Here is a 72,089-nt window from a genome sequence, read left to right on the forward strand (position 1 = left end):
GTCTGGCCAACACCTTATATTCCATCTGGGTAGCCTCCAATCTGATGGCATGAACATTGACTTCTCGAACTTCCGGTACTGCCCCCCCCCCCTTCACCACTCTCCATTTCTGTTCCCCTCTCTCACCTTCTCTTCTTAACTGCCCATTCCCTTTCTTCCACGGTGTTCCGTCCTCCCCTATCACATTCCCCCTTCTCCTCTTCCCAGCTCTTTCAACCCCCTCCCCCGGCTTCACCTATCACCTGGTACTTATTCCTCTCCTCCCCCCCCACCGTCTTATTGTAACCCCTTCCCCTTCCTTTCAGTCCCAATGGCGGGTCTCGGTCAGATACATCTTCAATTTATTCCCCTCCATAGATGCTGCCTGACTTACTGTTCCTCCAGCACATTGTGCGTATTACTCATTCAGATTAAAACCAGAGCGAGCTCCCGCCCCTGATGTGGTTCCGCGCTCGGATTGGTGGATGGCTGGGGAAAGACCCCGCCTCTTTCCACCTTCCGGGTTAAAATCCACGCCTCCGGTCGTGTTTCTCTCAGCCAGAGGCCCCGCTTCCTGTTTGGTTCAGTGCTCCGATTGGTCCCTTGCGCGATATCCCGCCCCTCTGTTTGGCTCAATACTCCGATTGGTCAATGGCTGGAAAATGGCCCCGCCTTCTTCCACATTCCAGATTGGAAGGGCTTTCTTGTACCATATCAACAGTGTAATTATGAGTTGAGTTATTGAGCGAGTTTAGAATAAGAGAACCATCAGTGAACGAGTATATAATCCGTAGCAGGTATGATGGAGGTATGTGAAAATCAGGGATGTAGATAGTCCAAATGGCAGGGAATTTCCTCAAACACAGGAAATCCAGTATAACGCACACAAAATTATGGGGGATCTCAGCAGGTCAGGCAGTATTTATGGAGAGGAATAAACAGTCGACGTTCCAGGCTGCGACTGTTTATCACGAGTATTTTCCATTAGCGCATATGAACAAAGCTAGTGAACCTGTGCATCAATATATATATATATAAGACATAGGTGCCGAATTAGGCTATTCAGCCCATCGAGCCTGCTGCACCATTCCATCATGGCTGATTTATTACCCCTCTGAACCCCATTCTCCTGCCTTCTCATCGTAGCCTTTGACGGCCTGACTAATCAAGAACCTTTCAACCTGCGCTTTAATAACTTGACGTCCACATCAGCCTGTGGCAATGAATTCCACATATTCACCATCCTTTGGTAGAGAAATTCCTTCTCATGTATGTTCAAAAGGGACGTCCCTCTATTCTTTTACTACTGAAAACATCCTCTCCACTTCCATTCTATCTAGGCCTTTCAGCATTCATTAGATTTCAATGAGCTGCTCCTTCATTGGTCTAAATTCCAGCAAGTACAGTCCCAGAGGCATCAAATATTCCTCCCATGTTCATCATTTCATTCCTGGGATCAGTCTCATGAACGCTCTCCAATGCCAGATCATCCTTTCTTAGACAAGGGGAGAGGCCCAACACTGCTAACAGTAGTCTGGTCTGTCCAATGAAGCCTCAGCACTGCATCCTTGCTTTTACACTCCAGTCCTCTCAAAATGAATGAGAATGCTTCACAATGGATAGTTGTTTCCAGTCTGCTCAAATTCTTCCACAAGTTCCTCGGCATTCAGTTAGTGCTGAAAGCAAGTATTGCTTTAAGGTTAGACTACAGTGCAGGGAGGGCATGGTTCAGAGAGATTAGCAATACAGCAGGCAACACCAAAATTACTGTATATGGTAGAGGTACCGTATACTACCTTGAGATGTGTTCTATGTATATGTTATATCTATATAAAGGAACACATACCAAGCCTCATAGAGGGATCAGAAGTTGAGAGAGTGAGCAGCTTCAAGTTCCTGGGTGTCAAGATCTCTGAGGATCTAACCTGGTCTCAACATATCGATGAAGTTATAAAGGCGGCAAGACAGCGACTATACTTCATTGGGAGTTTGAAAAGATTCGGCATGTCAACAAATACACTCTAAAATTTCTATAGATGTTCCGTGGAGAGCATTCTGACGGGCTGCATCAATGTCTGGTATGGAGGGGGGCTACTGCACAGGACTGAAAGAAGCTGCAGAAGGTTGTAAATCTAGTCAGCTCCATCTAGCCTACAAAGTACCCAAGACATCTTTAGGGAACGGTGTCTCAGAAAGGCAGCGTCCATTATTAAAGACCTCCAGCACCCAGGGCATGCCCTTTTCTCACTGTTACCATCAGGTAGGAGGTACAGAAGCCTGAAGACACACACTTAGTGATTCAAGAACAGCTTCTTCCCCTCTGCCATCTGATTCCTGAATGGACATTGAATCTTTGGACACCACTTAACTTTTTTTTAAATATAGAGTATTTCTGTTTTTGCACATTTTTAATCTATTCAATGCACATTGATTTACTTGTTTACTTATTATTATGTTTTATTTTATTTATTATTTTTTCTGTCTCTGCTAGATTATGTATTGCATTGAACTGCTGCTGCTAAGTTAACAAATTTTGTGTCACATGCCTTTGATAATAAATCTGATTCTGATTCATAAATGGCCTTGAGAATGTTATACATGTGTGTGTTTGTGTGCTACCATATAATACATTTAGGTATGTGTGGTGAACTACATATACCTGTCTGGACATGCCCCCTGCTGACTGCTCCTGTGGCTCCTCCCACAGACCCCTGTATAAAGGCGATCAAGGCCTGAGCCCGGCCTCTCAGTCTACAGGATGTAGTATGGTGGTCACTCACTGCTGGTTCCTTCTTCCAGTCAATAAAAGCCGATATCTCGCCTTTACGTCTCAGAGTGAGTTATTGATGGTGCATCAGTATGTTATATCTATAAGACCATATACCTCCTTGAGATTTATTCCTTGCAGGCATTTCCAGGAAAATAAAGAAATACAATAAGACCACAAGACGTGAGGGCAGATTAAGCCATTCAGGCGATTGGTTCTGCTCCAGCATTCCATCATGGCTGATATATTATCTCTCTCAACCTAATTCTCCTGCCTTCTCCCTGTAACTTTTGACGTCCTGACTAATCCAGAACCTATCAATCTTAACTTTAAATACCCCAATGACTGCCTTCACAGCTGTCTATGGCAATGAATTCCACAGATTCACCACCCTCTGTTTAAAGAAATTCCTCCTCATCTCTGATCTGAATGGATGTCCTAGTATTGAGGCTGTGTCTTATGGTCCTAAACAGTCACAGTAGGAAACATCCTCTCACATCCACTCTATTTAAGCCTTTTAATATTCAATACATTTCAGTGCTATTTGATAATGACTGCGTGAAAGAAAAATTACAAGAAGGCGGAGCACAGTGACAATGGTGCTAAACGGCGACTGCTTTGCTTGCATCTTTGGAAACAACTCTATTCCCATCTTCAGTGTCTCTACTTTTCCCTTTCAGGGTTCTTTTGAAGACCCTGAGCTGGAGCCACATGCTGACCCGCTCTTGGGGTTTCACAACTGGGCTAAGAGTTCGGCTCGCCTTTGAAAGCCCAGGATCTCGGGGCTCTGGAGACGGATGGATTGAGGGTCAATGTCACAGCAGGAGATGGGTGTGTCGTCGGGGGAGTCGGAATATCTATGGCCCTGTGCCCAGGGACTCGAGATCTCTGGGCACAGAAATCGAAAAAGCGACGTAATGGACTTTTAACATTGTCGAATGCCGGGTGAACAATGAAGTCTTTGGGGTAACTGCAAGTCTGTGTCTTTGTTCATGCTTGAGTGCTCGGTGCTGGGCGCTGAGGGAGGGCTTTGGGGTTCTGACATTTAACTGTCCTTCATCTTTGGGACATTCCTGTTTTTATGGATGGTTGTGAAGAAAAAGCATTTCAGGATGTATATTGTATACATTTTTCTGACATTAAATCTACCTTCGAAACCTTTGAAAGTTGAAAGTAAATGTTTATTTAACTACGTATGTGCTGCCATATGTCATTTCCTTTCAGGCATTCACAGTAGAACAAAGCAAAACAACAGTCAATGAAAAACTGACGAAGCCTGACAAACAACCAATGTGCCAAAGACAAACTGTGCAGATACTGAGTTGTAGAGCCCTGGAAAGTGAGTCTGTAGGTTGTGAGATTCGTTCAGTTTGTGGTGAGTGAAGTTATCCCCGCCAGTTCAGGGGTCTGATGGTTGAGGGGTAGTAACTGCTCCTGAACCTGGTGGTGTGGGACCTGAGGCTTCTCAGCCAATGCGTTGTCCTCCACAATGAACGGGAATAAGTTCCACAGATTTACTGCTCTCTGGTTGAAGAACTTCCTCCTTGTCTCTGTTCTAAGTGGACATTCATGTTTTCTGAGGCTGTGTCCTCTGGTCCTAGACTGCCCCCCCCATAAGAAGCATAGTCTGTGACGTTAGTTGCTTTTCAACGGTGCATGACAAAAATACCAAGCTAGAACATAAATAAATCCATCAGAAGGGAAGCAATGAGGTAGTTGCATTCACAGACTGATTAGAAATCTCATGACAGAGGGGAAGAAGCTGTTCATAAAACACTAAGCGTAGGTCTTCAGGCTCCAGTGCCTCTTCCCTCATGGTAGTCATGGTAGCCTTGATGAGGTTAAGGAATTCAGAGATCATCTCTGGGGTCTAAATTTACACGGGAGTGCTGAGTACCAGAAACGTTTAGCCATGGAGGATGGTGCAATCGGAGTGGTTAACAGCAGTGGCTCTCCAGAGGAGCACGGGCTAGCGCTTTGTTGCAGTAAGTGTCGTAACTTGCCCATTCATCGAAAGCCGGTCCCCCGTGGGAGGAGAACTGCAGCCCCTGCCGTTTAGCTGATGGTGCAGGTAGAGTTTAAATCCAGCACAGCTTCATCTCAGTCTTGGGTCACCACGGACCATGAGGCTGAGTTAACTTAGCGGCAGTCTGCCCATGCCCACACCGTAGATAACGAGACGTCACAGTGTGTGTGCTGAATGTCTCTCTTGTCCTGCCACTCGGGGCACCCAGTTTGGATAAGTACCTCGGCCTTTTCTCCTTGGAGCGGCGGAGGATGAGAGCAGACATGACAGACGTGTATAAGATGATGAGAGGCATTGATCGTGTGGATAACCAGAGGCTTGTTCCCAGGGCTCAAATGACTAACACGAGGGGGCACAGTTTGAAGGTGCTTGGAAGCAGGTACAAGGGAGTTGTCAGAGGTAAGTTTTTCACACAGAGAGTGGTGCGTGGAATGCACTGCCGGCAGCAGTGCTGGAAATGGGTACAATCGAGTCTTTTAAGAGACCCTTAGATAGATAAATGGAGCTTAGAAAAATAGACGGCTATGTGGTAATTCTGTTCAGATTCTAGGTTAGATTACATGCTTGACACAACGTTGTGGGCCGAAAGGCCTGTAATGTGCTGCAGATTTCTATGTTTCTATCAGTTTAGCTTCATGTGTTTACTGACTATTTAGTGTCTGTTTTATCTTGTAAACAAAATAGTTAACTTACTTACTGGTAGTGAGAGTCTTGTGTCCCCACTCACTGACCACACGATCCTGATTTCCCACAACTTCCTTGAAGATATCTTTTATACAGATCAGTGTTCAAAGTTCACGCGTGCTTGGCTGGTGGTCTCATTCCTATGGGATGGTCAGTGTGGTTACGGTGGGACTGGTGGTCTCGTTCCTATGGGAGGGTCAGTGTGGTTATGGTGGGGCTGGTGGTCTCGTTCCTATGGGACAGTCAGTGTGGTTACGATGGGACTGGTGGTCTCGTTCCTATGGGACGGTCAGTGTGGTTACGGTGGGACTGGTGGTCTCGTTCCTATGGGATGGTCAGTGTGGTTATGGTGGGGCTGGTGGTCTCGTTCCTATGGGACAGTCAGTGTGGTTACGGTGGGACTGGTGGTCTCGTTCCTATGGGACGGTCAGTGTGGTTACGGTGGGACTGGTGGTCTCGTTCCTATGGGATGGTCAGTGTGGTTATGGTGGGGCTGGTGGTCTCGTTCCTATGGGACAGTCAGTGTGGTTACGGTGGGACTGGTGGTCTCGTTCCTATGGGACAGTCAGTGTGGTTACGATGGGACTGGTGGTCTCATTCCTATGGGATGGTCAGTGTGATTACGGTGGGGCTGGTGATCTCGTTCCTATGGGATGGTCAGTGTGGTTACGGTGGGGCTGGTGGTCTCGTTCCTATGGGATGGTCAGTGTGGTTCCGATGGACTGGTGGTCTCGTTCCTATGGGATGGTCAGTGTGGTTACGGTGGGGCTGGTGGTCTCGTTCCTATGGGACGGTCAGTGTGGTTACGGTGGGGCTGGTGGTCTCGTTCCTATGGGATGGTCAGTGTGGTTATGGTGGGGCTGGTGGTCTCGTTCCTATGGGATGGTCAGTGTGGTTATGGTGGTCTGGTGGTCTCGTTCCTATGGGATGGTCAGTGTGGTTATGGTGGGACTGGTGGTCTCGTTCCTATGGGATGGTCAGTGTGGTTACGGTGGACTGGTGGTCTCGTTCCTATGGGACAGTCAGTGTGGTTACGGTGGGACTGGTGGTCTCGTTCCTATGGGATGGTCAGTGTGGTTACGGTGGACTGGTGGTCTCGTTCCTATGGGACAGTCAGTGTGGTTACGGTGGGACTGGTGGTCTCGTTCCTATGGGACGGTCAGTGTGGTTACGGTGGGGCTGGTGGTCTCGTTCCTATGGGACAGTCAGTGTGGTTACGGTGGGACTGGTGGTCTCATTCCCATGGGATGGTCATTGTGGTTACGATGGGACTGGTGGTCTCGATCCTATGGGACAGTCAGTGTGGTTACGGTGGGACTGGTGGTCTCGTTCCTATGGGACAGTCAGTGTGGTTACGGTGGGACTGGTGGTCTCGTTCCTATGGGATGGTCAGTGTGATTACGGTGGGACTGGTGGTCTCGTTCCTATGGGATGGTCAGTGTGGTTACGGTGGGGCTGGTGGTCTCGTTCCTATGGGACAGTCAGTGTGGTTACAGTGGGACTGGTGGTCTCGTTCCTATGGGATGGTCAGTGTGGTTACGGTGGGACTGGTGGTCTCGTTCCTATGGGACAGTCAGTGTGGTTACGATGGACTGTTGGTCTCGTTCCTATGGGACAGTCAGTGTGGTTACGGTGGGGCTGGTGGTCTCGTTCCTATGGGACAGTCAGTGTGGTTACGGTGGGGCTGGTGGTCTCGTTCCTATGGGACAGTCAGTGTGGTTACGGTGGGACTGGTGGTCTCGTTCCTATGGGATGGTCAGTGTGGTTACGGTGGGACTGGTGGTCTCGTTCCTATGGGACAGTCAGTGTGGTTACGATGGACTGTTGGTCTCGTTCCTATGGGACAGTCAGTGTGGTTACGGTGGGGCTGGTGGTCTCGTTCCTATGGGACAGTCAGTGTGGTTACGGTGGGGCTGGTGGTCTCGTTCCTATGGGACGGTCAGTGTGGTTACGGTGGGGCTGGTGGTCTCATTCCTATGGGACGGTCAGTGTGGTTATGGTGGGGCTGGTGGTCTCATTCCTATGGGATGGTCAGTGTGGTTATGGTGGACTGGTGGTCTCGTTCCTATGGGATGGTCAGTGTGGTTATGGTGGGGCTGGTGGTCTCATTCCTATGGGATGGTCAGTGTGGTTATGGTGGACTGGTGGTCTCGTTCCCATGGGATGGTCAGTGTGGTTATGGTGGGGCTGTTGGTCTCGTTCCCATGGGAGGTGGGGCCCTTGACGATGGATACTGCCAGCAGTCCTTGTAGATGTGCTCAGTGTTGGGGAGGGCTTTTCCTGTGACGTACTGGGGCTGCATCCAGCACTTTTATAGGTTTTTCCATTCTTGGTCTATATGGTATAGAACGGACTTACAACTTGTTAATGCAAATATCTAATCATCCAATCATGTGGTGGCAACACAATGCTTAAAGCATGCAGACATGGTCAAGAGGTTCAGTTGTTGTTCAGACCAAACATCAGAATGGGGAAGAAATGTGATCTCAGTGACTTTGACTGTGGAATGATTGTTGGTGCCAGATGGGGTGGTTTGAGTATCTCAGAAACTGCTGATCTCCTGGGATCTTCACACACAACAGTCTCTGGAGTTCACAGAGAATGGTGCCAAAAGCTAAAAAAAAATTCAGTGAGTGGCAGCTCTGTGGGTGAAAACCCCTTGTTAATGAGAGAGGTCAGAGGAGAATGGCCAGACTGGTTCAAGCTGACAGGAAGGAGACAGTAACTTAAATGACCATTCTACACGATAATGCGTAGAAGACTAATTCTGAATACGCATCAAAATGAATGGGCTACAGCAGCAGAAGTAACCGACGAAGTGGCCACTGGCTGTAGAGGGGTTTGTCAAAGCTGTCGTGGGAGGAGAGCAGAGCCTGGATGGTGGGGATCTTGCTGATGCATCTGACAAGAGAAACCATTCTCACTGCTTGTTGATCACAGAACACATTCAGTTATTTCCTTCATCTACAGTTATGACAATTTAATTTGTGAAACTTAAAACTGCATTAACAGATTCACCAAATTAAATCAAAGACAGGAACTACAATACTGCAGAAAACACAAATTACCGTGCAATAGGCATGGTTTGCGTCAGCATTGGGAAGACAAAGCACCCTGTCCTTGCAGAGAAACAACAGTATCCAATCCAATAACTGTCGAAAGCTTCCCTCCCCTGCATTTCCACTTCAAAGCATCAAATGGCCTATTTTCACCAGGAAAAGCCACAATACAAAGCATTCCCTGTCTTCTTCAGTGGAACTGACATCTGACAAGAGAAACCATTCTCACTGCCTGTTGATCACAGAACACATTCAGTTATTTCCTTCAGCTACCAGTTATGCAAACATCCCCTCAAAGGTCACAGCTTTGAACTTGTGTATCCATGGTACAAATGGATAGATACCAGGCGTAAACAGAACAGATACTAACATAAAAGCAAGTGATTCTGAAGGCACTGAAAATCCAGAGCAACACACACAAATTACTGGAGGGACTCAGCCAGCCAGACAACATCAATCAAGGCTTTCTTCTTCAACCCTTTCCTCTTCCACCAATTACCTCCAGCTTCTTACTTCATCCTCTCTCCACCCACCTTGCACCTTGATCTTCTCCTCCTCTTCCCCCTTCCCTTTCAATCCTGATGAAAGTTCTGGGCCCAAAATGCCGACTGTTTATTCAGCTCCATTGATACTCCTGAATTCCATTTTTTTTCTTTTTAATTGCCTGGGAGCTAAAAAACATTGCAATCTATCTGATGACTCAGCACAGGATTGAGCAGTGACCCACATTATTTCCACCCTACAGACAGAGGCACCAGTGTGCATCTACGTTCTGGCCAGAGGCAAGAATAGAATCAGGTTTATTATCACAGACCTAAGTCGTGAAATATATCGTTTCACAGCAGCAGTGCAGTGCAATACACGAGAAAGACTTACAAACAAGAGAAAATCTGCAGCTGCTGGAACACTCGCAAAATGCTGGAGGAACTCAGCAGGGCAGGCAGCATCAACGGAAGAGTACAGTCAATGTTTCGTGCCGAAACCCTTCATCAGACCTGTAAGTTACAGTAAAAATATATATATAATATAGGAAAACTGCACTGTGGCAGACAGCAGGAACTCAAAACAACACAATGCATCACCAGAACCAGCCTATTCGCTGCTGTGTAGTATATTTTCTCTCTAGGGCTGTGGGGAGTTGGAGGGGGGAGCCAGTTAGCTAAGCTCAGCTTTCTCACACAGCAGCCGGCACTTCCATACATCAAAAAGCTGTTGATAGAGTCAGTCATAAAACACCACAAAGCAGAAACAGGCTGAACTGTTACTCTGCCTGGTTCGATTGACCTGCACCCGGACTATATCCCTCCATACCCCCTCCCATCCATGTACCTAGCTAAATTTCACTTAAGTGCTAAAATTGAAGCCGTATGCAACACGTGCGCTGTCAGCTCATTCCGCACTATCACCATGCTCTGAGTGAAGAAATTCCCCTTTATGTTCCCCTTAAACTTTTCATCTCTAGTTGTAGTCCCACCCAACATCAGTGGAAAAAAGCTGCTTGCATTTACCTTATCTAAACCCCTCATAATTTTGTATAGCTCTATCAAATATTTTCTCAATCTACTATAGCCTAGGCAATGAAGTCCTAACCTACTCAACCTTTCCCTATAACTCAGGTCCTCATGTCCTGCCAGCATCCTTGTAAACTTTCTCTGCGTTCTTTCAATTTTATGTATATCTTTTCTGTAGGTAGGTGACCAAAACTGAACACAATACTCCAAATTTGGCCTCACCAATGTTTTATAGAATTTCAACATCACCTGTACACAGTACATTGGCTTATGAAGGCTAATGTGCTAAAAGTTTTCTTTACAATCCTATCTATCTAGGATTCCAGTTTCAATGAATTATGGATCCATATTCCCAGATCCCTTTGTTCTACTGCTCTACAGCTCACCATGTAAGATCTACCCTGGTTGGTCCTACTAAAGTGCAAAACCTCACACTTGTCTGCAATAAATTCCATCTGCCATTTTTCAGCCATTTTTCCACCAGGTCCAGATCCTGCTACAAGCTTTGATCGTCTTCCTCACTGTCCATTACACCCCCCAATCTTAGTGTCATTCACAAATTTGCTCAAATTAACCACATTATCCTCCAGATCATTGATATAGATGACAAACAACCACGGACCCAGCACCGATCCATTGTCAGCAAGGTAACCATCTACCACCACTCTCCGCCACAAAACCAGTGTCTCATCCAATGTACTACCTCATCTTCAAAGCAAGTGGCTGAACCTTCTCCCATGTGGGGCTTGTCAAAGGCCTTGCAGTCATCCCTGCCTTCAACCTTCCTGGTAATACCCTTGAAAAATTCTATAAGATTAGACATGATCTACCTCACACAAAGCCAGGCTGACTATCACTATTCAGTCCTTGTCTATCCAAATACTTACAAATCCAGTCCTTTTGAATACCTTTCAATGACTGTCCCACAACGGAACAACACCAGCCACCCTCCAATCCTCCAGCGCCTCTAGGGATACCTCTGCTAGGGCCCTGCAATGTCTGCATTTGCCTCCCACAGGGTCCACGGGAACACCTTGTCAGGCCCTGGGGATTTATCCACCCTAGTTTGCCTCAAGGCAGTGAGCACCTCCTCCTCTGTAATTTGTACAGGGACCACAACCCCGCTGCTGTGTTTCCTCACATCTATACATTCTATGTGCTTCTCCTGAGTAAATACAGATGCCAAAAAAACCCATTTAAGATCTCCCTTATCTCTTTTGGATCCACACTTACATTATCATTCTGATCTTCCAGCAACTTTGTCCCTTGCTACCCTTTTGCTCTTAACATATCTGTGGAACATCTTAGGAGTTGCCTTCACCTTATCTGCTAGAGCAACCTCACGTATTCTTTTATCCCTCCTGATTTCCTTCTTAAGTGTTCTCTGGCATTTCTTAAACTCTTCAAGTACCTCATTTGTTCCTGCCTGCCCATACCTGCTATGCACCTCCTTTTTCCTAATCAGGGCCTCAATATCTCTCGAAAACCAAGGCTCTCTGAACTTGTTATCCTTGCCCTTTATTCTGACAGGAGTACACAAACTCTGTGCCCTCAAGATTTCTCTTTTGTAGGCTTCTCATTCGCAAGTACACCTTTACCAGAAAACAGCCTGTCCCAATCCACATTTGCCAGCACCTTTCTGGTACTACCAAAATTGTCCTGTTGTAGTGGCGCGCAAAGCGCTACGAAAGACACACGGAGGCAGAGAGAGCTGAACTCGGAATGGCTTTACTGATTCAAACTCACGCGCTTAAATCCCCCCCTCCCCATGGGTCCCTGTGACCAGCAGGGCGGATGTGACATCAGACCGACCCCGGAAGGTCCGCGTCTGCCTGCGGTTCCCGATGGCGGTTCGAGTCCTGTGTGTGCGGAGCTCCACACCACTCCCCCCAGAAACGTCCACTGGGGGAGTGGAGCCCCCAGTCTGTGTGTCTTGCCTGGGTGGCGCAGGTACCCTCACCGGTTGCTCAATGTCCACGTGCGCCGGTTTGAGGCGGTCCACCCACCTCCACGACACACGTGGATCTGTTGTCCCAGCTCACTTTGAAGGGTCCCTCGTACGGCCGATGTAGGGGTGACCTGTGCATGCCCCTGCAAATAAAAACCTACTCACAGTCTCGGAGGTCTTTAGGGGTGAAGGATGGCGTGGAACCATGCCTGGAGGTCGGGACCGGTGCTAGGGTCCCTACCTTGTCCTGCAGCCACGTTAGCACCTCAGTTGGAGTTTTGTCCAAACCTCAGGCCTCTGGTACGAACTCGCCCAGGACCGTCGGGGGGGGGGGGGGGGGGGGCGTCGTAGACCAATTCTGCCGAGGAGGTGTCCAGGTCCTCCTTGGGGGCTGTGAGGATGCCCAGTAGGACCCAGGGAAGCTCATCTGTCCAGTTGGGGCCCCTGAGCTGCGCCATCAGGGCTGACTTGAGATGCCAGTGGAATCGCTCTACCAAACCGTGGAACTGGGGATGGTACGCTGTGGAGTGATGTAGCTGGGTGTCCAGGAGCTGTGCCAGTGCTGTCCACAAACCAGACGTGAACTGCGCCCCTCTGTCGGAGGTGATGTCCATTGGGAGGCCGAACCTGGTGATCCAGTTTGCAATGAACATCCTGGCGCAGGACTCAGTGGACGTGTCTGTGAGCGGTACGGCTTCTGGCCATCTGGTGGACCTGTATACCATGGTAAATATATACCTGGCGCCCCCGGGATACTGGCAGGGGGCCAACGATGTCCATGTGGATGTGTTGGAACCTCCTGTGCGTCAGCTGGAACTGCTGGAGGGGAGCCTTCACGTGTCGCTAGACTTTGCCGGTCTGGCAGTGTACGCAGGTCCTGGCCCAGTGTCCGACCTGTTTGCGCAAACCATGCCAGATGAATCTGTCCGCTACCAGCTTGATGGACGCCCGGATGGATGGGTGGGCCAGGTCATGCAGCGTGTCGAACACCCGGCACCTCCATGCTGCTGGTACCACGGGTCGGGGTTTGCCGGTAGACATGTCGCACAGGAGTCGATCTGCTGCCGGGCCCATGGAGACGTCCTCCAACTGGAGCCCTGAAACGGCGGTGCAGTAAGCCGGGATCTTGGTGTCCGACCGTTGTGCTTCCGCCAGTGCTGCATAGTCTATTCCTGAGGACGATATGCCTACTGAGTGGAGGTGGGTTGAGACAGTGCGTTGGTGACGATGTTGTTCTTCCCTGCGATGTGGCCGATGTCCCTGGTGAATTCAGAAATACAGGACAGGTGCCTCTGCTGCTGAGCCGACCATGGGTCCCCTTGGCCAGTGTGAAGGTAAGGGGCTTGTGGTCCGTATAGACGATGAACTCCCTTCCCTCGAGGAAGTACCGGAAATGCCGGACAGCCAGGTAGAGCGCTAGCAACTCTCTGTCGAAGGCGCTGTACTTCACCTCTGGTGGCCATAGGTGCCGGCTGAAGAAAGCGAGTGGTCGCCACTGGTCCTCGACGAGCTGCTCCAGGACTCTGCCAACTGCCGAGTCGGAAGCGTCGACTGCGAGTGCCGTGGGTACATCGACTCTCGGGTGCACTAGGAGGGCCACCTTCGCCAGCGCCTCCTTGGCCTGCTCGAACGCCTCCGTGGACTCCGCGTCCAATGCCACTTCTTTGGCCTTGCCGGCCATCAGGCTGAACAAGGGGCTCATGATGCGGGCCGCCGCCGGCACAAACCGATGATATAAGTTGTCCATCCCTACGAACTCCTGCAGGCCCTTGACCGTGCTGGGCTTGGGGAACTGGCGGATGGCCTGGACCTTGACCGGTAGGGGAACTGCGCCATGTCGGTTGACTCTGTGGCCCAAGAAGTCGATCTCCGTCAGCCCGAACTGGCGCTTTGCCGGATTGATTGCCAGTCCGTGGTCGCTCAGGCATTGGCAGAGCTGGCACAAATGTGCTCACGTGCTCATAGTGTGAACTGCTGGCCACCAGGATATTGTCCAAGTAAATGAAGATGAAATCCAGGCCGCGTCCCACCGAGTCCATAAACCTTTGGGAAGTTTGGGCTGCATTCTTGAGACCAAAAGGCATCCTCAGGAATTCGAACGAGCCGAATGGGGTGATGAGGGCTGTCTTGGGCACGTCATCGGGGTGCACTGGGATCTGATGGTATCCCCTAACCAGGTTGATTTTCCAGAAGATGGTCACTCTGTGCAGGTTCGCTGAGAAGTCCTGGGGTACCAGGTACCGGGTATCTGTCAGCGGTTGTGGCATTGTTGAGCCTTCTGTAGTCTCCGCAGGACCTCCATCCTCCTGTGGACTTGGGCACCATGTGCAGCAGGGATGCCCGTGGGCTGTCAGAGCGGTGTATGATTCCAACGCTCTTCCATCATGCAGCGGTGGTCCTTGCGTGGGGATGTGGTGATGCACACTGTGCTTGGGGTCGACCGTGGAGAACTGCAGGGTGACTATGGAGGGGAATTCTGCCAACACCCTGGTAAACTCGTTACCCGAGAGGGTCGCGGAATCCAGATGGAGGGCAGGTAGCTTGGCTTCTCCGAGCTGGAAAGTCTGGAACGTCTCGGTGTGGACCAAACGCCAGCCTTTCAAGTCGACCAGGAGGCAGTTGGCTTGTAGGAAATCTGCCCCTAGTAGTGGTTGTGACACTTCTGTCAACGCAAAAGTCCAAGTGAAACGGCTGGACCTGAAATGCAGTGAGATAGTTCGCAGGCCGTACGTCCGAATACTGGTGCCATTTGCAGCAGTGAGTTTGGGGTCTGGGACCTCGTTACGAGAGTCCATGTTGGAGGGGGGCAGTACGCTGACTTTGGCCCTGGTGTCTACCAGGAAGCGCCTGTCGGAGTGTCGGTCCCAGAGGTATAGGAGGCTGTCTCGGTGGCCAGCCGTCGTAGCCATTAGCGACGGCTGGCCCCGGCGTTTCCTGGAAAAGCACATGGTGGACGGCAGCGGCGCGCCTGAGCCCCATCTCTGGTGATAGAGACACCATTGTTCCGAACTTTCATCTTTTCCCCCGTGGGTCTCGACGGCTTCGGTTGCGGGGCCTGGGCTTTGGGGCGTGTGATCGTGGCTAGGCCAGTGGAGGCTGCTCCACGTTGCTTGCTCTGCCAAAGGACGTCTGCTTTAGCTGCAACCCTGTGGGGGTCGCTGAAATCCTCACCCACGAGGAGGAGGCGAATGTCCTCTGGCATTTGCTCGAGGAACAACTGCTCAAATAAAAGCCACTGCTTATGGCCGTCCATGAGCACCAGCATATCGTTCACGAGCTCGGATGGCGTGCGGTCGCCCAGGCTGTCCATGTATAGGAGCCGCGTGGCCCGTTCATGGTGGGAGAGTCCGAAGATACGGATCAGGAGCACCTTAAAGCTTCGTGTACCTGTCCTTCATTGGTGGCTGGCGTAGGAAGTCGATGATCCGGCCTGCCGTCTCCTGGTCGAGCGTGCTGACCACGTGGTAGTATCGCGTGGCGTCAGCTGTAATGTCTCTGATATTGAACTGGGCCTCAGCCTGCTCGAACCAGACGTGGGGCTGAGTGGCCCAGAAAGTCAGGAGCTTCAGAGAGACCACGCTGTGCGAATTGCTCAGATTCATGGTTGGTCGCAGTCGCCGGCTCCAGATGCCGTCTGGAACGTCGGGGTCACCGAAGCAGTGGTGTGCGAGGCGCTACGAAAGGGACACACGGAGCAGAGGGAGCTGAACTCGGAATGGTTTTACTGATTCAAACTTGTGCGCTTAATTCCCCCCTCCCATGGGTCCCTGCCACCAGCAGGGCGGACGTGACATCAGACCGTCCCCAGAAGGTCCACCCTGAGCGCATCTGCCTGCAGCTCCCGATGGTGGTTCGAGCCCCATGTCCCCATGCGGACCGCCACACTGTCTCCAATTTAGAATCTCTACCCGAGGACCAGACCTATCCTTTTCCTTAATTACCTTGGCATTGGGATCACTAGGTACAAAGTGTTCCCCTACACAAACCTCTGTCACCTCCCCTATCTCACTTCCTAAAAGGTGATCTAGTATCACACTCTCTGTAGTTGGAACCTCTCTCTACTGATTGAGGAAACTTTTTTGAACACATTTGACAAACACATTCCCATCTAGACATTTTACAGAATGGGGAATCTCAGCCAATATGTGGAAAGTTAAAATCACCTACTATACAACCTTATGTTTCTTGCAACAGTCTATGATCTCTCTACAAATTTGCTCCTCTAAATCCTGTGGACTGTCGGGTGGCCTTTAATATAATCCCATTAACACGGTCATACCTTTCTTATTCCTCAGCGGAAGTTAGATATGGCCCTTGTGGCTAAAGGGATCGGGGGTATGGAGAGAAAGCAGGTACAGGGTTCTGAGTTGGATGATCAGCCAAGATCATACTGAATGGCGATGCAGGCTCAAAGGGCCGAATGGCCTACTCCTGCATCTATTTTCTATGTTTCTATGTCTCTACCCTTAAAGCCTCACAAGAGGAGTTCTCCAGTCTGTCCTGTTAGAGCACTGCTGTGACATTTTCCCTGACTAGTTTTGCCTGATCTCATTCTTTAACCCCTCCTGCTCTGAAATATTGAGCTGCCAGTCCTGCCCCACCTTCAACCATGTCTCACTAATGGCTAGAAAGAATTCCACAGATTCCTCTGGTTAAAGAACTACCTCCCCATCTCTGTTCTAAATGAACGTACCTGTATTCTGAGGCTGACGCTCTGGTTCTAGATAACTGGACTATCGTTCCTTTGGCTCCCCACCCCCCATAACAGATTTGCTATGTTTTATATATTAGAAAGTATAGCAAAGGCTTTTAAGGACATAGAAGAGTACAGGCCATTCAGCCCACAATAACGTGCCAACCTTACAACCTACTCTAAGGTCAATCGAAGCATTCTCTCCAATGGAGCCCTCCATTTTTCTATCAGCCATGTGCCTATCTCAGAGTCTCTCAACTGTCTCTAATCACCACCTCTGTCTGGGCAATCTATGCACCCACCACTCTCTGTGTAAAAAGACACCTACCTCTGACATCCCTCCTGTACTTCCCTCCAATCACCCTACATTTTTGCTCCCTCATAGGAGTCACTTCTGCCCTGTCTCTGGCTGCCCACTCCATCTGTCCGTCTTATCATCTGGTACACCTCTAACAAGTCACCGCTCTTCCTCCTTCTCTCCAGTATCATTCTGAACTATTCCTCGCCGAATGGTTCTCATTGTGACAGTTCCCTCGATCAAATTCGACCTTGCGTCCGGACTGTCTAGAATTCTCCACGTCTTCAGCCTCCTACCCTTGACAACATCATACACACTTTTAATCATCACTTAAACATGAAAAATATTTCTTTGAGTTTTTCTTCAGTGTCATTATTTGTTGAAAGTTATTCATTGGGCTCTATGTTATTAGATTAGGGTCAAAACGGGATTGTTGACAGTAGCCGGACAGTGCAGTTCAAAGGGCCAGAAGAGCCTATTCCACACTGTATCTCCAAATTAAAGAATACAAAATTATTAAATGCATTCATAAATGTTTCTCGTTTTGCACCCACTGACAGATCACAAACTTAACTTACCAAATGTCTGCATGCAATTTGCATTTTATAGTTCTGTAACCAGTTCATTTAAATTTATCTCTCAATTGAATGCATGAATTGCATTGTCTTGAATTGGAATAGATTGATTATTGTCACACGTACCGAGATACTGTTTGTGTTCTGTCTGACACACACTGAGATTGTAAAATGGGAAATGGAATGCAGATTACAAAGTTCAAAATCAATTTATTAACAAAGTACGTGCATGCCACCATATACAAGCCAGAGATTCATTTTCTTACGGGCAATCACAGGAGAGCAAAGCAGCAGAATAGAATGAATGAAAGACTACAAACAACGACAGACAAACAATGTGAAAAAGAAGCAAACTGTGCAAGCACAAAATCCCAAATAATAATAATAACAATAAATAAATAATACTGAGAACACGAGGCTGTAGAATCCTTGAACGTGAGTCTGTAGGTTGAGAAATCGGTTCAGAGTGGAGGTGATTGAAGTTACCCACACTGGTTCAGGAGCCTGATGGTTGAAGGATAATAACCGTTCCTGAACCTAGTAGTGTGGGATCCAAGTCTCCCGTAGCTCTTGCCCGATGGCAGCAATGAGAAGACAGCATGGCCTGGAAGGTGGGGCCCTTGACGATGGATACTGCCAGCAGACCTTGTAGATGTGCTCAGTGGTGGGGAGGGCTTTTCCTGTGACGTACTGGGGCTGCATCCAGCACTTTTATAGGTTTTTCCATTCTTGGTCATTGGTATATAGTATAGAACGGATTTACAACTTGTTAATGCAAATATCTAATCATCCGATCATGTGGTGGCAACACAATGCTTAAAACATGCAGACAATGGTCAAGAGGCTCAGTTGTTGTTCAGACCAAACATCAGAATGGGGAAGAAATGGGATCTCAGTGACTTTGACTGTGGAATGATTGTTGGTGCCAGATGGGGTGGTTTGAGTATCTCTGAAACTGCTGATCTCCTGGGATCTTCACACACAACAGTCTCTGGAGTTCACAGAGAATGGCGTAGGTAAAAATAATATCCTGTGATGGGCAAAAACACCTTGTTAATGAGAGAACCAGACTGGTTCAAGCTGACAGGAAGGTGACAGTAATTCAAATACCCATGCATCACAGCAGTGGTGTGCAGAAGAGAGTCTCTGAATACACATCATGATGAAGCTTCAAGTGGATAGGCTATTGTGGCAGAAGTAACTAACAAAGTGGCTACTGGCTGTAGAGGGGTTTTGCAAAGCTGTTGTGGGAAGAGAGCAGAGCCTGGACGGTGGGGATCTTTGATGATGGATGCTCTTTCTTCCTGGCTGCGCTCCAGGTAGATGTGCTCAGTATAGTGGAGTTTTTCTTGTGTCCACCGGTCAACACTAACAATCTGATTTGAGAAACTTAAAACCGCATTAACAGATTCACCAAATTAAATCAAAGACAGGAACTACAATACTGCAGAAAGCACAAATTACCATGCAATAGGCATGGTTTGCGTCAGCATTGGGAAGACAAAGCACTCTGTCCTTGCAGAGAAACAACAGTATCCAATCCAATAACTGTCGAAAGCTTCCCTCCCCTGCATTTCCACTTCAAAGCATTAAATGGCCTATTTTCACCAGGAAAAGCCACAATACAAAGCATTCCCTGTCTTCTTCAGTGGAACTGACATCTGACAAGAGAAACCATTCTAACTGCCTGTTGATCACAGAACACATTCAGTTATTTCCTTCAGCCACCAGTAATGCAAACATCCCCTCAAAGGTCACAGCTTTGAACTTGTGCAACAGTGGTTTAAATCAGAATCACATTTAATATCACCAGTGTCTGTCATGAAATTTGTAAACTTAATGGCAGCAGTACAATGAAATACATAATAGGTAAACAGAGGGAAAAATGAACTATGGTATGTAAAGTGCTTATAAAAAGTATTCATCCCATGTTTTTTTTTTGTTTAACATTAAATCACAGTGGATTTAATTTGGCTTTTTTGACACTGATAACAGAAAAAGACTTTCATGTTAAAGTGAAAAATCGATCTCTACAAAGTGATCCACATTAATTACTAATCTAGAACACAGAGTAATCGATTGCATAATTACTCATCCCTTTCAAGTCAGTATTTGGTAGATGGTAGTAATTATAGCTTTGAGTCTGCATGGATAGGTGTCTATAAGATTTGCACGTCTGGACACTGCAATTCCCCCCCATTCTTTTTTATGAAACTACTCAAACCCTGTCAGATTGCATGGGGATCAGGAATGAACAGGCCTTTTCTAGTCCAGACACAAATTCTCAATTGGATTGAGGTCTGGACTCTGACTTGACCAGTCTAGGACATTAACTTTTGTTGTTTTTAAGCCATTCCTGTGTAACTTTGGCTTTATACTTGGGGTCATTGTCTTGCTGGGAAACAAATCTCCAAGTCACACTTCTCTTGCAGATTGCATCAGATTTCCCTCCAGGATTTCCCTGTATTTTGCTGCAATCCTCTTACTCTCTCCCTTCACAAGCCTTCCAGGGCCTGCTGCAGTGAAGCATCCCCACAGCACGATGCAGTCACCACCATGCTTCATGGTAGGGATGGTGTGTTTTTGATTATGTGTGGTGTTGGGCTTACGCCAAACATAGCATTTAGTTTGATGCCAAAAGGCTCAATTTTGGTTTCATTGGACCATAGAACCTTCTTTCAGCTGACTTCAGAGTTTCCCACATCTTCTGGCAAACTAGCCGAGATTTCATGGGAGTTTGTTTCCAGGAGTGGCTTTCTCTTTGCCTTTCTTCCATAAAGTTGCAACTGGTGAATCACCTGGGCAACAGTTGTTGTATGCTCAGACTCTCCCATCTCAGCCACTGAAGCTCATAACTCCTCTAGAGTCGTCATAGGTGTCTTAGTGGCCTCCCTCACTAGTCCCCTCTTGCACGATCACTCAGTTTTTGAGGATGGCCTTCCCTCGGCAGATTTACAGCTGTGCCGTATTCTTTCCATTTCTTGATGATTGACTTGACTGTACTCCAAAAAATATTCAGTGACGTGGAAACTTTCTTGTATCCATCTCCTGACTTGTGTATCCCAATAATCTTTTGCAGAGTTGCTTGGTGATGCACCATCAATAACTCACACTGAGACGTAGGCGAGATATCGGCTTTTATTGACTGGAAGAAGGAACCAGGAGTGAGTGTCTATCATACAAGGTCCTGGAGACTGAGGCCGATCTTCAGGCCGCAGGTCTCCTTTATACAGGGGCCTGTGGGAGGAGCCACAGGAGCAGTCAGCAGGGGCGTGTCCCGACAGGCACATAGTTCACCACATTCACCCCCCCTTCATTTGAAAAAGTCCTCATGTAGCGAAGGTTCTTACAAGTCAAGCCGATCAGGCGGTCGAATCTGTCGCTGTGATCTACGTAGCACCGGCTGTGACCGCATAGGTGCCGGCAACATTGGCGATTGCACAGGGGACGGGGGTTGCGCGTGTTCTTGCCCACTAGGCGCCGGTGATCCCTCATGCATGTGCGAGGCGCCTGGTATAAATGCGTACGAAACGCCCGGTATACAAGTGTCGTGAGGAGTCTGTGTAGGGCCTGGTGAGTACGGTGTCACCTCTGGTGCAGGGTTCACAGTTACCGGAGAGCCTTCAGGGTAGTGGTCTGCTGCACCTGCGGGTGCCAGGTCGCGGATGGAGACCGTGTCCTCCCGCCCATCAGGTAAGACCACGTAAGCATACTGGGGGTTCGCATGGAGAAGGTGAACCCTCTCCACCAGCGGGGAGTATTTATTGCTCCCCACATGTTTCCGGAGCAGCACTGGCCCCGGGGACGTCAGCCAAACTGGTAGGGTGGTCCCAGTGACAGACTTCCTGGGAAAAGAGAATAGGCGTTCGTGAGGGGTGGCATTGGTGGACGTACATAACAGAGAGCGGATAGAGTGCAGTGCCTCAGGGAGGACCTCCTGCCATCGAGAGACCGGCAACCCTTTGGACTTAAGGGCTAAAAGTGTGGCCTTCCACACTGTGGCATTCCCCCGCTCCACCTGGCCATTACCCCGGGGATTATAACTTGTGGTCCGACTGGTAGCAATGCCCCTAGCTAGCAAGTACTGGCGCAGCTCCTCACTCATAAAGGAGGACCCTCTATCACTGTGGATATAGCAGGGATACCCGAACAGAGTGAAGAGCTGGCGCAGGGCTTTTATGACGGACGTGGCAGTGGTGTCGGGGCAGGGGATGGCAAAGGGGAACCGTGAGAACTCGTCAATAACACTGAGAAAATAGACATTGCGGTCAGTGGAGGGAAGGGGGCCCTTAAAGTCAACACTCAGGCGTTCAAAAGGGCGGGTGGCCTTGACAAGTTGTGCCGTGTCAGGACAGTAGAAGTGCGGTTTGCACTCGGCACAAATTTGGCAGTCCCTGGTCATCGTCCTGATGTCCTCCAGGGAGTACGGCAGGTTCCGAGCTTTCACAAAATGGTAAAATCGGGTGATCCCCGGATGGCAAAGTTGTGCATGAAGGGCGTACAGCTGGTCGAGCTGTGTGCTAGCACATGTTCCCCGGGATAGGGCATCAGGGGGCTCATTGAGTCTGCCAGGCCGGTACAGGATATCATAGGTGTAGGTGGAGAGTTCTATCCTCCACCGCAAAATTTTATCATTTTTGATCTTGCCCCGCTGTTGGTTGCTGAACAGGAACGCAACCGAGCGCTGGTCGGTCAGCACAGTGAATCTTTTGCCAGCAAGATAGTGCCTCCAGTGCCTAACAGCCTCCACTATGGCCTGGGCTTCTTTCTCCACCGCGGAGTGCCGAATTTCAGAGCCTTGGAGGGTGCGAGAAAAGAATGCTACTGGTCTGCCTTCCTGATTAAGGGTAGCAGCCAGAGCGAAATCGGAGGCATCACACTCCACTTGGAAGGGAGCGGTCTCGTCCACTGCATGCATCGTAGCTTTGGCATTGTCCGCTTTAATGCAGTTGAAGGCCGCGCAGGCCTCAGCAGAGAGGGGAAACGAGGTAGACTTGACCAGGGGGCGAGCCTTGTCTGCGTAATGGGGGACCCATTGGGCGTAATAGGAAAAAAACCCCAGGCACCGTCTGAGGGCCTTGAGAGTGGTGGGAAGAGGGAGCTCTAACAGGGGGCGCATACGTTCGGGATCAGGGCCAATAACCCCGTTTTCCACGACATACCCAAGTATAGCAAGGCGGGTGGTTCCAAACACACACTTGTCCCTGTTATAAGTAAGGTTCAGAGCTGCGGCCACTTGGAGAAACCGTTGGAGGTTGGCGTCGTGATCTGGCCTGTCATGACCACAGATGGTGATGTTATCCAGATAGGGAAATGTGGCCTGCAGTTGGTACTGGTCCACCATCCGGTCCATTTCCCTCTGGAAGACAGAGACACCATTCGTGACACCGAAAGGGACGCGCAGGAAGTGATAGAGCCGGCCGCCCGCCTCGAAGGCGGTGTAGGGGCGGTCCTCTGGGCAGATGGGGAGCTGGTGATAAGCGGATTTCAGATCTATTGTCGAGTACACCTTATACTGAGCAATCTGGTTGACCATATCCGCGATGCGGGGTAGGAGGTATGCGTCAAGCTGCGTAAACCTATTGATGGTTTGACTATAGTCCACCACCATCCTATTTTTCTGCCCAGTCCGAACAACAACCACCTGGGCCCTCCAAGGGCTTGTGCTCGGCTCAATGATCCCCTCCCTGAGCAGCCGCTGCACCTCCGACTGAATGAAGGCCCGGTCCCCCGCGCTGTACCTCCTGCCTTTGGTTGCCACAGGTTTACAGTCGGGGGTCAGGTTGGCGAACAGCGGTGGGGGAGGGATCTTGAGAGTGGAGAGGCTGCAAGTGTCGGTAGCGCAGCTGTTGGCCTGGTTCTGGATGGGATGTGTGTGTCCGTGTGTGTGTGTAGTCAGTAGCGGGGTATGTGAAGAAGTCCCACAAAACTGAGGATTCTTGACAGTGAGTGGTGGGAGGGGCCCGTCGTATACCATAGTCACACTTTCGAGATGGCTCTGGAAGTCCAGCCCCAATAGCACAGGTGCACACAGATTAGGCATGACCAGCAGTTCAAAGTCCCGATACTCTGTGCCTTGCACCACCAAAGTCGCTACACAACCCGCCCGGATGTCTGCGGACTGCGACCCAGAGGCCAAATGGAACCTCCGACTGACCGGCCGCGTTGCAAGTCCGCAGCGTTGCACTGTGTCCGGGTGAATAAAACTCCCAGTGCTGCCCGTGTCAAACAGGCATCCAGTCCAGTGCCCCTCCACCTGGATGTCCATCATGGACCTTGCAAGCTGGTGTGGGGCGCTTTGGTCGAGAGTCACAGTGGCCAGAGTTGGATCGTCGGGGTACCCGGTCAGCATCGGAGGGTCGGGGGCGGGGCATGCTGACGCCGACAAAGATGGCCGCTCACATCCGGGGTACCCGGTCAGCATCCGAGGATCGGGGGCGGGGCGTTCTGACGTCGACAAAGATGGCCGCCCACATCCCGGCATGCAAGATGGCGGCCCCCACGTTTCACCCGCAGCGCTGCACTCCGCTCGAGGTTGAGACTTACAGACCTTGGCGAAGTGGCCCCGCTTTCCGCAGCTGGAGCAGGTCGCTTCTCGCGCTGGACAGCGTTGTCGAGGATGTTTCTTTTGGCCACAGAAATAACAAAGCACGAGTTTCTTACGGGCCACAGCCGTGGTCTGGGTCGGGGAGCTCGTGGAATCGCGACTGGCGGCGGCGTTGGCGAATTCGCTCCCGGGAGCCGGCGGTGGCGGGGTCTGAGGCGTCCACGAAACCGGCGGGGAATCGCGCGACTGGACAGCGTCGGCGTTATGCCGCGCAGCTTCTAGAGCGTTGGCCTTCTCTATCGCCGAGCTTAAGGTAAGATCCGAGTTCTCCAGCAGCCGCTGGCGCATGTACACTGACCTCAGTCCCGTCACAAAGGCGTCTCGCACCAGCAGCTCCGCATGCTGTTCTGCCGTGAGCGTCTTGCAGTCACAAGCTCGGACGAGTGTCTGTAGTGCTCGGAGAAACTCAGCGCACGATTCGCCAGGCCGCTGTTGCCGGGTAGCTAAGCGATGTCTTGCGTAGACGGTGTTCACCGGCCGCAGGTACTGTCGTTTGAGGGCGTCCAGTGCCCCTTCGTAGGTCGGCAGGTCCCGGATAAAGGAGTAAACTTTGGAGGAGACCCTCGAGAGTAGGATTCTGTGCATAACGGCGGGTTCAGTCGCACGAAGCTCCGCCAAGTACGATTGGAAGCATGCAAGCCAGTGTTCAAAAGCGAGAGCTGCGTCAGGGTCTTGAGGGTCCAAATCCAACCGGTCCGGACGCAAAACGGGTTCCATGTTTTAAAACTTCCAGTCAATAAAATTGATGCACCATCAATAACTCACACTGAGACGTAGGCGAGATATCGGCTTTTATTGACTGGAAGAAGGAACCAGGAGTGAGTGTCTATCATACAAGGTCCTGGAGACTGAGGCCGATCTTCAGGCCGCAGGTCTCCTTTATACAGGGGCCTGTGGGAGGTGCCACAGGAGCAGTCAGCAGGGGCGTGTCCCGACAGGCACATAGTTCACCACACTTGGAGTGTTCTTTTGTCTTCGTGGTGTAGCTTTTGCCAGGATACTGACTCACCAGCAGTGTTAGACCTTCCAGATACCGGTGTATTTTTACTACAGTCAATTGAAACACCTCGACTGCACACAGGTGACCTTAATGTATCTAACTATGTGACTTCTAAAACTAATTGGCTGCACCAGTGTCAATTTGGTGTGTCATATTAAAGGGGATGAATACTCATGCAATCAATTATTTGTGTTTTATCTTTATAATCAATTTAGGTTTCTTTGTAGAGATCTGTTTTCACTCTGACATGAAAACGTCTTTTACTATTGATCAGTGTCAGAAAAAGCTAAATTAAACCCACTGTGATTCAGTGTTGTAAAACAATAAAATGTGAAAACTTCCAAGTGGGGTGAATACTTTTTATAGACACTATATATATGTCTATTAAATAGTTAAGTTAAAGCAAGTAGTGCAAACAAAAACAAATAAAAATGTAGTGAGTTATTGTTCAGAGGTTCAATGCCCCTTCAGAAATCTGATGGCAGATGGGAAGAAGCTGTTCCTGAATCGCTGAGTGTGTGCCTTCAGGCTTCTGTATCTCCTACCTGATGGTACCAGTGAGAAAAGGGCATGCCCTGGGTGCTGGGGATCCTTAATAATCAACAGCAACTTTCTAATGCACTGCTCCATAAAGATGTCTTGGAAACTTACAGAGCTAGTACCCATGATGGAGCTAATTTTACAAGTTTCTGCATCTTAACTTTGATCTTGTGCAGTAGCCCCAACCCACCCTCTTGCCCCATGCCAGTCAGAATGCTCTCCCCAGTACATTTGTAGAATTTTTTGAGTGTTTTATTTGACAAGCCAAATCCCCTCACACTCCTAATGAAATATAGCCGCTGTCTTGCCTTCTTTGTAGCTGCATCAATATGTTGTGTCCAAGCTAGGTCCTCAGAGATACTGACACCCAAGAACTCACTCTGATCCCTCCATGAGGATTGGTTCTTGCTCCCTCGTCTTATGTTTTCTCAAGCCCACAGTCAGCTGTTCTGTGTTGCTGACGTTGAGTGCAAAGTTGTTGCTGTGACACCACTCAGTTAGCTGGCATGTTCCTGTACGCCCTCACATAAACGAATAGATACCCAGCAGGAACTCAGATCAAATATTAATGTGGCCTCATCTTTCACCTGCCAGCTTGTAATTCTTCCTTTCCCCCGACTTCTTTTATTCCATTTTTTACCTCCTTTCCTTCCAATCCTGATGAAAGTTCCAGGCCCGAAATGCCGACTGTTTATTCAGCTCCATTGATGCTGCCTGAGCTCCTGAATTCCTCCGGCATTTTGTGTCTTACTCAGATTTTAACCATTTTTTCTATTTAATTGCCTGGGAGCTAAAAAGCATTGCAATCTTTTTGATGACTCAGCGCAGGATTGAGCAGTGACCCACATTGTTTCCACCCTACAGACAGAGGCACCAGTGTGCATCTACGTTCTGGCCAGAGGCAAGAGCTGTTATAATTTGTTTTAACAGTCGCGCAGGATGGAGAATCAGGTTTATTTTCACTGACAGAAGTTGTGAAATTTGTTGTTTTACAGCAGCAATAAATTAAAAAACTTACTGTAAATTACAATAAAATATATATATGGAAACTGCGCTGGGGCAGGCAGTAGGAACTCAAAACAACCCAATGCATCACCAGAACCAGCCTGCCCACCGTTGTGTAGGATGATCACTCTCTAGGGCTGTGGGCTTGGAGAGAGGGAGAGGGCTTTATCACACAGCAGCTGACACTTCCAGAGAACAAAGAGTTGTTTTTCAGAGACATACAATACCACAGAACAGAAACAGGCCCTTTGGCCCATCTAGTGCATGCTGAAAAATTGTTCCATCAACCTGCTCACAGATCATGGCCTTTATAACCTGCCCAACATCTTCAACACCATGTCCCATCTCCTGTATTTTGTACATTGGTTTATGAAGGCTGATATGCCAAAAGCTTACTTTCCAAACTTACCTACCTGTGATGCCACTTTTAAGGAATTTTGGATCAATGTTCCCAGGTCCCTCTGTTCTACTGAACTCCCCAGTGCCCTACGGCTCACTGTGTAGGACCTGCCCTGGTTGGGCCTTTGAAAGTGGAACACTTGCCTCTATTAAATCCCACCTGCCATTTTCCAGCCCACTTTTCCAGGTGGTCGAGAACCCACTGCAAGCCAGGATAGCCTTCCTTGCTGTCCACTGCGCCCCCAATCTTGGTGCCATCTGTAAATTTGCTGATCCAGTGTACCACATTGTCATCCAGATGAGAGACAACAATGGGCCCAGCACCGATTGCTGTGGCACTCCACTAGTCACAAGCAACCATCTACTGCCACTCTCCCGAGAAGCCAGTATCTAATTGAATTTACTACCTCTCCTTGAACGTCAAAAGTGACTAAACCTTCTTGCAGGATCTTGTCAAGTGCCTTGCTAAACTCCATGAAGGCATCATCAGCTGTCTTGCCTTCATCACCTTTCCTGGTAACATCTTTGAAAAACTCTACAAGGTTGGTTGGACACAACCTTCGACACAAACAACCATGTCGACTTCCCCTAATCAGTCCCTGTCTATCAAAATACTTGTATATCGGTCCTGAGAATACTTTCCAGTAACTATCCCACTGCTGCTGTCACCTGAATACCATCCATGACCTCACTGCTGCAATGCCTCAAATCGATGCACTCTCTGTCTGTCCCCACTCCTTTCTCATTCTCATAGATCACCACTCCCGTGTTCTGTCACCAGGTGTGGACATGGCCCAAGTGCGGAGTGAGAGACACTGGAGGAGGTCGATAGTTCACAGACTTTAATGCAAACACTGTTAAAGGGAAAAGAAAGCAATAAGCACTCGGCCAAAACAGGGCTGTTAACTAAAACTCTCAAATGGAAAACGAAGAGAAGAACTAAGAACAAAATGAACACCGCTCGTCTTCAGAGTCAGTTGGCCTGACAGTCCAGTTTCAGGCGGAATGCAAATAACAAAGCGTAGCTATGTCCAAGTCTCAATAAAAAACTACGGCGGAATGAATGGAGTTAAACACTATCACAATGAAATGATAATTAGCTGACACATGCATATTCACGAGTGCAATTGCCGAATCTGCTGCGCTGCCGAATCCCTGGTTTTGACATGTTCTGAAGGACCAATTGTGTCTCTTGCTATTTTAATATACTCTATCTGTAGGATTCTCTTTCACCCTGTCTGGTGAAACTTCATCCACCTCATGCCTTCTTTTAGCCCTCCTGATTTTCTCCTTAAGTGTTCCCTTGCATTTCTTATAGTTTTCAAGTACCTCATTTTGCCCCAATTCACACTTGCCAAATGCTTTCTGATACCATGAGAACTGGCCTCTCTCCGATAGAGAATTATAATCCCAAGGACCAGATGCATCCTTTTCCATATTTACTTTGAAACTATGATCACTAGATGCAAAGTGGTTCCCTATACAAACCACTGTCACCTGCCCAGTCTCGTTCTCTAATAGGAGATCTAGTGTCGCACTGTCCCTAGTTGGGACCTCTATATGCTAATTAAGGAAACTTTCCTGAACACATCTGACAGACTCTTATCCACCCAGTACGTGAGTCCCAGTCAATAGATAGAAAGTTAAAATCACCTACCATCACAACCTTACGAACTCGGTTCAGCTAGCAGCTTAATCTAGGGGAAGACAGCCCCCGGGCCGGCCAAACTTAAGAAATCTCGTTTGGGTGGATGCTGTGTGATGTGTCCCCTGTTACAAATCAGTACCCTGAAATAACAAACAGTACACGATATGCGGTTAAACAATAGATCTTCATATTTCTTAATTTGACTATAGGGTTAGTAAAGAAATAAAAAAAAGAAAAGGGCCCATTCTCATGAAACAGTCTAATGCGCAACGTTGGAGCTGACGGTTCAGTCTACCGGTTTCCCGTCGACCTCCTCCGAGCATAGCCGACCCTCAGACCCTCGCTCCAAGTCCACTCTGTCCAGCGGTCTACCAACTCTCTCTATTCTCATCTTCTCTCTTCATCTCTCCCCGACAAAAGACTGCAATCCCTGCTCCCAGACCCACAAGAAAGAACAACCTCCCTCTCATTGGATAGCCCACATTCCAAAACCCCGTTCTCTCTAGTCATAACCCAAACACTGCTGCTACCGAGAAAGCATTACATTAGCAGTGAAACCTCACAGCATGTTACAGTCATGTTTCTGGCAACAATCTGTTACCTCTCCAATCCATGCCATTGGTGCTCATGGACCATGACCTCTGGCTGCTCACCCTCACTCTTAAGAATGCTGTGGAGTTGATCTGAGATGTCCCTGACCCTGGCACCCAGGAGGCAACATACGATCTGTGAATCTTGTTCTCTGGTTTGCAACCCTCTGCAGCTCTAGTCAAACCTCTCTATAAATTTGCTCTCCTAACTCTGTGGACGGTAGGGTGGGATATAATATAATCCCATTAATATGGCTGTACCTTTCTTATTCCTCAGTTGTACTCATAATGCCTCAACAGACAAGTTCTCCAGTCTGTTCTGATTAAGTATTGCAGTGACATTTTCCCTGACTAGTAATGCCATCCCTCTCTCTTTAATCTCCCCCCCCCCCACTCTATCATGTCTGAAACAATGGAACCCCTGAATATCGAGCTGTCGTCCCTTTTGTACAGGTCTCACCTTCCCTGGAAAAGAGTCCAGTGAAGTCTGAAACCCTCCCTCCAACACAAGCTCCTTAGCCATGTGTTAAACTGCATGCTCTTCCTATTTCTAGCCTCACTAGCACATGGCACAGGTAGCAGTCCAGAAGTCACAACCCTGGAACCCTGCGGGACCCTGTCACCAGTCCCGGTGTGGACCACCTGAGAGTCTCATTCTTGTCCACAGAACCTCCATTCTGTTCCCCTGACCAACAAATTCCCTGTCACTACAGCTCACATCATCTCCCCCCTTCCCTTCTGAACCATAGTGCCAGAGAGCTGACCTCTGCTAGGTCATCTCACCAACAGTATCCAAAGAGGTATACATGTTGTTGAGGGGAATGGTCACAGGGCTACTCTGCACTTGCTGCCTATCCCCTTTCCTCCTTCTGAGGGTCACCCAGTTACCAGCGTTCTGCACCTTGGGTGTAACTATCTCCCAGAATGTCCTGTCTAGCGACCCCTCAGCTTTCCGAATGATCCAGAGTTCATCCAGTTCCAGTTTCAACTGCCTAACATGGTCTGTTAGATGCTGCAGATGGAAGCACTTGTTGCAGTTGTAGTCTCCGGGGACACCAGCAGACTCCCTGCCTTCTCACAGCCCACAAGAGGAGCATTCCATTAACTTGCCCAGCATCCCCACTGCTCTAAATGTGCAATAGAAAAGAAATAAAGAATAAATAATGAAAAAAAAATCTACCTACAGCCTATGCCTCTCCTTGCTGAAGCCTTGATGAGCCAAAGCCTCATCTCTCCACTCCAACACTGGTCTGCTCACACAATAGCCGCTCTGCTTAAACCTAACTTTTACTGGATCTTGCGTAGTGCCTAATTATTCACAATCAAATGTCTCTTTGGAAACTGTGGCATGCAAAATGTGCTGACAGTCCTTGTTTGTTTCTTTTAAACTGCCTCTCCCTCTATGTGATCTAAAGCCTCCTTGGGAACTGTGGTGCGCAAGAGAAAAGTTTTGATTAAGTTCAACTTCCAACCAATATTCTTTGTTCAGCCTCTTGTTGTAAGTGGGACTTCAGTTCTTAATGTAAATTGAAAACAATAATTAGTCTGACATTTGTGAATGAAAAGCCCTATCTAAAGAGCCTAGGCTGCCAGTCCACAGCATAGGGCTAACTGTCTATAGAACTCACCACATTAACACAATCCACCTCAACGCCCACCACCAGTACATCCACATCACCACTCCTCTCCATGATCCCTCAGCGCCCTTTGTTCCCCCATGCACTGCCACTTGGCAATAACTTGTACATTGTGCTTAATAGGATTGCCTTTACTTTGATATTTATTGTGCTTTTATGCTACACCTGATCTGGAGTGGCAGTCAATTCATTCTCCTTTACACATGTGCACTGAGGAATGACATTAGACAACCTTGAATCTTGAAAACAGTAGTGAGGTAGTGTCCGTGGGTTCAATGTCCATTCAGAAATCTGATGGTGGAGGGGAAGAAGCTGTTCCTGAAACGTGTGTGTCTTCAGACTCCTGTACCTCCTCCCTTATGGCAGTAATAAATCGGGGGCATGTCCTGGGTGGTGGGGACCTTATGAATGGGTGCTATCTTCTTGAGGCATTGACGTTTGGAGACGTCCCGGATGGTGGGGACGGATCTGGATTTGTTAGTGTACCATTTTCTGCGGCTTTTCCTAACCCTGCGCAGGACCCCTCCCCTCCATACCAGGCAGTGATGCAACCAGTTAGAATGCTCTCCACAATATATCTGTAGATATTTGCTAGTTTTTGGTGAGCGTCAGAGTTACAAGTGAAATATCTGATAACGTGCTCATGAATAAATCTCAAATAAGCTGATCCAAGGGGAACAAATTCAAAACTCACTTATATTTATTTTAGTTTCTGTCCTATTATTCCTGGTTGGCACGACTTTGGACAGTAGAAATGGAGGAAACCAGGGCATGTGTGGGAAACCCGCACGGTCGCGGGGAAAATGTACAGACAACAGTGGGAATCGAACCCACTGGTGCTGTAAAATGATGATGTTAACTCTTTACCCATTCCCATTCGGACATGTCAGTCCATGGCCTCCTCTACTGCCATGATGAGGCCACACTCAGGTTGGAGGAGTAACATATGGGTAGCCTCCAACCTGATATCATGAATGTCAATTCCCTGAACATCTGGTAATTGCCCCTCTCCATCCTCTCCTTCACCAATCCCCATTCCTGTTTCCCTCTCTCACCTTATCTCCTTACCTGCCCATCACCTCCCTCTGATGCTCCTCCCCCTTTCCTTTCTTCCCTGGTCTTCTGTCCTCTCTTATCAGATTCTCTTTCTCCAGCCCTGTTTCTCTCTCACCAATCAACTTCCGTGTCTATACTTCACCCCCCCCCCCAATTTTCACAGATCATCTACCACTTTGTCCCTCTTCCTCCCCTTCCCCACCTTCTTACTCTGACTTCCCCCCTTCCTGAAGAAGGGTCTGAGATCAAAATATATACTGTCTACTCTTTTCCATAGGTGCTGTCAGACCTGCTGAGTTCCTCCAGCTTTTCGTGTGTGCTATTTTATGCTAATTGCAACGCTACCATGCCGCTGTTTGAATGAATGGAAAGATTAGCAGCCAGAACAGTTTTGTTCCCATTAACAGGATTAATTATTGCATTGATTTGTACTGCACCCACTGCTTCTATCGTGCTGACGGTGACCTGGAGCCTCTCATGTCAATGGTAACAGCATTTACATAATCTGAGGCATTGTGTGGTTGAAGTCTTTTTCATTTACAGTTGGAAAAATTATAATGTGTCAGTGGGCTGATTATGAATGAGACCATTAAATTGCCCAGACCTGAATAGCAGCTCCTTTTAAAACACATAAGACCAAAACATGTTAAGTCGTACTGTACAATATGGGCTCCCAACCTTTTCTGTGCTATGGACCCCTATTATTAACCGAGGCAGAATCAGGCCATTCGACCATTCGACAAATCTGGCTGATTTATTATCTCTCTCAACCCCACTTTCCTGCCTTCTCCCCATGACATCTGTTGCTCTTACTAACCAAGAATTTATCAACCTCTACTTTAACTATCCTAATGACTTGCACTGCACAGCCACCTGTAGCATTGAATTCCACAGATTCACCACCCTCTGGTTAAAGAAATTCCTCCTCATCTCTGCTTCAAGTGAATGTGATCAAAGGATCACTGATGTAGAAGTGTTGTGATCTCCCCCCCCCAACTCCTCATCCCCTCCCCATCACCCTCCTGCATCCCCTTCTCCTTTCTCTTTCCCCTCCTCTCCCCCTCACCCTCACCCTCTCCTTCTCCCCCGTACCACTCACCCCTGCCCTCTCCCCACTCTCCTCTCCCCCTCCTGATGGACTGGAGATCGTGTGTCAGTGCCGCTGATGTCTTAGTGTTGGTTTTTGTTTCGTTAACCCCAGTTGGTCTCTTCGATCCCCTTTACCGAGTTTGCAAACCTAATTCTCTGCAACAGATCGAAGGGCCTGTACTGTGCTATAAGCTTCTGTGTTCCAATGCTTCCTCCGCTCCTCAGTGCCTGCCTGCCATACACTGGGCAACATCAGGACAAGTACATCCTGGCCTAATCAAGTAGCTGCCTCAACCGGCCAAAGTTTTGTGGAAGTATTTAAAAAGCTATAAAAATACAAGCTACCATTTAACCGAGGAATAAATGATGATGGTATCCATCTGTCTTGAAGGACTAGGGGTGTTCAGCACTGGAGTGCCCAATTAACCAGAATCTGCCGTATTTTATCTGAAGCTTGACATCCCTTGAGATCATACACCAAATGATTGTGTTCGCTAGGGTGTGACATTGACATTGACAACACCCTCAATGGCTGCATTTGAAAGGGAATTGAACAGGACGTGGAAGAAAGAGCATGAGAGGGGGATTGATTAACTGTGTGTGTTTCAAAGTACCAGGGAGCTGCACAATAACACAGATGGTCATGTACTCTCTTAGATTCCACGATGAAGTTATTTTTATTGTTTCAATTTAGCAATTGCATGGGAGATTTATTTTGTCATTTCTGATAACCAATGTGCATGAGGAGAAGGCTATGGGCCAGAAGGCTATTGGAGTTCAACGCTAGCACCCTTGGTAAGGGGTTTGTACGTTCTCCCCGTGACCACCCGGGTTTCCTCAGGGTGTTCTGGTTTCCGTCCACAATCCAAAGACCTATTAGGAGGTTAATTGGTTATTGTAAATACTCCTGCAATTATTGCTTGTATTAAATAGCTGATTTGCTGGGTGGTGTGGCTCATTGGGCCAGAAGGGCCTGTTCTGTACTGTCTCTCTAAATAAATTAATTCATAAATAATCAAAGAGTCCTTAATTCTAAGATAGCAGTGAGATGCGGTCTCCATCGAGGCTGTGGCTCGGATTTAGTTGATTTCAGTCAGTGGGGATGGTTTTGGGGACAGGGAGGTGAGTTTGGAGTCGGGTCAGTGTTTACAAACCCCGACGTGGGGAGCTAGTGGGCAGTCTGGCCTTCGCTCCACCTCTGTACGCAAAGGCCAGCGACATGGATCCGTGACGAAGGACATCTGTAGAGGGGTGTCAGTCCAGCAAGGGTAGTTTTGGGGACAGGGTGAGTAGGTTGGAGTCAGATTAAGGATTATGGACAGGAATATGGGGGTTGGGTTTGAGGTCAGGCCAGACTATGACAGACCAACGTGAATGATGGCTGGCAGCCTCACCTCCCTTGCCTCCAGGGTCAGTGAGTTGTTGGGTTCCAGAATCGGATTTCGATGTATTGGAGTATAAAGGTTGCATTGTTTGCTGTGTAACCAAAACTATGTGGTCAGCTTTGAACTTGCTATTTGCTAGAGAATGAAATCTTAAGAATGTAGAAGACAATGGTGTGTTAATGAGAGGTAGCTAAGAGATGTAGATTATGTAGTCAGCTTTGAGTTTGCTATTTGCTATGCATGTATCCAATTTAGTAGGAGAATGAAATCTTAAGAATGTAGAAGATAATGGGGTGTTAATGAGAGATGTAGATTAAGTCCATGGGTAGAAACAATAGTGGCGGATGCACCGATTGGATATGCTAATGCAACTAAACCAGGAGATTGTTATAAAAAATGCTATGTACAAGGATTGGTGGTCAATCAGCGACTAGCTCAATAACCGTCTCAACTTTGATTTGCAAATTAAAGTTTAACCCTTCTTGAAGAATCTTCTGCATCTCCTGTTCGTTTGTGGGGCACGAGAAACCACGACAAAATTGGCGACCGCAGCAGGTCTGGATAGAGACCCGCGGAAAGGAAACGGCAGATTGGGGACGCTTCCCAGTCCTCTAGGGACCCCCACAAGGCTAACAGAATTAAGGGTGCACCCAAACAAAAGGTAAGCGCTTTCTGCGACAATTTGAACTAAGAATTCTGTTGGCTTTGGGGAGGTCTTGGAGCCTCAGAAGTGTGGAACCACTGCCGAAGGGTTTCTCCAGTCCAAAGAATCTGGCAGAATTGGGGGTTAACAGGAGGCTCAGAGGATTGATCAAGAACACTGCAGTGAGGGTAAGTACAAATAAGTTAATAAGAAGTTAAGAAAAATTCCACGTGGTGTTGGTAAATCCTCGTGGATACCGCTTCGTATAAAATGAAGGTCTGAATGGGCAGGGAAAGGGAAAATAGAGAAAATCCTTGTGGATACCGCCTTAAGAGATAAGGGTCTGAATAGACGAGGTGCATAGAGAAAATCCTCGTGGATACCGCTTCGTATGAAACGAAGGTCTGAACGGGCAGGGAAAGGGAAAATAGAGAAAATCCTCATGGATACCGCCTTAAGAGATAAGGGTCTGAACGGGCGAGGTGCAAAGAGAAAGTTCTGTGGATACCACTCTTGTGGGAATCAAGCACGAGTAAGGATCATGAGGAGTCCCTGCCACAGGCGTACAGACACGGACAGGAAGACAGAGAAGGTGACTCATTGGAGGAGCAAGAGTTAAGTAGAGAGAGAGAGAGAGGATGTGAGAATTTGTGGGGAAAAGGTAGGAGGCAGAAGCCTAGAAGAGCAGAAGGAGGCAGTAGGGAAGCGACTTGCGGAAGTAGAGAGAGAGCTAGATAAGTTACTGAGAGGGGATTGTCAGAGGAGATGCGAAAAATACTCCACGGGCCAACCTAGTATTGAATCAAGACAGAAAGGAAGGACTTCACAGGGAGACCGAGGGAAGAAGAGGACCCCGGAGACATTTGAGTGGGAGGCAGTAAAGACATGCCCTGAGACAGATGGGGAGTCAGGCGAGGAGGAGAGCCAGGGCAGGTGGGAAGGAGGAGGAAGAATGATGTCATTGTTAGTAAAAGGGTCAGGACAAGTGCAGTACATCCCTTGAGGATGCCAGGACCTAGAAGGGCTGAAAAACAGTCTGTCCAGTCTACATGAAGGAGCAGGGAAATGGATTAGAACCTTTGAAGAAGAAATGGCGGGACGATTATTGGCTATGGGAGATTTGAAGGCACGATTGATAAGGTTGATGGGAACCTCCAAATTTAACGAACTAATGGAAATGGCTGGCATAGTAAACTCAAATGACCCAAGAACTGATGGAGACAGGTTTGACAGAGTGAGGCAGAGGGTATGGTAGGCCCTCAGAAAGCTTTACCCACCCAAAGTGGACCCCAAAGCCTTAAGAGGGGATCCACTGGGAGACACTGAAAACCCAGCAACCTACGTAGAAAACCAGCTGAAAAGGTGGAGACTGAGCAAGAGGTGGAAAATAGCTTAATTATCACCACACTGTTCCGACATAGCATTTTGGAGCAATGCCTCCACAAGTTAAATCCAAACTGGAGGGAGTGGTTGGGCTGATGTCAAAGACCCCACAAGAATTTAGAGACCACGTAGTCCATGCGGTTGAGAAATACCGGAAAGACAAACGAAGGTTGGCTGAGCAGCAGGAAGAGGTGCAAAGAAAGTTAATACAAATGCAGTTCAAAGAACTCAAAAAGAAGGAAAAAGAGAAAAGCTAAAAGATGCTGCCAGCAACCGCCGGTCCGAGTACAGCCATCGAACTGGACAAAGCACTGCTATATGGGGGAACCGATCATACTGTAAGACAAGGGCCGGAAAACCCCATGCCAATAATCAACGTCTTTGGAGGAGCATTTCCACAAATGCCCTATCAGGAACAGACTAATTTCAAACAGCCCAGGCAGGACTGGAAGTCCCAAGGAGGGGAACAGAGGAGCTATGGGCAGAGAGGACCAGTGAGGAAACAGGGGGAAAGAAAGGTAGAGAGATTGTGCTGGGGATGTAATCAACCAGGTCACATGAGAAGAGATTGTCCGTTTACACCATGGCCTGTCACACACCAGCAGGAACTGATAAGAAGGGAACTAAAGTTTAGCCAAGGACCAGCCCTCACAGGCCTAAGCGGACCTGTGTACCCCTATGCGAGGTATTAGGGGTGCCCCGAGAACTCAAGTGGGAAGGGACATTACCCAATGATAACAAGGGAGGCAGACGAGGAACCCATTGTTCAGGTTATGTTAGAAGGGCAACTGACACCAATGATGATAGATACTGGAGCCACGTACACTTGTGTACAGCCACAGTATGCCCTTCACCTTCCCATGTCAGGAAAGTTTATTAAGACGGTAGGGTTCTCGGGTAAAACGCAGTTGACACAGTGCACGGCTCCAATGCGGTTGAGAATGGGAAATAAAGAAATTGTTTTGCCGGTGCTAGTATTTAAAAGAGCTCCGATTAATTTGTTAGGCAGAGATGCCTTATTGAAACTGGAATTAAAAGTAGAATGCACCAGAAATGGGCTGAGTGTGGAAAGAGCAGGGGCTCAATTGATAGTATGAGAAGACAAGAAGGCTAATGTCTTTTGGATAGGAGACATCGCAGATCAGATTCAGGAAACCTGGGAGAAATGGGGAAAGGGCGTGCAGGCTATATTATCCAGGGCTGTAATGCCCAAATCTGAGCTACATTGTACAGTGATTTTTGACGAGACTCAGAACAGGGAGTTACAAGAGAAATGGCACCTAGAGGCGTGTACCCAGCAGCGCCTGGAAGGGGAGGCTGTGATAATTGGAAAGCAAGGGGCAGCTTTACAAGTTAAGTGGAACACCTTTTTAGAAAAATGGTACAGGATACCGGAGGCTGTCTCCACGTAACGTTGTTGGTAAACATGGGATATCAGTCTAAAGACTTAGGACCCTTAGTTAAGAGTGCTGAAACCGTAACAATGTGGAGGGAAATCATGCCAGAAGTGTGGATATCAGAAGACAACAGCTGCATTAAAATAATGGTAAGTGTAGATATGGTAGGGACAGTGAGAGAGGTCGAAATAACTCCCCAACCACACCTGTCCTTGCTGGGAAAGGAAAGAGGCCAGCTGAAAGATAAAAGGTTAGATGAGTTGCCATCTATTCTGTGGTCACAGCATGACACGGACTGAGGGAAAATAAAAACAGCTAGTCCGGTGGAAATAAGGCTGAGAAAAGGAGCAATTCCACCCAGGAGACCACAATACCCTATAAGACCAGAAGCAGAAGAGGGAATAGCGTCGACAGTGCAGGGGTTGCTTGAAATAGGAGTGCTTAAAAGAACAAACAGTCCATGCAAAACCCCGTTGCTGCCGGTCTTAAAAGCAGATAAATCTAAGTGGAGATTGGTGCATGATTTGCGAGCGGTAAATGATGTGGTAGAGGACTGGCCAGCGGTAGTCCCCAACCCACACACGCTTTTGACTAATGTTCCACCAGAAGCAAGTTACTTTTCAGTGATTGATTTGTGTTCGGCTTTCTTCAGCATTCCTCTAGCCCACCAGTGTCAGTATCTGTTTGCATTTACTTACAGAGGTGCTCAGTATACCTATACCAGAATGCCGCAAGGGTTTAAACATTCACCACACGTTTTTAATCAGGTGTTGAAGGCAGACCTAGAGGGCATACCATTGGAAAGTACATTGTTACAGTATGTGGATGACCTGTTGATTTGCTCCCACAGCGAAGAACAGTGTGAGCAGGACACTGTAACTCTGTTAGAGAAGCTGGCGCATGGATGACAAAGTATCCAAAAAGAAACTGCAATTTTGCACGCAGCAAGTGGAGTACTTAGGCAGGGTAATATCCAAGGGAGTGAAGGCGATAGCACCAGATCAGATTGAGGCAATAACTAAGGCCCCAAAACCCCAGACTGTAGGGCAGATGATGACGTTTTTGGGAATGGCAGGGTACAGCTCAGATTGGATAGGAGAATATGCTGTGATTGTGGCACCTTTAAGAAAGATAATGAAAGAAGCAGGACATACAAATTTGAAGAACGGCTTACAGTGGAATGGAGAGGCGGAGATAGCTTTCAATACTATTAAGCAGGAATTGCAGTCAGCACCAGCATTAGCTTTGCCTGACTACGAGATGGTTTTTCATTTGTATGTATCTAACCGACAGGAGGGTTATGTTACAGCGGTTCTAACACAGGAGACAGGCACAGGAAAAGCAAAGCAGCTGATAGCATACTACAGTACGAGACTAGATGAGGTGGCTCAGGGGTATCCACCCTGTTATCAGGGATTGGCGGCGCTGTACTATGCATATGAAAAGGCATCATCTGTAACCCTGGGCTATCCCGTGACTCTGTACAAACACCATAAAGTAGCAGAATTGCTGGAAAGAGGGAAATTTGTGCTGACGCCAGCCAGGATAGCAGTGTATCAGATGTTATTGACATTTCCTGACATAACTATACAGAGATGCACTACCAGTAATATAGCCGATTTTGTCCCTTTAGACTATGAAGGAGAACCCCATGATTGTGTAGGAAAGACGATGGCATTTGCCAAATTAAGAGCAGATTTACGGTCAGAACCACTAGAGGATGCAGATAAAAAGGTTCTGTTCGTAGATGGCTCTTGTTATAGGGATTATGATGGAAATCATGCAGGGTTCTCAGTCGTGCAGCAGGATCAGTCGAGCTATAAGATTATTAGGATGGAATCCTGTCCCCAACCGTGTTCTGCCCAACTAGCGGAAATCAAAGCCCTGACAGCTGCGTGTGAAGTGATGGAAGGTGAGACAGTAGACATCTATACTGATTCGGCATATGCTCATGGAGTATGCCATTTGTTCGAGTCAGTGTGGAAGCAGAGAGGTTTTAAAAAAAGTAGCGGAGATCCCATACAACATTGTCAGCAAATTCTAGACTTAATAAAAGCCATAATGAAACCTAAAGCATTGGCTATAGTAAAATGCCAGGCACATAAAAAGGGAAATGATGTAATAACAAAGGGAAATCAAGCTGCGGACGAGGCAGCCAGAAAAGCGTCTGGATGTACATCTGCTGTCATTGCCCCCCAGGTAAGCCTAGCTCCAGAACCTGTGGTAGAGGACCTAATTGAAATACAAGGTAAGGCAACTTTGGCAGAACAGACAATGTGGAGGCGAAGGGGGGCCAAGCAGAAGGCTTGTGGAGCACGGAAGACGGTTTGTTGGTAGTGCCTACCCCTCTACTGATGATTCTGATTTCAGAAGCGCATGGGATTGACCATTGTGCAAGGGGGGAAGTGATAAAGCAAATAAAGGAGGATGGTTTTTGGTCACCTTATTTACAGGCTTCAGTGGAATTTGTCTTGTCACAGTGCGAGGTATGTGCACAGAATGCAGGGTTCGGACATCAGTTATTTGATTGGTTAGAAAGTAGACTCGGAGGATGGGGAGCATGGCTGACTAAAATGGCAATAGCTGTCAGTATTGTATTGTTGAGCTGTGCGCTTGTGCTGTGCTGTTTTCTTCCTTGTCTCAAGTCTCTTGTAGTGCGTGTTGCAGCCAAACAATTTTCGATGCTCGTGGCAATTACTGAAGCAAGCTTAGTGGAGAAAGAAACACCGAAAATGTATCGTTACAGCCTACAACACCTGCAGGATGAACCACAGCAAAACGACAGTGTGGGAGTAGATTGTGAGGGCTTCTGAGTCTTTTTCCCTGTCTCAGGTACAAAGGGACAGGTTTTTGGCTCAGCGGCCCAGGGTAACAGGGAGAAAATACTTTGAGGTCTTGGTGCACAAAATTATAGTTTAACCCAAGATTTGGGAATAAGTGCTTGAGTTTATTAGGGCTTTTGTGCGCGGACTCTTAGTCTTCTTTCTCTATGTGAGACCTTATGGGTCTCAAAGGGGGGATATATTGGAGTATAAAAGTTGCATTCTTTTCTGTGTAACCAAAACTATGTAGTCAGCTTTGAGTTTGCTATGTGCTATGCATGTATCCAATTTAGTAGGAGAATGAAATCCTAAGAATGTAGAAGATAATGGTGTGTTAATGAGAGGTAGCTAAGAGATGTAGATTAGAACATGATTAAGTCAATGGGTAAAAACAATAGTGGCGGATGTACGTGTGATACGCAACTATAGACCGATTGCATATGCTAATACAACTAAACCAGGAGATTGCTATAAAACATGCTATGTACAAGGATCGATGGGCAATCAGCGACTAGCTCAATGACTGTCTCAGCTTTGATTTGCAAATTAAAGTTTAATACTTCTTGAAGAATCTTCTGCATCTCCTGGTCATTTGTGAGGCACGAAAAACTACAGATGCAGACAGGTGGGAAAAGATCCGAATTTGCAAATGGTTTTGCGAATGGTAGAAACCAGAGTTTGAAGCCTAGTATCCAGGTTCCCAATATCGGCGTGTCCAGGGTATTGAACTGATTTTATTTCTTACATCCTCCACATACACGAGGCGTAAAAATCTTTATGTTATGTCTCCATCTAAATGTGCCATGTTCAATCATGGTAATTTATAATAAATAGAACAGTCAATGTAACATAGAGAACACTCAAGTCAGCAGGAGTTAATCAGTCTGATGGCCTGGTGGAAGAAGCTGTCCCCTCCCCTGTTGGTCCTGGCTTTCATGCTGCGGTTCCGATTTCCAGATGGTAGCAGCTGGAATAGATCATGGTTGGGATGGCTCGGGTCCCCAATGATCCTTTGGGCTCTTTTTATACACCTGTCCTTGTAAACGTCCTGAATCAATGGAAGCTCACAACTACAGATGGCTGGGCTGTCCGCACCATTCTCTGCAGTCCTGGGATTGAGGGAGGTGCAGTTCCTATACGTGGTCTGATGTTTGGCAGGTCCTGCGGCCGTTGTCGAGGATTGAGGCTCGAGGATGAAATCAGAGGTCTGGATGTCACGGCCCGTTGGCCGATGCCTGAGTGTGCAAATCTCTGGGGGTCTGTTGGGGTAGGCAGTGTCTGTGTGATCGAGTCCACTGGAGGCTGAAGGCAGTCTGTCCCGGGGTGGAGGTCTGTGTAGGTGGGAGGGAGGGAGGAATGGGGCTGGTCTTGTTGCTTCTCGTGGTCATTGTTGTTCTGCCGAGCACCGCGGACGTGCTGTGTCGGTCCCAGAATGTGTGGCGGCATGCGTCACTGTACGTTTCGATGTCATGCCATAAATAAATTTGAATTGTGGATCTTAACCGGAAGCTCTTCTAATACATTCCTGATATAACCACACTTCACACAGCACACATGGTTATTCATAAAGCCAGCTTGTTAATTGGATCAATCTGACAATCGTCGTGACCCAGAACTGAGTCACTATCAGAACAAATCGTAACACTGACTCAGTTGCAAATAAAATCTAACATTACTCTGCCTCCTCAGGGTGCCTTTCTCCCCCTTAAAACCCAGGCAGCACCTGTCTCATCTCCTTTTTACACATAGTGCGTCACTCAGTCTTGTCAGGAATGCAGATTGATTTAAAATAAAATCGATCATCAAAATAAAAATATTTACGTGGGTGTGCATGTAGGCTGTGTGGCAGAGTGAAAGAAGTGGCTTACTGGCACAAGTGACGTTATTCTTTCTTATTTTCGGGATAAGTCAAGGTGAAGGTTGCAGCTGTCCCTGGGTGCATTTTTAACCTGGATATTCGGTTAGGTTTACTTCTCCCACTTATATCGAAACACAGACTGAAATGTGCCATTGGTGTTAACAGCCTCAGAGTGTGCTGGGGGCAGCCTGAAAATGTCTGATACATTCTTGTGCCAACGTAGTGACACCTGTACACTGGCAAATATCTAATCAGCCAATCATGCGGCAGCAACTCAACGCAGGAAAACGTACAGACATGGTCAAGAGGCTCAGTTGTTGTTCAGACCAAACATCAGACCGGTTCAAGCTGACAGGAAGGTGACGGTAACTCAAATAACCACAACAGTGGTGTGCAGAAGAGCGTCTCTGAACGTACAACACATTGAGCTTTGAAGTGGACGGGCTACAGCAGCAGAAGCCCACGAACGTACAGCCAGTGGCCACTTTGTCAGGCACAGGAGCTACTGAATAAAATGTCCACTGAGTGTAAACTGAATTGTATCATAAACCGGTGTGCAAATATAGAGAGTTCCTAGAGTGACACCAAGTTCCTGGGTGTCAACATCTATCCTGGACCCAACATATTGATGCAATCACTAAGAAGGCTCGGCAGCAGCTATATTTCTTTAGGAGTTTGAGAAGAAACCAAAGACTCTCACAAATTTCTGCAGATGTACCCTGGACAGCATTCTAACTGGTTGCATCACTGTCTGGTATGGAGGGGCCACTGCTCAGGATCAGAAAAAGCTGCAGAAAGTTGTAAACTCAGCCAGCACCATCACAGGCACTAACCTCCCCAGCATCGAGGACATCTTCAAAAGGCAACACCTTAAACTTCACAGTAAATTTATTATCAAAGTACATGTATTTCACTACATAACTCTAAGATTAATTTTCTTGTGGCCATACACAGTACATCCATGAAACTCGATAGAATCAATGAAAGACCAGCAAAATGGACAGACAACCAATGTACAAGAGACTGCAAACAGTTCAAACACAAAATAAATATGCAATAGATATCGAGAACATCAGATGAAAACTCCTTGAAAGTAAGTCCATAGGTTATGGGAACAATTCAGTGATGAATCAAGTGAAGTTGAGTGCAACCTTCCCTTCTGGTTCAAGAGCCCTATGGTTGAAGGGTAATAACTGTGCCTGAACCTGGCGAAGCTCCAGTATCTTCTTCCTGGGTAGTCATTCTCTGATGATGGATGTTGCCTTCCTGCAGCAACGCTCCGTGTAGATGTGCTGAGTGGTGGAGAGGGCTTTACCTGCGATAGACTGATCTGTACCCACTACTTCTCATAGGATTTTCCATTCAAGGCCTTTGATGTTTCCACTCCAGGCCATGATGCTATAAAGCAGTGTTCATCATTAAGGAGCCCCAACACCCAGGACTTGCCCTCTTCTCATTGCTGCTATCAGTGAGGAGGTATGGGAGCCTGAAGAAGCACACTCAATGTTTCAGGAACAGCTTCTTCCCCTCTGCCAGCAGATTTCTGAATCTATGAACACCACCTCTCTTTGTACACTACTTATTTCATTTAACTTCCTTTTTTATATACTTATTGTAGTTTATAATTTTTATTATCACATATTGCACTGTACTGCTGTTGCAAAACAGCAGATTTCACAATGTACTCCAGTGATTCTGATTCTGATACGAAGCTCTCATACAGCACAGCACTATTTATATCTCCAGGACAAACCAGGGCCAAAATCTTGGGAATGGGCCAAAGACTAGGGCTCGGGTGGAATGGAGAACTTTGGAAAATGCCAAACATGGCAGTTTGGTACAGAGTTCAGACCATGTCCTTGGCAAAAGTCTGAGGCAAGGAGCCATTGTTGAATGTAGCAGTAGACTCGATGTTAATGATACAGATGCTACTTGGATACAGATACACTGAAAACCTTTACACTTGTCTCTTGTGTAGATCCAATGACTGTTCTAAATTCTAGTCCAAAACTTGTTTAAGAACATGGAACATTACAGCACAGTATAGGCCCTTTGGCCCACAATGGTGTACCAACCTTTTAATCCACACTAATATCAATCTAACCCTTCACTCCTACATGGCCCTTCATTTTTCTATCTAAGAGTTTGTTAAATGCCCCTAAGTATCTGCCTGTACCACCAACCCTCACAGGGTGTTCCACACACTCACCACCCTCAATGTAAAAAAAAACTTACCTCTGACATCCCCCCTATACTTTCCTCCAATCACCTTAAAAATATGTTCTTTTGTACAGCTATTTCCTTCCTGGGAGAAAGTCTCTGAATGTCCATTCAATCCATGGTTCTTATCATCTTTTGCTCCTCTATCAAGTTGTCCCTCATTCTACCTCAATCCAAAGAGAAATGCCCTAGCTGGCTCATCCTATCCTGATAAGACATGGTTTCTAATCCAGACATCATCCTCTCTAAAGTGTCCACATCCTTTCTGAAATGAGGTGTCCAGAACTGAACACCACACTCCAACCTACCCAGAGTTTTATAGAGCTACAATATTACTTTGTGGCTCTTGAATTCAATCCCCCAACTAAAGGTGGACAGCAATTTTAAGGGATCCAGGAAAAAGGGCCCCAAAGTGTCTCTGTTCTTCTCATTGTGAAAAATTCTGCCATTAACCCTGAACTTTGCTCTCAAATTCAACCTTCCAAAGGAAAAAACCGTAGTTTACTCAAACCAACAACACTCTCCTCTACCCAGTCACCTCTCTCCACTCTATCCTCTACAAAGAGAAATTTAATCATTCTTGTCCCATTGCTCACTCTTAGCTTCAGCTCCTCAGTCAAAGTACAATGGATTTGAGTTAATTGGGCCATCGCTTAATTGGGACAGCTGCTTATTTGGGACAACTCTTAAAGAACAATAACTAATCGAGAAAATGGCCAGGATTCCCTTCGTTTATCTGGGACACTAGGCCACTTAATTGGAGCAGGAGACTGTTGCTGAACAGTTACTAATTAATGTTGGATGTGTACATGTTATGTGGCTGCTACACCACATTTAGAGTGAACAGTTTTTAAATAGCTTCAGTTCCATGTGTTTTTGTTCAAAAATCAATTTTTGTCACTGATAGTTGGCAAGAAATAAGCAGTAAGACAATTCAAAACTTCTTTGCTCACTGCTGTTTCAAGCATTCAGGTTTGGAGATACCAGAAACGGCCAGGAGTGAAAATAAAATTAATTCACAATTTCAATAAGTTAGGCATGATGAAGAATTTGAAGGTATCGACAATTATCTTAAATGTTACATTGAAAATGAAGATTTGGAGGATGTAATAATCAATAGCATTGTATGAAGGCAGTCCATTATCTGAATTAGATGTCTGCACTGATTTTGTTCATTTACGGTCAAAGTATGTGATGCAGTGGAATTCCTCCTTAGATAACTGTTCGGAACTAATACACAGTTTTATAGTACTGTAGCAGTATTGGTTGTGTTCTAATTTGTTCTGTATTTCATTTAAGTTGATATTCTATTTCTCAGTTAATCTTTTTTTATACCTTTTTAACAAATTGGAGCAGCTGCTTAATTAGACAAAAAATACTGGAGTACCAGGAACCTGCTCTGTCTGATGACACTGGTGGTGAAGCTTTCTACACATTGTCGGCTGGTCTTCACAGTTATATTTAAAGCTACTGGAGATTGGATTTAACAAGGCACATGGATTAGAAGGTCTGAAAGCTACAAAAAGACAGCCCGGTTAATTGAATTGCTTTCTTCAATCGGATCACTGGTTATTTTTAGACAACTTGCAGTAATCTTCTGTGGCTGTGCCTAATACTGCCCAGAAAATAAGCTCAAATGGTAATCATACACAGAGCATGCTTTTGGAGCAAAATCGACGATGCATCAGTCACTGCTGAGATGCGGAGCCCTAGACTTTGAGCTGGTCGTAGAATGGTACTAAGGGAGCATTGTTCCATGAGGACTGTTCCAGTTCAAGAAGGCTTGAAGTACCTTCACATCAGCCACGAAAGGTGGGATTTCACAGTGGCCGCTCATTTTAATTCTACTTCCTATTCTCATGGTGGTCCTCTACTCCTAAGATGAGACCTCTCTCAGGTTGGAGGAGCAACACCTCATTCCATCAGGTAGCCTCCAGCCTAATGGCATGAACATTGGTTTCTCCAACTCCTGGTAATTTCTTCCCCCTCCCACTTCTCTCTTTTCCCATTTCCCCATTGTGGTTCCTTTCTCATACCTTCTCTTCTCCCCACCTGTCCACCACTTCTCTCTGGTGTCCCTCCTCCTCCCTTTCTCACATGATCCACTCGCCTCAAGATCTCTGAGGATCTAACTTGGTCCCAACATATCAATGCAGCTACAAAGAAGGCAAAACAGAGACTATACTTCATTAGGAGTCTGAAGAGACTGGTATTTCAACAAATACACTCAAAAACTTCTGTAGTTGTACTGTGGAGAGCATTCTGACAGGCTGCATCACTGTCTGGTACGTGGGGGGGGGGGGGGTGTTTACGGCAAAGGACCGAAAGAAGCTGCAGATGGTTGTAAATTTAGTCGGCTCCATCTTGGGTACTAGCCTACAAAGTACCCAGGACATCATCAGGGAGCAGTGTCTCAGAAAGGCAGCATCCATTATTAAGGACTTCCAGCACCCAGGGCATGCCCTTTTCTCACTGTTACCATCAGGTAGGAGATACAGAAGCCTGAAGACACACACTCAGCGATTCAAGAACAGCTTCTTCCCCTCTGCCATCCGATTCTTAAATGGACATTGAATCCATGAACATCACCTCACTTTTTAAATATATATTATTTCTGGTTTTTTTTGCATGATGTTAATCTATTCAATATATATATACTGTAAATTGATTTACTTATTTATTTGTTATTATTATTTTATTTTTTCTTCAATATTATGTATTGCATTGAACTGCTGCTGCTAAATAAGCACATTTCACGTCACAATAAACCTGATTCTGATTCTGATTCTGGTTCTATCAGATTCTTTCTGCTCCAGCTCTTTGTCTTTTACCACCTATCACTTCCCAGTTCCTTTCTTCACCCACCTCCCCCCTCACCCGGCCTCACCTATCACCTGCCAGCTTTGCACCCCTTCCCCTCTCCCCCACCTTCATTTCCTGCCTTCTGCCCTTTCCATTTGAGCCCTGACGAAGGTTCTCGTGCAGAATCTATGGAGAAGAATAAGGAGTCAATGTTTCAGGCCACTAACCATCGTCAGCATTGGAAAGGAAGGGTGAAGAATCTGATATTGTTACAGAGCACGTTTGAAGCTGGTATCAACAGGATTTCGGACTCATTTAAGAAAGCAGAGAATCCATAGAGCAAGGGCCTTAATGTGAGTACAAGAGATTCTGTAGATGCTGGAAATCCACAGTAACACATACAAAATACTGGAGGAACTCAGCAGGTCAGGCAGCATGCATGGAAATGAATAAACGGCTGACATTTTGGGTCAAGACCCTTCTTCAGGATTGGAACGGAAGGCGGGAGATGCCAGACAAAAATGTAGAGGCAGGGAAAGAAGGACTAGCTGGAAAGACAGACAGACAGACAGACATACTTTATTGATCCCGGGAAAAATTGGGTTTCGTTACAGCCACACCAACCAAGAATAGTGTAGAAATATAGCAATATTAAACCATAAATAATTAAATAATAATGTTAATCATGCCAAGTGGAAATAAGTCCAGGACCAGCCTATTGGCTCAGGGTGTCTGACACTCCGAGGGAGGAGTTGTAAAGTTTGATGGCCACAGGTAGGAATGACTTCCTATGACGCTCAGTGTTGCATCTTGGTGAAATGAGTCTCTGGCTGAATGTACTCCTGTGTCTAACCAGTACATTATGGAGTGGATGGGAGTCATTGTTCAAGATGGCATGCAACTTGGACAGCATCCTGTGATAGGTGAAGCCAGGTGGCTGGGAAAGGTCAAGGGCTGGAGAAGAAGGAATCCGACAGGAGTGGTCTATAGGAGAAAGGGAAGGAAGAGAGACACCAGGAGGAGGTGTTAGGCAGGTCAGGGAAAAAGTAAGGGGTCGGGGTGGGGAATGGAAGAAAAGGGAAGGGAGAAGGACCTTTAGCTTGCTTTGGCATTCAGTGATCTGATGATGCTGGTGGAGAGTTCCAACCTGAAACATGACATTCATTTCTCCCCCCAGCTGCTGCTCGACCGGCGGGGCTCCTTCAGCAGTCTGAGTATTCCTCTGGATTGCAACATTGCCATTCGAATCGGGTTTAACGTCACTGGCAACGACTCTGTCAAGCACATACACCACTGCATACGAGTTTACTCGACTACTGAGTGAGTTCCCAGACCTCGCCAAGCCCGCATTCTCTACTGTAGTCACACAAAACACCGGGTCAAGCAACACATTTCCACAACTAGCCTGCCAGACCACCCTTGCACGCGTTGACTGGACCCAGAAAAGCTGGCAACCGCAAAGTCTGAGTTTGCCAACATTCACCCCTCCCTACGGTCCAGAGGTCCGATGGTGGTTGTTGCCAATGTAGCGGTTACCAACGCCTTAATGATGTCATCATCCCCAATCATTACCCAATCCCACACATCCAAGACTCTTCAGCACATTTGGCTGGAAAGTTAATTTTTTTGCCAAAGTCAGTCTAGTTAGGGGCTACCATCGGGTGCCTGTGTGCTCAGAGGACATTCCCAAAACCCCGTTTGGCCTTTTTGAGTTCCTGCCCATGCCATTTGGGCTGAAAAATACAGCACAAACTTTCCAAAGGCTGATGGACTCTGTATCAGAAGATTTAGATCTTCTTTTTGTTCACCTGGATGACATACTTATCAGCAGTGCATCCAAATCCAAACACAAATCTCATCTCCTCACACTCTTCGAGCACTTAAGCCAACACGGTTTGATTATTACCCTTGCTAAACGCCAGGCTGGGTCATCAACCATTGACTTCTTCAGCCATCACATCTCTGCGGAAGGTGCAAAACCCCTCCCATCAAAGTAGCCGCTATTATAGATTTCCTAGTGCCCGCACTGCTAAAAAACTACAGGACTTTTTAGGTGTGATGAATTGCTATCACCACTTCATTCCACAAGCTGTTGAATTTATGCTCCCCCTGTACAGTATCCTTTAACACGTGCTTGACTGGTCAGTGGACATGCCAGGGCTTTTGGTAATACCAAATGAGCTCTTTCCTACATGACCCTGCAGGCGCACCCATGGCCATTATAGCTGCTGTCTCGGACTATGCTGTGGGTGCTGTTGGTCAGAGGCATGTGACAGCCACTCACCTTCTTCAGTGAGAACAGCTCCCCCCCCCCCCCCCCCCCCGGAAAGGAAGCACAGCACGTTTGACTGTGAGCCTCCCAATCTCTATCTGGCTGTCCACCATTGTCAGTTTCTTCTAGAGGGTCGTCAATTCACAGCGTTCGGTGACCATAAATCCCTTGTGAACTTGATGGCCAAGATATCAGAACCTTGGTCTGCACATCAGCAACGTCACCTGGTGTACATATCTGAGCCCACAACTGATATACAACATATCTAGGGGAAAAATAATACTGTGCATGATTGCCTCTCACGGCCAGCCATTGGGACTGTACACATAGGGGTTGACTATGCCAGTATGGCAACCGACCAAGCTACTGACCCAGAGGTCTAGGCTTACCGAACAGCAGTGACAGGCCTGCATTTGGCTGACATTATGTTCTGAGAAGCTGGGGTTTCTCTCCTGTGCGATGTCTCAACCGGTTGCCCTCACCCCGTAGTGTCCGCAGACTGGAATCAGACTGTTTTTGACTCCATACATGGCTCATCGCATCCGGGCTGGAAGGCCTCACAAAAACTGGTTGCACTAAAATTTGTGTGGCACAGCCTAAGAAAGGATGTGTGTGATTGGACTGTAACTTGTGTGGAGTGCCAACGGGCAAAAATTAACCCTCATGTTCAGACATCATTAGCACCTTCTGAGGTCCCTGAGTGATGGTTTGACCATGTCCTTGTTGGTCCTCTTCCCTCCTACAGTGGTCTCATGCACCCAAGTCATCAGCACCTGGGTTACTCGGTTTGGCACCCCAGCTCACATGTCCTCTGGCTGCGGTCCCCAATTCATATCATACCACTGGGCTGCGATGGTCCAGAACCTCGGATACATCACACCACGGCGTATCACCCGCAGTCCAATGGCCTAGTGACCGCTCCTCAACAGCTGCTCTGAGGGCCTCCCTGACTGATGGGTCCTGTTGGGGCTCAGTACAGCTCCAAATGAGGATCTTTACTTTACTTTATTGTCACCAAACAATCAATACTGGAGCGTACAACCATCACAGCAATATTTGGTTCTGCGCTTCGCACTCCCTGAAGTACAAATCAAAGTAAATATAATAAAAATTTAAATTATAAATCATAATTAGAAAATAGAAAAGGGAAAGTAAGGTAGTGCAGTCAGGTCCGGACGTTTAGAAGGTACGGCCCAGATCCGGGTCAGGATCCGTTCAGCAGTCTTATCACAGTTGGAAAGAAGCTGTTCCCAAATCTGGCCGTATGAATCTTCAAGCTCCTGAACCTTCTCCTGGAGGGAAGAGGGACAAAAAGTGTGTTGGCTGGGTGGGTCGTGTTCCTGATTATCCTGGCAGCACTGCTCCGACAGCGTGGGTGTAAACTGAGTCCAAGGATGGATCTACAGTCATCCGTGGCAGAGCTGGTATATGGCCAGCTGTTACAAGTGCCGGGTGATTTTATTCCTGATGCCATGACGGCCTCCCAACAGCTTTTCTGCCCTCCTCAGTAAAGTCAATTCCTTTTCACTTATTCCCACCTCCCACCATGGTGTACAGCCCGCTTGGGTTCCTGTTGACCGACGTTCCACCTCGTTTGCATTTGCCCACCAAGCACCCCTTTAGGCCCCCCTGACGACGGTCCATTCTGCATTTTGCTATGGAGAGAAAGGGATTTTACCATAGACAAGGGGAGTAAACCTGAATGTGCTTCGGTAGACCACTTTAAGCCAGCCCGCCAAGGTGTGGAGGATTCCCGTCGGACCTGTGGCATCACGAACCTGTTGCCAAGCCAGGGGCCTCTGCTGTTCCTCCGTCCATGGAATATAGGACCCGAGCCGGATGGCTCGTCTGGGCTCCAGAGGCTCACAGTGCCGGTCTAACGGGGGGCCATATAGGATAATGTAATTGGTAGAAATGTACATAATTCACAACCACCTATATTCTGTTGGGGTTTCACTTTAAGAGGCTGGTCTGACGTGGTGATGTAATTACATACAGGGCTGTTACTGCGCTTTATGTTCAGTGTACAACAAACAAGTTGTTACAGTTTTTAATAAACATTAAATGCCTCATGCTGTTTTATTTGCGAAAACCTACAGGTTCGTTGTCCATTCAGAAAGCTGCTGATGGAGAGGAAGCCATTGATCCTGAAGTGTTGGGTGCGTGTCTTCAGGCTCCTGTATCTCCTGCCTGATGGTAACAATGGGAAGAGGGCAGGTTCTGGGAGTGATGGGGGTCCTTAACGATGGACGCCGCCTTTTTGAGGCATCACTTTTTAAAGATGCCCTGGATGCTGAGGGAGCTAGTGCCCATGATGGAGCCGGCTGAGTTTACAACTTTCGGCAGCTTTTCCCCACCCTGTGCAGTGGCCCTTTCATACCAGATGCTGATGCAATCTGTTAGAATGCTCTCCGTGCTAGATCTTCAGAAATTTGAAAGTGTCTTTGGTGACGTGACATTCCAAATCTCTTCAAACTCCTAATACAGCTGCTGTATTTGTGATTGTATCAATGTGTCGGACCCAGGATAGATCCTCAGAGATGTCTCCTGATCATGGATATTACCGGTGTCTGGCAATTTTCCATATTATTCAATCCCACTGTGCGTTAATATTAGTGTATATTTAATTGACTGTTGTTCTTCTCCAGGCCAGTAGGGGTCACTGTTCTCATGGAACATAGTGCAACACTTCAAAGTAAATTTGTTATCAAAGTACATATATGACTCTGACATTCATTTTCTTGCGGGCATTCACAGCACATACAAGGGCTGCATCCAACAGGACAGATGATAACCAATATGCAAAAAAAAAACGATGAACTGTGCAGATACAAAAAGAAAAAAGAAGAAATAATAATGATAAATAAATAAACAACAAATGTCAAGAATATGAGATAGAGAGTCTTTGACAGTTCAGTAGGAACAGTTCAGTGTTGAGCTGAGTGAAGGTTCAGGAGCCTGAGGGCTGAGGGCTGAGCCTGGTGGAGCCATTCCTGGGGCTCCTGTACCTTCTTACTCATGTCAGCAGTGAGAAGGGAGCATGACCTGGGTGGTGGGGGTTCCTGATGATGGACTCTCCTTTCCTGCTCAGTGGTGGGGAGGACATCTCCCTGTGGTGGACTGAACCTCATCCACTAATATTTGAAGGCTCTTCTGTTCAAGAACATAGGTGTTTCCATACCTAGCCATGATTTGGCCAGACAATATACTCCCCAAGGCACATCGACAGATGTTTGTCAATGTTTTGATGACGTATCAAATCTTTGCAAAATTCTAAGAAAGTAGAGGCGCTGGCGTGCTTGCTTTGTATTGTCACTGACATGTTGGATCGAGGACAGATCCTCTGGAATGATCCAGTAAGAGGAGGTGGGGCAGTGGTAAGATCATGCCAAGGGCCTGCCTCTTCAAGCTCATCTGTAGAAACAGCTTAAACTCCTCTCTTTAATGTCTCTTTGGCTCCTTTTCAAGGTGGTTGGGGTTCTATCAAGGTCCGGATCTACAAGTGGTACTCAAGCTGCATTTTGTTTACATCAGAGGAGTTCCCGTTCCTGGAGCTTGCCCCCCAGCTGTTTCCGACAGTGCAGCTTGGAGGAAGCTGCCTCCAGGCTGCGGGCCTGTGGACCACCGAGTCCAGGCCGATCTTGCAGACTGAGGCGTCGTGGTAGATGGAACTTCAGGATTTTACTACCGTGGATGTGTGAACGGAGATCTCTGTGGTCCAGAGAACCTACAGCACAATACAGGCCCTTCGGCCCACAATGCTGAGCCGAACATGTCCTTACTTTGGAAATTACCTAGAGTTACCGATAGCCCTCTATTTTTCTAGGCTCCGAATATCTATCCAGGAGTCTCTTAAAAGACCTGTCATATCCACCTCCACCACCGTTGCCAGCAGCCAATTCTACGCATTCACCATTCTCTGTGTAAAAAACTTACCCCTGACATCTCTGTACCTACTTTCAAGCACCTTAAAACTGTGCCCTCTTGTGCTTGCCACTTCAGCCCTGGGAAAAAGTCTCTGACTATCCACATGATCAATGACTCCCATCATCTTATACACCTTTATCAGATGTTTGTCAAAGTTTTAGATGGCATGTCAAATCAGGTCACCTCTCGTCCACTGTCGCTCCAAGGAGAAAAGGCCAAGTTCACTCAGCTTATTCTCATAAGGCACACTCCCCAATCCAGGCAACATCTCTCTCTCTCTCTCTCTCTCTCTGAATAAGAAGCGACAGGGCAGATTGTAACATCATAACAGTGACTATCAGTGTCCCCTTTCGCTGTGAAAATAGGCCGTTGTTAGGGAGCTTGTGGCATGTCGAACTGTCGAGTGAAGGGTAGTTTGCGTTGACTGCAGATCATGGTGTCTCTTTGGGGGCTTGGCAGTTGGTTGATGGGTGGTGGGCGCTGATGCTTTTTGTACTGGGTAGGGGGAGAGTGCTTGCACTGGGTAGGGGGAGAGTGCTTGCACAGGGGAGAGGGGCTTTGGGGCTCTGATGTTTTTCTGTCGTTCATTCCTTTGGGCCTCTCCTGTTTCTCGTGGATGTCTGTGAAGACAATGTTTCAGGTTGCACACTGTGCACGTTCTCCGATAATAAACAGAACCATGTGAATCATTTGATAACACAGAGGAATTTAGAGTTACTGACCCTCTCCATCTCTGATGAGGACTGGCTCATGGACCTCTCGTTTCCTTCTCCTGAAGTCAATAATCAGCTCCTTCGTCTTGCTGACATTGAGTAGGAAGCTGTTGTTGTGGCACCACTCAGCCAGATTTTTAATCACACTCCTCATGATGATTCATCCCTGCCTTTGATTCGGCCAACCAATGCATCATCAGCAAACTTAAATATGGCATTGGAACTGTGCTTAACCTCACAGGCCTGAGTATGAAGTGAGTAGAGCACGGGCTTGCTGACGGTGACTGTAGCAGAGATGTTGTGGCCAATCCAACCTGAGTGGGGACTGCAAGTGAGGAAATTGAGGATCCACAAGGTTGCATAAGGAGGTATTGAGGCCAAGCTTATCGATTAGCTTTGAGGCGGTGATAGTATTGCATACCAATCTATAGTCAATAAGGAGCACCCTGATGTATGCATCTTTGCTGTCCAAATGTTCCAAGAATTGAGTGAAGAGCCAATGAAATGGCGAGAGTTGTTGACCTGTAAAGGTAGACAAACTGGAGTGGATCCAAGTCACGTCTCAGGTAGGATTTGACATGGTTTATCATCAGCTTCTCAAAATACTTCATCGAAGTGGATGTAAGTGCTTCTGGACGATAGTTATTGAGGCAGGTTACCATGTTCTTCTGAGGCACCAGTATAATCGAAGACTGCTTGAAGCTGTTGGGTACCTCAGACTGCTGAAGCGAGAGGCTGATCTCAGCCAGTTGATCAGCAGAGTTTTCTGTACTTAACCAGGCACCCCAGCTTGCCCAGATGCTTTCCGCAGGTTCACTCTCCTGAACGATGTTCTCATGTTAGCCTCTGAAATCACAGGGACATTGGGGGCCATGGGAGTTCGTGAAGGTGCCTCCATACTTTGATGGAACTGAAAAGGCTTTGACCTTTGATCTGGGAGTGAAACCTTGTTATCACCAATGTCACTTGGTTTCACTTTGTAGAGGGTGACAGCATTCAAGCCCCAATTCAGCTGACGAGCATCCTTTAGTGATTCAAGTTTGGTCTGGAATTGCCACTTCGCCCGTGAAATGGCATCTTGGAGTTCGGGCCTGGACTCCTCATATTTAACTTGGTCGCCAGCCGGACGAGAGTACTCATCTGGCTCTCAGCAAGCTCATCGAGGGCATCTGGTGGGGGAAGCCTCTGAATGATTGGCATCTTCAACCACAATGTTGTGCTAACAATTTAACCTAATCGAAGATCAATCTAATCCTCATCCACGTGCCTGACTCACATACCCATAATCTATCTGCCCTTATCATCACACCGAGCAGGGCATTCCACGCACCCACCACTTTCTGTGTTAAAACGTACCTCGGACATCCACACTATACTTTCCTCAATCACCTTAGAATTGTGGCATCTCACACCAGCAATTTCCGCCCTGAGACAACAACTCCTTCACCATCCAGTACACTTCTGTCAAATCATCCTGCTCCCTACATCGCTCCAAAGAGAAAAGCCCCAGCTAACTCAACAATTCCTCATAAGACATGCCCTCTAATCTGGTACATCTCCTCTCAGCCTCCCTACTGCATCCACATCCTTCCTACAATGAGGCAACCCGAACAGAACACAATATTCCAGACCAGAGTTTTATACACCTGTAACACTAGCATGCGGCTCCTGCACGCAGTCCACTGAATAATGAAGGCCAACACAATGCTGAACCATCCTGAAGGATCTACGGATACGGACCGTCTGATCCTCCCCACTGCCAATGGTCCCGTCATTAACCCTGTAATCCTCCACACAGATACGGATCCTGTCATTAACCCTGTATTCCCCCACACCAATACGGATCCTGTCATTAACCCTGTAATCCTCCACACAGATACGGATCCTGTCATTAACCCTGTAATCCTCCACACAGATACGGATCCTGTCATTAACCCTGTAATCCTCCACACAGATACGGATCCTGTCATTAACCCTGTAATCCTCCACACCAATACGGATCCTGTCATTAACCCTGTAATCCTCCACACAGATACGGATCCTGTCATTAACCCTGTAATCCTCCACACAGATACGGATCCTGTCATTAACCCTGTATTCCCCCACACCAATACGGATCCTGTCATTAACCCTGTAATCCTCCACCTGAAGGCATATTGGGAGCAACCCACAAGCGTCACCTCATGTTCCAGCGCCAACATAGCGAGCCCACAAGGTTCAGCAGAACACAATGAAAAAGAGCAGCAAACACTAGCCCCTTTCCTCTCTCCCACCCTCCCACGCACAGAGGCAGCTCCCATTACTCCACTCAGGCCTCCTTTCCTCAGGCACCGTGCTTCAACCCCTGTTTGACCTTTGACCTGTGGTCTTCGGTAGGGACGCCCCGGATCTGCTGATGTCATGAGTCAGAGCTCCACGCTGGGTCTCTGCGTCGCCAGCTCAGTGGCCCTCGTGTCTTCCCATGCTTCCTGCTCGCATAGATGTTCAATCCTAGAACTCACTGACCAGCACCCACTAATGTCCTCCCTCATCTGTCCACGTCACTGGGCTCTGAGTGCGGAGCAGGGTCGTAGACTCTGGATGTCCTTTGTCCCAATGTCCATGTCGATGGCTGTGAGAGTGGAGCAGGGGTTTGCACACTGTTTTAACCTTCTCCATGCTGTGGTGGCACCAGGCACAACACTTGTGATTACCAGGTGCTGAGGAGCTAATGGGGGATGACTGAAAATGTGGAGGTCCATCTTAAGAATAATAAAGTTGGTTGGATTTGTACTTCTCTTATTTTGAGAATCAGGATCAGGTTTCTGATCACTGACATACACTCAGTGGCCACTTTATTAGGTACACCTGGACACATGCTTGTTAATGCAAATATTCAATCAGCCGATCACGTGGCAGCAATGCAATGCCCAAAAGCATGCTGACATGGTCAAGAGGCTCACTTGTTGTTTAGAACAAACATCAGAAATGTGATCAAAGTGAATTTGACTGTGGAACGATTGTTGGTGGCAGACGGGATGACGTGTGTCTCACTCAAACTGCTGGTCTGCTGGGATTTTCTCACACATCAGTCTCTAGAATTTACAGTGAATGGTGTGAAACCCAACACAAAAATATCCAGAGAGAAGCAGTTCCACAGATGAAATCACCTCGTTAATGAGAGGGGTCAGAGGAGAATGGTTCAGGCTGACGGGAAGCTGACACTAACTCAAGTAACCACATGTTACAACAGTGGTGTGCAGAAGCATCTCTGCATGCACAACACACCGAACCTTGAAATGGATGGGCTACAACAGCAGGAGATCACGGGCACACACTCACTAGGTACTGGAGGTTGCTAATAAAGTGGCCGCTGAGTGTAACACAGTGAAATTTGTGGTTTTGTGGCAACTGGACATTAAACATTACTACAAGTTGCAAAAAAGAATAAATGGTGTTAGAGAGGAATTATTCGTGGTGTCAATGAGTTCATGGACCGTTCAGATGCTGAGGGGAAGATGCTGTTCCTATATCGTTGTACCTCCTCCCTGATGGTAGTAATGACATGAGGGCATGTCTTGGGAGGCTGAGGGTCCTCAGTGATAGATGCAACTTCCTAATGCATTGCCTGTTGGAGACGTTCCTAATGCTGGGAGGCTAGTGCCCATGTGTCAAGGGTCAAGGAGCAAGGTGCCACAGGCAACAAAAAACATATTCGATAATTGTATTAAAAATAACATTAGAGGCTAAAGTTTGGATATGGGATAAAATGTGCATAAATACATAAATACCAGCGTGTATCTACAATGTAAACAGCAGAAGAAGAAGTGTTTTCAAGTGACTGAGGTAATAGATAGATGGCAGTGGGACTGGGCTAGCTAGAATGGTCAAGCAGATTAACTGCCTGTGGAAAGAAATGTTTCAGACGGCCTGAAGTTTTTGTTTTAATAACCGAGGGGAGGTTTTGGAAAAGGCATTTTGCGGGGTGAGCAGTGTCCGCAATGATTTTCCCTGCCCGATTCTTTGTGCCGGATGCATCGTCAATCGTATCCATGTGGAGGTTTGAACCTCAAGCCCAATTTCTAACACGGCTTGTAAATTTAGTAGTTTCCGCTAATGCATGGTGTTATTTGTGAAGTGAGGTTCTAATGTGTCAGAGATAGCAGCCTGTTAAATACATCATCTTTGTGACTCATGCTGCTTCCAATACGCTTAAGGTTTCATGCAGCTTCAGCCCCATGTGGTTTTAAAACACCCACTGTTTTATGTAGGTTGTGGATTTCGGTCAGTGATGAAAGGGGAACTTTGGGCCACTTTGGTGATGACAAGTAAGCTGATGGAGCTACTTCCACCCATGTCTCTCTGTTTGAAGGAGGTATCCAAGTTCAAAGTAAATTTATTATCAAAGTATATATATATATGTCACTGTATACAACCCTGAGATTCATTTTCTTGTGGGCATTCACAGTAGGTGCAATGAGAAACAATAGAAGCAACGAAAGAGCAGACACAACAAATTCAGCAAACAACCAATGTGTAAAAGACAACAAACTGTGCAAATACAAAAAGCAGAAAAAAAACCAAATAAACAATAAATACTGAGAACAACAACTGTAGAGTTCTTAAAAGTGAGTCCATAGGTTGTGGAAACAGTTTAGTTTTGAGGTGAGCATAAGTGTTTCTCCCCAGTTCAGGAGCCTGATGGTTGAGAGGTGACAACTGTACCTGAAGCTGGTGGTGTGAGTCCTGAGGCTCCTGTGCCTCCTTCCTGGTGACAGCAGTGAGGAGAGATGGACCTGGATGGGAGGGGGGGGGGGGTCTCTGACAGTGAATCCTGCTTTCCTGCAACAGTGGTCCTTAGACCATGAGAGCAGAATTCGGCCATTTCAGCCTGGCTGATTTATTATCCCTCTCAACCCCATGCTCCTTGTAACTTTTGACTTCATGATTGATCAAAATTTTATCAACTTCCACCTTAAGTACACCCAATGTCCAAGCCCCCACAACCATCTTGTAGCAATGAATCCCACAGATTCACCACCCTTTGGATGAAGGAATTTTTCCTCATCTCTATTCTAAAAGGATGTCCTGTTCTGAGGCTGTGCCCTCTGGTCCTAGGCTCATCCGCTATAGGAAACAACTTCTCCACATCCACTCTACCTATGCCTTCCAATACTCAATAGGTTTTAGTGAGATCCCTCCTCATTCTTCCAAATTCCAGTGAGTACAGGCCCAGAGCCATCAAGCGTTCCTCAAATGTCCCATATGTTTATCCTTTCATTCCTGGGATCATTTTCGTGGACCTCCTCTGGATCATCTACAATGCCAGCACATCTTTTAAGGGTCTGAAAACTGCGCATTGTCCTCCAAGTTCAGTCTGATCAATGTGTTATAAAGCCTTAGCATTAAATCCTTGCTTATATATTCTAGTCTTCTCAAAGTGAATGCTAATATTGCATTTTCCTTCCTTCCCACTAACTCAACTTATAAGTTAACCTTTATTCCTTCTGCCAAAGTGCATGGCCATGCACTTCCCAAACACTATATACCATCTGTCACTTCCTTGCACATTCTCCCAATTTGTCTGAGTCCTTCTGCAGACACCCTGCTTCCTTAACACTACCTACCACACCTATCTTCATATCATCTGCAAAAGTGGCTGCAAAGCCGTTTTCTAAATAATTGACATATAATGTGAAAAAATGTTCCCAATACCGACCCCTGCAGACCACCACTAGACACTAGCAACCAATCAGAAAAAGCCCCTTTATTCCCACTCTTTGCCTCCTGCCAGCCAGCCGATCATCTATTCATGCTGGTATCTTTCCTGTGATAGCATAGACTCTTGTCTTGTTAAGCAGCCTCATGTGTGTCACATTGTCAAAGGCTTTCTGAAAATCCAAGTACACAACATCCACCGATTCTCTGTTGTCTATCTTGCTTGTTATTTCCTCAAAGAATTCCAACAGATTTTTCAGGCAAGATTTCACCTTTACAAAAACATGCTGACGTTGGCCTATTTTGTCATGTACCGCCCAGTACTCAGAAGCCTCATCCTTAATAATTGACTCCAACATCTTCCAAACCACTAAGGTCAGGCTAACTGGCCTTTAATTTCCTTTCTTCTATGTCCTTCCCTTATACAGTGGAGTTTCCAGTCCTCTGGAACCATTCCAGAATCTAAAGATTCTTAAATGATCATTACTAATGCCTCCACAATCTCTTCAGTTGCCTCTTTCAGAACCTTGGGGTGACTTATCTACCTTCAGACCTTCCAACTTCCCAAGCACATTCTTATTACTAATAGTAATGACACTAACTTCTGCCCCTGACACTCTCATATTTCTGGTCTTCTGCTAGTGTCTTCTTCATTGAAGACTGACACAATATACTTATTGAGATCCTCTGCCATTTCTCTGTCTCCCATTTGTACCTCTCCAGGGTCATTTTCCAATGGTTCAATATCCACTCTCATCTCACTTTTACTTTTTATATATCTGAGAAATCTTTGTGTATCTTCTTTTATATTATTGGCTAGGTTGCCTTCATATTTTATCTTTTTTCTCTATAGCTTTTTAGTTGACTTCTGTTGGTTTTTAAAAGCTTCCCGATCCTCTACTTCCCACTAATCTTTGCTCTGTTATCTGCCTTCTGTTTTGCTTTTATGTTGTCTTTGACTTCTCTTGTCAGCCTCAGTTGCCTCATCCTCCCTTCAAAATATTTCATCTTTGGGATGTATCAATCCTGCACTTTCGGAATTGTCTCCAGAAACTCCAGCCATTATCGTTCTGCCATCATCCCCGTTAGTGTCCCTTCAGCCAACTTCTCTCTCCTGCCTCTGTAATCCCCTTCGCTCCACTGTAACACTGATACATCTATCTTAGCTTCTCCTTCTCAAACTGCAGGGTGAATTCTGTCATATTATGAATGAAAGATCTTTATTGTCACTATACATAGATACAATGAAACTCTGTTTGGCTTCTTCTCAGGCAATCAAACAAAGCGGTAGATAAAAACAAGACAGTAATAGAAAAACAGTATTAAATAGATAAGTAGCAGAAAATAAATTGCAGCAGCACCAGAATATCACAGTAATGTAATTATGATCACTCTCTCCTAAGGGTTCCTTTACATTAAGCTCTCTAATCAAACGAAACACCCAACCCAGAATTGCCTTTTCCCCAGTAGGCTCAATGCCAAGCTGCTCTAAAAAGCCTTCTCATAGGCATTCTAAAATTCCCTCTCTGGTGAATGAGCACCAACCTGATTTTCCCAATCTACTGCATATTGAAATCACCCTATCAAAACATTGCTCTTTTTACATGGCTTTTCTCTCTCCCTCATTGTAATTTGTAGTGCACATCCTGTCTACTCTTCAGAGGCCTGCATTTAACTCTTCTCATTCTTGTCGATGTGCTCATTTGTGTGGAGGGCTTTACCAGCAATGGACTGGGCCATATCCATTACCTTTTTGAGGTTTTTCCATTCAAGGTCATTGGTGTTTCCATACCAGACAGGCTGTGATGTAACCAGTCACCACTGCACATCTAAAAACGTTTGTGGAAGTTTCAGATGGCATGCCGATTCTGTGAAAATTTCTAAGAAAGTAGAGGCCGTGAAGGTCGGCCTTTCATCTGGAAACGGCTGACAAATATCCATGTTGGTAAAAGTCCTGTCCCGAGCCTTTGTGGCTCATCAGGCCGATGCTTATGCCAGTTTCTGCGGCGTGAAGCAACTGAGAGTACGAGACTCCCCCACCCCACCCCTGGATAGGACGCCAGTCTATTGCGAGGTTGACCCCCAGCATTTTTGCCGGTACCCATTTTCAGCTGGGTGGACTGGAGCAATGTGTGGTTAAGTGCCTTGCTCACACCACGCTGCCTCGGCTGGGGCTCGAACTCACGACCTTCAGATCGCTAGTCCAATGCCCTAGCCACTTGGCCACGTGCCACACAGTTATCCACGTAACTGTGCAGATATTTGGAGCTTCTGAGAGGAGAGTGACTCCGGTGGCTTCCTCCCCACTCTCCGCCCTCATCAAGACAAGAGTGTCCTAACCACCAGAGACCAGCGAGAGAGGAACACCTCAGGCGGGCAAACCATCCACTGTATCATTGAGCATATCTACAAGAGCACTGCCACGAGAAGGCAGCCTCCAACATCAAGGACCCGCACTGCGCAGGCCGCACTCTCTTCTCACTACCACTGGACAGGAGGTACAGGAGTCTTAGGTCCCACACTACCAGGATAAGGAACAGTCATTCCCACTCAACCATCGGAATCCTGAGCAGATGTGGAGAACATCACTCACCTCACCTCTGAACTGATCCCACGACCTACACACTCACTTTCAGGACACTACAACTCCTGTTCTCAGTATTTACACGGCTTGTCTGCTTTTCTACACTGCTTCTTTGTGAATCTTAATTTATGGCTAATACTTCATAAATTCTATTGCATTTTATTTCCCAGTAAATGCCTGCAAGAAAATGAATCTCAGTACAGTATATGGTGACATACAAGTACTTTTGTTAATAAATTTGCTTGACTTTGATTTTGAACCTGCTTGAAAAGTCAGCCAGCAGGTCCTGGGGTCAGAGGACCATTATCCTGAGGTCAGAGGACCACTATCCTGGGGTCAGAGGACCACTATCCTGGGGTCAGGGGACCACTATCCTGGGGTCAGGGGACCACTATCCTGAGGTCAGAGGACCACCATCCTGGGGTCAGAGGACCACCATCCTGGGGTCAGAGGACAACTATCCTGGGGTCAGGGGACCACTATCCTGGGGTCGGAGGAGCACTATCCTGGGGTCAGGGGACCACTATCCTGAGGTCAGAGGACCACCATCCTGGGGTCAGAGGACCACTATCCTGGGGTCAGGGGACCACTATCCTGAGGTCAGGGTACCACTATCCTGGGGTCAGAGGAGCACTATCCTGGGGTCGGAGGACAACTATCCTGGGGTCAGGGGACCACTATCCTGATGTCAGAGGACAACTATCCTGAGGTCAGAGGACCACTATCCTGAGGTCAGAGGAAAATTATCCTGGGGTCAGAGGACCACTATCCTGAGGTCAGAGGACCACCATCCTGGGGTCAGAGGACCACTATCCTGGGGTCAGGGGACCACTATCCTGAGGTCAGGGTACCACTATCCTGGGGTCAGAGGAGCACTATCCTGGGGTCGGAGGACAACTATCCTGGGGTCAGGGGACCACTATCCTGATGTCAGAGGACAACTATCCTGAGGTCAGAGGACCACTATCCTGAGGTCAGAGGAAAATTATCCTGGGGTCAGAGGACCACTATCCTGAGGTCAGAGGACCACTATCCTGGGGTCAGAGGACCACTATCCTGGGGTCAGAGGACCAGGATCCTGAGGTCACAGGACCACTATCCAAGGTTTTCAGAGGACCACTATCCTGAGGTCAGAGGAAAATTATCCTGGGGTCAGAGGACCACTATCCTGGGGTCAGAGGACCACTATCCTGAGGTCAGGGGACCACCATCCTGAGGTCAAAGGACCACTACCGTGGGGTCAGGGGACCACCATCCTGAGGTCAGGGGACCACTATCCAGTCAGGGGACCACTATCCCGAGGTCAGGGTGACCACTATCCTGGGGTCAGAGGACCACTATCCTGAGGTCTGGGATCCATTATCCTAGGGTCAGGGGACCAGCATCCTGAGGTCAGAGGACCACTATCCTGGGGTCAGACCACCATCCTGAAGTCAGGGAACCACTATCCTGAGGTCAGGGGACCAACATCCTGAGGTCAAAGGACCACTATCCTGGGGTCAGAGGACCATTATCCTGGGGTCAGGGGACCACTATCCTGAGGTCAGGGGACCACCATCCTGAGGTCAGGGGACCACTATCCTGGGGTCAGGGGACCACCATCCTGAGGTCAGGGGACCACCATCCTGAGGTCAGAGGACCACTATCCTGAGGTCAGAGGACCACCATCCTGAGGTCAGAGGACCACTATCCTGAGGTCAGAGGAGCAATATCCTGAGGTCAGAGGACCACTATCCTGAGGTCAGAGGAAAATTATCCTGGGGTCAGAGGACCACTATCCTGGGGTCAGAGGACCACTATCCTGAGGTCAGAGGACCACTATCCTGAGGTCAGAGGACCACTATCCTGGGGTCAGAGGACCAGGATCCTGAGATCACAGGACCACTATCCTGAGGTCAGAGGACCACAATCCTGAGGTCAGAGCACCACTATCCTGGGGTCAGGGGACCACCATCCTGAGGTCAAAGGACCACAATCCTGGGGTCAGGGGACCACCATCCTGGGGTCAGGGGACCACTACCTTGGGGTCAGAGGGCCACTATCCTGGGGTCTGTGGACCACTATCCTGAGGTCAGAGGACCACCATCCTGAGGTGAAAGCCCTGAGGTTGGTGAGTCTGGTGGTTGAATCCCAGACGACGATGAACTCCGGGGTCCACGACTGGAGGTCATAGCCTCTTGGACAGGGCACAACCCACCCCACTGTTGAGGGTATCTTCAAGAGGCAGTACGTCACGAATGTAGCAGCCATCATTAAGGACACTCAGCGTCCAGTACATGCCCTCTTCTCATTGCTGGCATCAGGGAAGAGGCACAGGAGCCTGAAGACACACGCCCAGTGTTTTACAGACAGCTTCTTCCCCTCCGCCGTCAGATTTCTGAATGGACAAAGATCCCATGAACACGACTTCACAGTTTTTGCTCTCTTTTTGCACAACTTATTGTTTTATATATTACTAATTGTAATTTATATTATTTGTTATTCTGCGCTGTTTTGCTGCCACAAACCAACATATTTCACAAGTATATCCGTGTTGATAAAGCTGAGTCTGATTCTGTTTCTGAAATGGACGCTGCCTTTTGAAGGCGTCCTCGACGGGGGGGGGGGGGGGGGGGGACGGACGCAGGTGCCCACGATGGAGCCGGCTGAGTTTACAACTTCCTGCAACTTTTTCCGATCCTGTGCAGTGGCCCCTCCGTACCAGACGGTGATGTGAATCCTGTCTAAGTCCTCTCCAGCAAACATTTTGCATAATCTCACCCTCCAAGGAACGAAAGATAAAGATTAGTCTTTTGTTAACATCACATGTTCTTCGAAACGTGCAGTGAAACACGTTGTTTGTGTCAAATCAGATTAGTGAGAATTACGCTGGGGGCAGCCCGCGAGTGTTGCGACAGTCCTGGTGTAGTGTGCCTGCCATTCACTAACCCTACACTCATGTCTTTGGAATTTGGGAGGAAACCAGAGGAAAACCATGCGCTGACGGGGAGCACGTACAAACTCCTTGCGGAGAGGGACGAATCTTACAGCTGGCTGTGTAAGGCGATTGCCCTAATCGATACACTAGTGTGCCACCCCTACCAACGCCTGACTTTCCTCTCCAGGCTGCACATCAGTCACACCTGGTGACTCACTCTGCATAAGAACTGCCACTTAACTCCAATGCATGGAGCCTCGGTCCTCAATGGGTGATTGATTCAGTGTCAGCTGGTACGACGGGTTGACTCACCTTCCTTGTTACTTCACAGCTAGGATGTGAGATTTCCTGGATATCTGAATGAAGCCCAAGCAAACTGAACTTCGTAAATCGGAAGACTTTGCAATTGAAAAGGAATCAGAATATCAGAAATATTAGATATACTTCCATTCCCGACATTGAAACTTCAAAATTCAAAGTAAACTTATTTTCAAGAGCACATATCAAGTTCAAGTTTATTGTCATTCATCTGTACACATGTTTAGCACCAAATGAAACAGTCCTCCTCTGGGCCAAGGAGCACAACACAATACGTATGACTAACACACAGCACACAGAGTAATATTACCACAGATAAATTAACAAATAATAAGGTGCATATTTGATACAAGTTAAAATGTAAACAGTATGACAGTACTTGTGTTTCATACGTGACGAGACCTGGGCGGTGGCAGGGGGTTCAGTCGTCTTACGGCCTGGGGGAAGAAACTGTTTCCCCTCCCAACAGTTCTTGTCCTGGTGCTAATGAACCTCCTGCCTGATGGTGGGGGTGGTGGTCAAAGAGATTGTTGTAAATGTACTTTCATAATAAATTTACTTTGGTATATGTACTGTACATATATTAAATTTTGCCACCCTGAGATTCATTTTCTTGCAGGCATCCACAGGAAAAAAAGGAATACAATAAATTTTTTTTAAAATACAACAACGAAGGCTGACCAACAACCGATGCATAAAGGAAGGCTGACTGCAAATAAAGATAACACTGAGGACATGAATAGTCATGAAGAGAAGGTGGAACAGCACAGCTCAGAGCTTTGGGCCCACATGTTGTACCAACTTACGATCGATATAACCCTTCCCTCCCACATGGCTCTCCGTTTTTCTATCATCCGTCTGCCCACCTAAGAGTCTCTTGGATGTCCCTAATGTATCTGCCCCTACCACCACCCCTCGCAGGGCGTTCCGCGCACCCACCAGCCTCTATTTTTAAAAAAAGCTACCTCTTACACCCCCCACCCCCCATACTTTCTATCAAACACCTTAAAATTGTGCCCCTCATTTTAGCCATTTTCATCCTAGGAAAATGCCCACTCAATCCTTATCTCTTACCATCTAGTACTCCTCTGTCAAGTCACCTCTATTCCCCTTCGCTCCAAAGAGGAAAGTCCAAGCTTACTCAACCTATCCTCATAAAGCATGAGCTCTGATCCTGTCCCACAGCAACTGATCTGTTGCCCTCCTCCACTGCTGGGATGAGGACAAGGAGAAACACAGATTGGATTCTGCCTGAGTCATCTACAACCAAATGGTATAAAGATTGAATCTTCTAATTGCAGGTAATCCCTGTTTCTTTATCTCTCCTTGAGATCCAGCCAGTCCTTTCTCTCGCGCCCATCTTTCCAATCCTTTGTGTAATGATTGGGCAGGGTCTGGGTCGGAGTGTAAATGGATACAGGCGATTATGTGTATCTTAGGGGGATAGGTTGAAAAAGATGGGGCTTTTCTCTTTGGAGCGAAGGAGGATGAGAAGAGACTTGATAGAGTCTCTATCAAGATGGTAAGAGGCAAAGAATAAGTGGACAACCAAAGACTTTTCCCCAGGGTGGAGATGACTAAAATGGCAGGACATCATTTTAAGGAGATTGGAGGGAAGGATAGGGGCTGATATCAGAGGTAGTTTTCTTTACACAGAGAGTGGTGGGTGTGTGGAAGGCACTGCCAGGGGTGATGGCAGAGGCAGAAACATACAGGGTATTTAAGCACTTGAGTGCTCAGCATGTATCTAAGACCCTTTGGAGGGCACATCATGGATGATCTCACCTGGTCCCTCAACTATACCTGTTTTGTCAAGAAAGCACAACAGCATCTCCGCTTCCTCAGGAGATTGAGACAAACATGGTTCCACTTACCCCATTCTCACCAACTTCTACAGGAGCACCATTGAGAGTGTCCTGACCAGCTGCATCACCGTCTAGTACGGGAATTACACGGCATATTACCGTAGGTCCCCACGAAGGATTGTGTAGATGCTGAGAGGATCATTGGGATCTCTCTTCCACTTGTCTGAGATATTTATCAGGAGTGCTGAGTACGTAGCATCATCAATGATCTCTCCAATCCATCCAACAATCTCTTTGGCCCCCCACCATCAGGCAGGAGGTACCATAGCATTAGGACAGGAATTGTTAGGGTGTGAATCAGCTTCTTCCTCCAGGACATGAGATGACAGAAGTCCCTGCTGTCACCCAGATCTCAGCAGGGATGAAGCACTGTTAGCGCTATACTGTTTACTTTTGAACTTGTGTATGCACCTTGTTATTTGTGGTACCGTTACTTTATGTGTTGTGTGTGTGCGTGAGTTATATGTGTTGTGCACCTTAGTCCAGAGGAACACTGTCTCGTTTGATAGTGTACGTGTGTACAGTGAAAGACAACAGAGTCGAACTTAGCCGCCGAACCGCAGTATTGAACCAAAGTGTCAGATTGAAGAAGCTGCTGGTGCTTTGGTAATGGAGAATTCAATGCAAGGGCTCCTCCCAAGACAGTTAATGCAGTACAGTACCACTGGCATCTTTATAATCCATTCAGCCTTTGTCCTTCCCTCAACACGTGCATGGTAAGTGAAACAGGGCTCCCGGTGAACCACTTTAGCAGTGAAGACATCACACAGGTCCAAGCTTTCTCCAGTGACGCTCCAGTCATAGCTTTGGAATCGGGCTAAGGATAATTCACTTAGCAATGTGACAACTGACCCCATATCTAGCTCAAATTTCAGAGGCTGGTTGCCTGCTTTGCGTGTAACCAAGTCCCCATGGCACATTGCTTAGTGAGGCACGCCTTCTGGAGGGGCCGAACCTTCTGACAGGAAGAGCAGACTGTCTTTCGATGCTTGCAATTGGACCAGTGGGCAAGACTTTCCCCACAGCAATAGCATCTCTGTGGCTCCACAGGTTGGTATCCTCTGGCAAAATTTGAGGTTTTCTTGAGCGGGCTGTTGCTCTAGAAGTGTCTGAAACTGGTGATGGGATGGATGGTCTCTCCTGACTGCCTCCCAGTAGTGAGCTTGTGGGGCATGCTTTGTCCCAGGAGAAATCATGCTTTTCAGACAGGAGGCTGTCCTGTATTCTCCCATCTTGAACTCCTAGAAGTAAGACATCGCTTCTTCCAATTTGCTCAGGGAAATATCCTTGTACATGCGTTCCCCACTGCTCGGGTCAGTCTTGTCACAGCCAGGCTCAGAAATGCAATCATTTCAGAGCATCTGTCCTGGGCCCTGCACACAATTGCCGTTACAAACGAAGCACGGCAGCACCTCTACATTCTTAGAAGTCTGCGAAGATTCAGCACGTCACCTAAAACTTTGACAAACTTCTATAGATGTGTGGCGGAGAGTATCCTGACCGGTTGCATCTGAAACTTGATGGTCTACCAGCACACGGAGATGTCTGTGGGGAAATGCTGCCAACTGGCACATTTTTGGCTGCAGGAACACGTGTTGAGGGACGCACTGAAACCTGGTGCAGCCACTGCAAGGGCCCGGTGGGGAAGGACCATGGTTTAGAGTTCTTCTCCCGCGGGAGTGGGAGGGGTAGGGTGGCGGGGAGTTTACCCCTCAACAAGGGTATGTAAATATGAACCAACATAGTGCCACCTGAGTGGCTGAAATGTGGAAATGTATAGAATGTAGAGGAAACATCTGTAACAGATTGAATGTCGTTGAATGGTTCACTGTAAATAATTTTGTTTTTGAATAAAGTATATTTTGCTTAAAAAATAGTGTTCTAGGCCAAAGAGCCTGTAATAAGCTGTATTGCTCTAGGCCAAAGGGCCTATACTAAGCTTTAGTGTTCTAGGCCAAAGGGCCTGTACTAAGTGATGCACCATCAATAACTCTTGGAGACGTGAGGTGAGATATAAGCTTTTATTAGCTGGAAGAAAGAACAAGCAGCAATTGACCACCACACTACATCCTGGAGACTGAGGCCGGGGCTGTGTCTCCAATCGCCCTTATACCAGGGTCCGTGGGAGGAGCCACAGGAGCAGTCACTGGGGGGGGGGGGGCGTGCCCAGACTGGTATATGTAGTTCACCACATTCACCCCCCCTTTGTTTTAAAAGAGAGTCCCCATGGGGCGAAGTTTCTTACAAGTATATTTACAGGTTAAGTCTATCAGGTGGTCGAATCTGTCACTGCGATCTACGTAGCACCGGCTGTGATTGCACAGGTGCCGGTGCTGATTGCACTGGAGATGGAGGTTGTGCTAGTTCCGGCCTAACTGGAGGTGTCAGCCCACTAGGCGTCAGTGATCCCTCACACGTGTGCGAGGCGCCCGGTATGGGAGTGTCGTGAGGAGTCTGTGTAGGGCCTGGTGTGCGCGGTGTCACCTCGGGTACAGAGTTCATAGTTACCAGGGAGTGTTCGGGGTAGTGGTCTGCTGCTCCTGCGGGCACCAGGTCGTCAGGTAAGACCACATAGGCATACTGGGGGTTTGCATGTAGAAGGTGAACCCTCTCGACCAGCGGAGGGTATTTATTGCTCCTCACATGTTTCCAGAGCAGCACTGGCCCTGGGGATGTCAGCCAAGCCGGTAGGGTAGTCCCAGTGGCAGACTTCCTGGGAAAAGAGAATAGGCGCTCATGAGGGGTGGCATTGGTGGACATACATAACAGAGAGCGGATAGAGTGGAGTGCCTCAGGGAGGACCTCCTGCCATTGAGAGACCGGCAACCCTTTTGACTTAAGGGCTAAAAGTGTGGCCTTCCACACCGTGGCATTCTCCCTCTCCACCTGTCCATTACCCCGGGGATTATAACTCGTGGTCTGACTAGTAGCAATGCCCCTAGCTAGCAGGTACTGGTGCAGCTCATCACTCATAAAGGAGGACCCTCTATCACTGTGGATATAGCAGGGATACCCGAACAGAGTGAAGAGCTGGCGCAGGGCTTTTATGACGGACGTGGCAGTGGTGTCGGGGCAGGGGATGGCAAAGGGGAACCGCGAGTACTCGTCGATAATGTTGAGAAAGTAGACATTGCGGTCGGTGGAGGGAAGGGGGTCCTTAAAGTCAACACTCAGTTGCTCAAAAGGGCGGGTGGCCTTGACAAGTTGCGCCTTTTCAGGATGGTAGAAGTGCGGTTTGCACTCAGCGCAGATTTGGCAGAACCTGGTCATCGTCCTGATGTCCACGGCAGGTTCCGGGCTTTCATGAAATGGTAAAATCGGGTTACTCCCAGGTGGCAAAGATGTGCACGGAGGGCGTATAGCTGGTCAAGCTGTGCGATGGCACACGCTCCCTGGGATAGGGCATCAGGGGGCTCATTGAGCCTCCCAGGCCAGTACACGATGTCATAGTTGTAGGTGAAGAGTTCTATTCTCCACCGCAAAATTTTGTCATTTTTGATTTTGCCCCGCTGTTGGTTGCTGAACATGAACGCTGGTCGGTCAGCAAGGTGAACCTTTTGCCGGCGAGATAGTGCCTCCAGTGCCTAATAGCTTCCACTATGGCCTGGGCTTCTTTCTCCACCGCGGAGTGCCGAATTTCAGGGCCTTGAAGAATACGAGAGAAGAATGCTACTGGTCTGCCTGCCTGATTGAGGGTAGCAGCCAGCGCGAAGTCGGAGGCGTCACTCTCAACTTGGAAGGGAATGGTCTCGTCCACGGCATGCATCGTTGCTTTGGCAATGTTCCCTTTAATGCAGCTGAAGGCCGCGCGGGCCTCGGCAGAGAGGGGAAATGTGGTAGACTTGACCAGGGGGCGGGCCTTGTCTGCGTAATGGGGGACCCATTGGGCGTAATAGGAAAAGAAGCCCAGACACCGTCTGAGGGCTCTGAGAGTGGTGGGAAGAGGGAGTTCTAACAGGGGGCGCATACGGTCGGGATCAGGGCCAATGACCCCGTTTTCCACGACATACCCAAGGATAGCGAGTCGGGTGGTTCCGAACACACACTTGTCCCTGTTATAAGTAAGGTTCAGTGCTTCGGCCACTTGGAAAAATCGTTGGAGGTTAGCGTTGTGATCCGGCCAGTCGTGACCACAGATGGTGATATTATCCAGATAGGGAAATGTGGCCTTTAGT

The 72,089-nt window shown here is 47.6% G+C and overlaps 1 protein-coding gene and 1 long non-coding RNA gene across 2 annotated transcripts in view; one reads left to right on the forward strand and one right to left on the reverse strand.

Annotated features, from left to right (window-relative positions):
* Window positions 1-449, reverse strand: part of LOC132395750 (cryptochrome-1-like) — a 160,460-nt gene extending 160,011 nt beyond the window's left edge. Inside the window, exon 1 of the mRNA XM_059972727.1 lies at window positions 374-449. Within this exon, the coding sequence (XP_059828710.1) occupies window positions 374-405 (32 nt within the window). The 5' untranslated portion in view covers window positions 406-449. The remainder of the gene's footprint in view (window positions 1-373) is intronic.
* An 8,672-nt stretch (window positions 450-9,121) lies between these two features.
* On the forward strand, window positions 9,122-52,479 carry LOC132395063 (uncharacterized). The gene is made up of 3 exons (XR_009512509.1): window positions 9,122-9,512; window positions 48,799-48,941; window positions 51,993-52,479. It is a non-coding gene; the product is annotated as an uncharacterized LOC132395063 (long non-coding RNA).
* Window positions 52,480-72,089: the final 19,610 nt, after the last annotated feature.

Source organism: Hypanus sabinus, chromosome 6 (genome assembly GCF_030144855.1).
Source record: "Hypanus sabinus isolate sHypSab1 chromosome 6, sHypSab1.hap1, whole genome shotgun sequence".
NCBI lineage: Eukaryota > Metazoa > Chordata > Chondrichthyes > Myliobatiformes > Dasyatidae > Hypanus > Hypanus sabinus.